This window comes from Suncus etruscus, chromosome 17, assembly GCF_024139225.1.
Source record: "Suncus etruscus isolate mSunEtr1 chromosome 17, mSunEtr1.pri.cur, whole genome shotgun sequence".
In the NCBI taxonomy this organism is placed as follows: Eukaryota; Metazoa; Chordata; class Mammalia; order Eulipotyphla; family Soricidae; genus Suncus; species Suncus etruscus.
Genome location: NC_064864.1, coordinates 65,505,573 through 65,575,338, shown reverse-complemented (window position 1 = coordinate 65,575,338; position 69,766 = coordinate 65,505,573). Strand labels below are relative to the sequence as shown.

At 49.9% G+C, this 69,766-nt stretch overlaps 1 protein-coding gene across 1 annotated transcript; it reads left to right on the top strand.

Moving 5' to 3' along the window:
* Positions 1-17,214: 17,214 nt before the first annotated feature.
* RGS10 (regulator of G protein signaling 10) lies at positions 17,215-65,910 on the top strand. Its single transcript, XM_049764532.1, has 5 exons — positions 17,215-17,273; positions 34,946-35,064; positions 36,492-36,578; positions 52,340-52,483; positions 65,674-65,910. Exons 1-5 carry the CDS (start codon positions 17,225-17,227, stop codon positions 65,818-65,820), a joined length of 546 nt encoding a protein of 181 aa, XP_049620489.1. The 5' UTR covers positions 17,215-17,224; the 3' UTR covers positions 65,821-65,910.
* The last annotated feature ends 3,856 nt before the right edge of the window (positions 65,911-69,766 follow it).

Here is a 69,766-nt window from a genome sequence, read left to right as displayed (position 1 = left end):
TGCCCTAGCTGGTTTTCATATTAAACCGTACCTATTATATCTGTGACACAACTGGGGTTCGGTCCTCAGCATCCTATATATGTCCCTTGAGCACTGCCAGAAGTGCAGGGCCAGGAGTCTTCTGAGTATTGCTCAGTATGACCCAAAACCTAGGGAAGGAAAAAAAATGTATCTGAGCTTCCACTTAATATTTTATAAGTTAGGAATTTGCATCTTTAGCTTATATTGAAAAGATCCAAAAATGAGACCCTAAGAAGTTTTTTGGGTTACATTGTTTTCTGTGTGTGCTGTGGGTACCAAGCAGCACTAGAGATCAAACAACCTGCATGTGAAAGACGTCTGATTCATTTGATCCTCCACCTTGCCCCATACATTGGGTTTTTGAAAAGCAGTTCAGCTAGACCAGATACTATAACTCTCAGGGCCTGGGATAGATACATCATGTTCAATATAAATTTTTTCTCTTAGGGTCCAGAATAAGTGCCTAATTATGAATAATTAACTTGATTTTTTTGGTGGGGGGACCATACCTAGTGATGCTCGGGTTATTCCTGGCTGTGCAGTCAGGGATCACTCCTGGCAGTGCTCAGGGGACTATATGGGATGCTGGGATTGTATCTAGGCAGGCTACATGCAAAGCAAGCACCTTACCCACTGTACTGTTCAGAATATTTAATTTACATGTAGGAAGTAGATGAGGGATGTCTGTGTGTATACATGTACATATATGTATAAGTATATATACACACACACATACACTTTCTTTGGGGGGGGCACACCCACTTGATGCTCAGAGGTTACTCCTGGCCATGAGCTCAGAAATCACCCCTGGCTTGGGACCATATGGGACGCCCAGAGGATTGAGGAGGATTGAACCGTGGTCCATCCTAGGCTAGCGCTTGCAAGGCAGACAGGTGCCTTATCTCTATCGCCACCTCTCCGTGTACACATACACTTTTTTTTTGGGAGGGTGGGTTTTGGGTTACACCCTGAGGCATTCGATTTACTCCTGGCTCTGTGCTCCAGCCCCTCTTTTTGTTTGTTTTGGGCCTATAACTTGCTAGCAGTTGCCAGGATTTGGGGAGGAGTGCCTAAATTCAAAACACAGGTAACCAGCCCTTTAAGCCATCTATCTCCCGGGCCTGAGTTGGAGCCACAGTTGACAGAATGTGTACAGCGTAGAAAGAAATATCTTAAAATTCTAAATACAGTTCTAACATATATGCTAAAATGTTAATGCTTTGCAGGTGTTGCTTTTTTTCTTTTCAGTAACCTTTGTTCTCTGACATGTTCCTTTGGGAAAGTGGCCCACATCTAATACTTTGGCTTGGAAAGTTTGCTAAACATGAATCCAATAGAAAAGTAGTAGTGGGTTCTGTTTAGAGGAATCACAGGGTGCTGGGATGTGGAAAAGTAACTGCTGCATAGTTGTTGCTTCTGTTTATTCATTGTTGTTGCTCGGGTGATGTCAGGAGTCGAACCCAGGACTTCCCATCTGCAAGACCCCCGAGGAACTGTTACTTGAGCCCACCCTTGTCTTAATTCATAGCTGAGCTTAGTTTGTTGCCAACCTCCTACTTTGTTTTGACCCTAGTTTTTTTTTTTATTTTATTTTTTTTATTTTTGGGTCATACCCGGCAGCCCTCGGGGGTTACTCCTGGCTCTACGCTCAGAAATCACTTTTGGCAGGCTCAGGGGACCATATGAGATGCCGGGATTCAAACCACCATCCTTCTGCATGCAAGGCAAACGCCCTACCCCCATGCTATCTCTCTGCCCCCCCTTGTTGGTTCTTGTGAACTAATGAAGTTTGTCAAAGAGCCTGAATGGATGGTATTGTGAGTGTTATTTTTCCTTTAATTGGCTGTATACAAAACTGGTGTCATAATTATGTGATTTTTTTTCCTAGTTCTTTTTTTTTTTTTTTTGGTTTTTGGGCCACACCCTGTGACGCTCAGGGGTTATTCCTGGCTATGCGCTCAGAAGTTGCTCCTGGCTTCTTGGGGGACCATATGGGACGCCGGGGGATCGAACCGTGGTCCGTCCTAGGCTAGCGCAGGCAAGGCAGGCACCTTACCTCCAGCGCCACCGCCCGGCCCCTTTCCTAGTTCTTTTCCCATGGTTATTAGTATACTAAAAGGAAAACTCCAGTTGAGTACATAGATCATGTGGCCAACTGGGTTTGATCCCTGACATCCATATGGTCCCCCAAACCCTACCAGGAGTAATTCTGAGTGCAGTCAGGAGTGATCCCTGACCATCATCAAATGTGGCCAAAAACAACAAAAAATCCAAAATCATCTGGGTTTAAAGTGCAGATGTGCCATTATGCCTGTTTTGAGAATTTGTTCGTCCAAATGTCAGGTTTTCAGAGGTTCTTTCACTGATCAAAAAAAAGGTGAAGGGCCAGAGAGATAGCATGGAGGGAAGGCATTTGCCTTGCATGCAGAAGGACAGTGATTCGAATCCCGGCATCCCATATGGTCCCCCAAGCCTGCCAGGAGCAATTTCTGAGCATAGAGCCAGGAGTAACCCCTGAGTGATGCCAGGTGTGGCCCAGAAACAAACAAACAAACAAAAAGTTGAGGGCACTAGAGAAAGAATATAGGCAGTACAGGGAATATTTTGAACGCAGCCATTCTGGGTCCAGTCCCTGGCACCAAGCTCTGCTGGAGTGATTCCTGAGCATGGAGTCAGGAATAGCCCCTGAGCATTGCCAGCTGTTACCTTTTTTTAAAATGTTGTAACAAATTGTTCCTTATTTTTTATAAAGTGAAGCTTGTGGTCACAAAATCTAGCTAATAAGACTTAGCTAAACTAAACTGAGACTACCCTTTTAATTTCTTCTTTGAAGGGGACCAAACTTGGGGAAAACCAAGAGGGTGCAGGAATGGGAATCATGGCTGGAGAGAAGCTGATTCTGTACTGTGTCACCCCCAGTAGTGCTTGGGGTGATGGTGTGGAGTCAGTAAAGAATAGGAGTTGGCACCATGCAGAGATAATAAATGCCTTAACTCCATCCTATCTCCATCCCTTTAAGTTGATCTCAGAACATTTAGATCCACTTCCTTTGGCTAGCGTACTTTTGGGTGATGTCCCAAATCCTTTTAAGGAGGAGTTGGAGTACGGAAGGTGTGTTAGCAGGGTCATGAAAATGGAGCTAGGGATAAGGACTGAAAAGGCCAGGGCAGGGATGCTCCCTTTTGAGGGGTAATAGTCCTGAGGTACACAAATGTGAGACTCACTGGAGAACACAGTTTATCAAGGAGCTAGAAGAGAACCTCTGCCCACATCCGCTGTCGCTGACAAAAGGCCCAGCTCCTTTACCAACCTCCAAAATAAAACAATGATTGCAGGCTCTTCCTGGATCACTCTCCAACAGTAACAGCTCAGCTCCACAATTTAGCCTTAGCAAATTGCCAAAGCCCCCTAGTTGGTTTCAGATTTATAGAACCTGGAACCCCAAATTTCACCTGAACACCTCAAAATTTCATAGTAGTGTCAGTCCAGTAGTATCCCAGGAAATCTGATGGGAATGTTCCATAGAAATCTCTCAAACTCGGGCCCGGAGAGATAGCACAGCGGCGTTTGCCTTGCAAGCAGCCGATCCAGGGCCAAAGGTGGTTGGTTCGAATCCCGGTGTCCCATATGGTCCCCCCGTGCCTGCCAGGAGCTATTTCTGAGCAGACAGTCAGGAGTAACCCCTGAGCACTGCCGGGTGTGGCCCAAAAACCAAAAAAAAAAAAAAAAAAAGAAATCTCTCAAACTCATTGAGCCTCAACAGTAACCCAGAAGACCACTAGACCCATCACAGCCCAGGAAATCTTTAAATAACTTAGTAACACTGTGGAGGAATAGAGCAATTATTTAAATTCATCCTTGTTGATCTGAACTTTGATCTTGCCATTTGCCTTTGTGATGTAACTAACAATATGAAGTCGATTTGTTCGTGTGGGGGGGAGACAGGCAAGGGTGATGGGTGGGAGATTGGAGACGGGTGGAGAGAAGGTTGTGCTAATGGTGGGATTGGAACATTTAAAGCCTGAAATGAAATGACTGTATTATGAACAACTTAGTAAATCATAGTGTTAAAATAAAAACATTTTCTTAAATAGCTGAGGAAAAGTTATTGAAAATAACAGCCAGATTTTCTGGGCGTAAAGTAGGAATTACTCTCCGTGGTGCTCAGGGCCTGCTTCCAGCACTGTCTCAAGGGTGCACCCAGTGGTGCTGGGGAATGCTATGTGGTTCCAGGGATCAAATCTGGGCCTCCAGCTTGCAAAGCATCTGCTTCAGTCCCCTGAGTGTTTGTTCTCTCTCTCTCTCTCTCTCTCTCTCTCTCTCTCTCTCTCTCTCTCTCTCTCTCTCTCTCTCTCTCTCTCTCTCTCTCACACACACACACACACACACACACACACACACACGCCTGATCATTCCTTTAAGTTTCTCTCTCTCTCTCTCTCACACACACACACACACACACACACACACACACACACACGCTGGCATGACTTGGATTGATCCTGGGCATCCCAAATGGCCCCCTGAGCCTGCCAGGAGTAATTTCTGAGCACAGAGCCAGGAATAACCCGAGAGCCACCGGGTGAGGCCCCAAAATTAAAACAAGAATTGTATCTGTGCATGTTAATTAGAATGTTGTGCAAATATTTTAAAATACTGTTTTTTAGTATTTTTAGTAAAATGATGCATTTAGGCTATCATTCCAAATCTACATTTAGTTATTAAAACTAGGAATCTTATTTTTATTTTATTTTTGGTTTTAGGCCACACCTGGTGGTTCTCAGGGCTTTCTCCTGGCTCAGGGATCACTCCCTGGTGAGGTTCAGGGACCATACGGGGGTCCTGGAGATCAAACCCAGTCAGCCATGTGCAAGGCAGTACTACTATCTGGGCAACTCCCAGGAATCTTATTTGTAACATGAAATAGAAGTGATGCCAAGGATCAAACCAGTGCAAGGCAAGCACTTTACTGTGCTGCCTTGTGTGTGGGGGGGGGAGCTAGCATTTTATCTTTTCATTTATTTAGTTTTTGGATTTTTTTGGTTTTGGGGTCACACCAAGTGGCACTCCAGGGTTACTCCTGGGTCTGTGCTCAGAAATTGCTCCTGGCAGGCAAAGGGGATCATATGGAATGCTGGGATTCAAACCACCATCTGTCCTAGATCAGTTACATGCAAGCTGAACGCCCTACCACTGTTCTATCACTCTGGTCCATCTTTTTTTTTGTTTTTTTTTAATGGGATTAACTACCAGGGTTGTAGATCCTGTAAAGGTTTTGCCTTGCTTGTGGGAAGTCCTGCATTCAATCCTTGATTCTGCCAGCAAAGAAACACAGGCTGACTTCATTGACTTTATTCCTTGATTACCTGACTAGTTTTGTGTCTTTGGTTCTGAAATCTCATTTAGAATGTCAACCCCAAGGGTCAAGACTTTTGGTACTTTTGCCAACCCCAGGATTACAGAGTGTTTCTTGTCCTTTGTTATGTGTTCCATGAAGATTGAGCGCCTGAATGCTTTTGGAGACTCCGTCTTTTTGTTTTTTTTCGGAAGCCATTGTCTTGAACACTTGTAAAACTAGAACATCACTCGGGGTTTCTGCTTAGGGCAGCTGGACAAAATGCAATTTCCAGGGCCCCTTTTATGACTGAAGCGTATTTAGAGTAAAATGACTTGACCCCCACCCCACTCCCGACTTTGGGAAGAGAGACACCATTGATCAAAGTTAACACAATTTTCAGGAAAAAGAATTTTGTGTGGTTCCATGGAACCCCCTTATAAGGTGAGTAGGACATGGTCCGGCCTAATTTTGGCCTGCCTTGTTTCCATCCCTAGGTCCTCTGAGCCCGACCAGAAAAATTATTCATTATGGAAAGCATTTGCCTTGCATATGCCCAACCTTGGTTCAATCCCCAATATCTCATATGGTTCCCCCAAGCCCCTGAGCACAGCCTTGACCAGCCTTGAGCATAGCTGGGTATGTCTCTGTCCAGAAACCAAAAATCATAAAACAAAAATGTGTGAAGCTGGAGTGGGGTACTAGGCAGTTTATCAAGTTTATTTTTAGGAAAGGAATGTTCGTGACTGCAGATAGGAGGCACCTGAGTGTCACATATCTTGGAAGAGTCTAGAACTGGTGGTGGGGTATTTATCAGAAAAGACAAAAGTCACCAAAATACTTGCTGACTAGTGTTGGAAGGAACTTTCTCAATGGTTTCAGTGAGAACAAGGCAGCTTTTTTATTTGTTTTGTTTTTAATTGAAGGCCACATCCAGTGATGCTCAGGAATTAATCCTGAGCCTATGGGATACCCAGTTTGGCTGCATGCAAGGCAAGCCCCTTATCTGCTGTCCTGCCACTCCAGTTTATAAGACAAATTCTTTTGTAAGAAAGACTTAAAGCAATCCTAGGAGAACAGGAGATGATCATACTGACAGTGTCAGTTTTTCATGCCATGCTCATATAAGTACATAATTAAAGAGTCTTTAAATTTTGGTTTACCTTTCTCGCACAAAGGGCAAATATTATAAGCCTTATCTTTATTCTGTGATGGCTCTCCAAGTGCTCTGAGTCACGGACTGCCAAGCATAAAGATTTTAAGAGTGTGGAGATGACTTGTGTTTACTCATGTGGCCTTATTTAAATAGATCATCTGTTTTAAGCACATTCTTTGTTTTGCCATTAAATTTATTGATTTAATTAGATTGATTAGTTTCATAGTGGAAGCAAAAGCCTAAACTCTGTTACTTTGTAGATCTTATCTTTACTTTCTATTTTATCTGTCTTCGTCTAAAGTTTAGGCATGAAACTACCTTCTACCTTCATTGGGACTTCATAAGGAGACAAAGAGAATAGTGTTAGTGCAGATATGGAGAAAGAAGAAATCTTCCACACTGTTGGTATTGCAAAAAATCACTGAAAAACTGGTCTGAAGCGTCAAGAAACTAAAAGTAAAATCGCTGTATGTCCATGAAATCCACTTCTGAATATGGAGCCAAAAGAATGGAAAGCTTTCAGAACAGGCTGATACACCCGTATTTATAACAGCACTTTACACAATAACCAAGAAGTGGAAGTGACTCAAATGTCAAACAAATGAATGGACAACCACAATGTGGATCCCTACATGGGAACATTCAGTGGGATAATGAAATCAGCCTGGCTGCTCTGCCCTGACTGGACCGTGGGTCATTGTGCTAAGGGAGACGAGGCCATCATTCCTCCTAAAACAAATGATCTAAGCTGTTCAATTCTGAGCAATCAAGATGTGGGTCCAGGGCCCGGAGAGATAGCACAGCGGCGTTTGCCTTGCAAGCAGCCGATCCAGGACCAAAGATGGTTGGTTCGAGTCCCGGTGTCCCACATGGTCCCCCGTGCCTGCCAGGAGCTATTTCTGAGCAGACAGCCAGGAGTAACCCCTGAGCACTGCCGGGTGTGGCCCAAAAACCAAAAAAAAAAAAAAAAAAAAAAGATGTGGGTCCAGAGCCATAGCACAGAGGGAGGGCACATGCCTTGCATGCAACTGACCCAGGTTTGATCCTCAACATCCCATAGTTCTCCCAATCTGCTTGGAGTGATCTCTGAGTGCAGAGCCAGGTGTGGCCCCCAAATGAACAAACCAAAGGTGAAGGAGGAAAGAAAATTAGTTATTCTCTGGGCAGTCTCAGATTTGCAGGAGGAAAATGTTCTGGAAACTTTTCACAAAGAGCTAAACTGTATGTTTAATAATAGCGAAGACTGTCATTGGAGAGGTAGTACAGTGGATAAGGTGCTTGTCTTGCACACAGTCAACCCGATTTCGATCCCTGGCATTCATTATGGTCCCCTGAGCCTGCCAGGAGCAATCCCCAAAAGCTGTCTGGTGTGGCCAAAAAAAAAAAAAAACCAACCCCAAATCTGAACAGTTAAGCTGGCTAATTCTATTTTTTGGTTTTGGGGTCACACCCAGCTGCACTCAGGGGTTACTCCTGGCTCTACACTCAAATCGCTCCTGGAACGTTCGGGGGGGACCATATGGGATGCTGGGATTCAGACCAACCACCTTAGGTCCTGGGTCAGCTGCTTGCCAGGCAAATGCTATCTCTCCGGCCCTTGGACTGGCTGTTCTTTACCCACGCAGACACACATAGTCTATAAAGTCAGGAATGGTATGTTTGCATGCAGAGAATTTACTGCTGTTTATGTTAAGGGTAAAAAAATCTTCACCATGACCCTGCCTAAAAAAGGTGGAGGATAGCTGAGAACAGACTCGACTCGACCTTAGCTGGAAAGATTGTTGGAGGTTGTAATACTGCCTGGTAATAAATCGTACTTGAATCAGCAAGTGTCCTCAAACTGTAGCCTGACTCCAGAGTGACCCTTTATAGCCTCATATAAATGTGGGGCTTCGTTATTAAAGTATTTCAGTATTTACGACCAAAAGGCATATAAAAGCCATGGGGATTCCCCAATCTACCGAGGGCTTCAAAGGAACCTGACAAGCAGATTTTTTATGGTAGTTTATATCCTTTTTATGGAAAGATTTTTGGGTTTAAGACTTTGGATCTGGGGATTACTAGATTTCAGGGTGGATTTCATGCCAGTCTGCTCTTGAGAAATTATAGTCTCAAATGCTTTTCATTCTGCTCCTAGATGCTTGGTGTTAGCACCAACAACCCTCACTGCCTCACACCTTGAGTACAAGCTCATTTAAATCTGTCTATTACATGCATGCAAATAAGTGCATGTGTTCATGTGTTTATATAGAGAAGCAGATAGAATTATTTTCTGCTTCAAGTATCTTCAAAAGCTGAGTGACGTGGGACTGGAGAGAGAGCACAGTGGTAGGGCATTTGCCTTGCGTGCAGCCCACCCGGGACAAACCCTGGTTTGATTCCTGGCATCCCATATGGTCCCCAACTTGCCAGGAGTGATTTCTGAGCGCAGAGCCAGGAGTAACCCGAGTACTGCTGGGTGTGGCCCAAAAAACAAACAAACAAAAAAAACTGAGTGACAACTTTGTGTATTCATTGTTTATTCCTTTTTTTTTTTTTTTTTTTTTTGGTTTTTGGGTCACACCCGGCAGTGCTCAGGGGTTATTCCTGGCTCCAGGCTCAGAAATTGCTCCTGGCAGGCACGGGGGACCATATGGGGCGCCAGGATTCGAACCGATGACCTCCTGCATGAAAGGCAAACGCCTTACCTCCATGCTATCTCTCCGGCCCCCCCCTTTTTTTTTTTTTTTAGGCCACACCCGGCACTGCTCAGGGGTTACTCCTGGCTGTCTGCTCAGAAATAGCTCCTGACAGGCACGGGGGACCCTATGGGACACCGGGATTCGAACCAACCACCTTTGGTCCTGGATCGGCTGCTTGCAAGGCAAACACCTCTGTGCTATCTCTCCGGGCCCGTTTATTCCTTTTTTTTAAAAAGAATTTCTAGGGGCCAGAGAGATAGCACAGCAGTAGGGTGTTTGCCATGCACGAAGCAGAACCAAGATGGATGGTGGTTTGAATCCCAGCATCCCATATGGTCCCCCAAGCCTGCCAGGAGCAATTTCTGAACTCAGAACCAGGAGTAACCCCTCAGCACCACCAGGTGTGACCCAAACGCCCCTCCCCAAGAAAGCTAACTATAATTTTCCCTCCCTCCTTTCCTCCTAATTTTTAAAAATTAAAAACTATTTAAATTATTTAAATTTAAAGATAAAATTATTTAATAAATTAGGTAGAATTACTGTGAGATAGTTACAAAGTTGTTCATAAATTATTTAAAATTTAAATTGTTTTTTTTTTTTTTTTTGGTTTTTGGGCCACACCCAGCAGTGCTCAGGGGTTACTCCTGGCTGTCTGCTCAGAAATAGCTCCTGGCAGGCATGGGGGACCATATGGGGCACCGGGATTCGAACCAACCACCTTTGGTCCTGGATCGGCTGCTTGCAAGGCAAATGCCGCTGTGCTATCTCTCTGGGCCCTAAAATTTAAATTTTTAATAAATAGTTAAATATTTTTGAACCACTGTGAGATACACAAAGTTGTTTATGATTGAGTTTAGTTATACAATGTCCAACACACTTCACCAGTGCACATTGCCCGCCACCAATGTCCTAGTTTTCTCCTGCTCTTCCTCCCGTTTATTTCTTTCCAGTGCAAAACTTGGGCCTGAGGAACAGTACAGTCGATATTTATTTTGTGGTTGTTTTCCAGTTGGTTCTTGGCTGATCAGTCATTCAGCCCAGCTATGGCCATAGCTCAGCCCATTGATTTTCCACCACCATTCACCATGTGAACCTGCCTCTCTATGCCTGTGTTCATCAATTACCTTTTGTAGTTTCCGAATTCCAGTTAGGGGGCTATAGAGATGGCTCAATGGGCTGAGCATAGGCTTTGCAAGGAGGCCTGGGCTCAATTCCCTGCCCTACCATGTGAGCTGTCTCCACAGCCTTTTTACTGGTTCAACCCTATGTCTGTAGCACAGTTTGCTTATTAATTCAATCACTGACAGCCACTTGGGTTGTTCCCAGCTTAGGGATAATGCAAATAAAACTGTTATGAACATTCATGTATGTATGACTTTGTTTTCATTTTCCTTGGGTAAATATGAGGCATGGAGTATTTGAATTATATTGTATGTGTATGTTTAATTTTTATTTTATTTAGTTAATTTGGCTTTGGAACCATACCCAGCTGTGCCCAGGGCTTATTCCTGGTGGGGCTCAACATGGGGTGCTGGGGATCAAAGCAGAGTGAGCCATGAAAATGTCCAGAGAAGGGACCAGAGCACAGCAGGGAGGGCATTTGCTTTGTGCGCAGCTGACCAGCTTCGATCCCCGGCTTCCCATATAGTCCCCTGAGCCTGCCAGGAGTGACTTCTGAATGCAGAGTCAGGAGTAACCCTTGAGCACCACTGGGTGTGGCCCCCAAACAAAAACAAAAAATAAATGTCCAGGGGAGCAACTTTTTACAAACGTCCTCCTGAGCCAAGCCCTGCCAGGCCAACTCCCTGCCACTCAGCATGGCCTTAGTTTCCTGAGATGTACCCCAATCTGATAGTTGGCCTTAATTAAAACACCATGGACCAGATCGATAAAACAGTGGGAAGGGCATTTGCCTTGCTCAGCCAACCCAATTTCAATCCCTGGCACCCTCCCATATAGTCCCTGATCACCACTAGGAATAATTCCTGAGTAACAGAGCCAAGAGTGACCCCTGAGCACAGCTAGGTGTAGCCTGAAAAACAAAAAAAAAACTAAAAAAGAAATTTGGGGGTTCAGAGCGGTTACACAAGCCTAAGGCATCTTGCCTTGCACGCGCTAGCCTAGGATGGACTGTGGTTCCATCCCCCAGCTTACCATATGGTCCCCAAGCCAGGAGTGACCCCTGAGTGTCACCAGGTATGTGCCAATCCCCCCCCCAAAATTGGGGCCAGAGAGATAGCACAGTGGTAGGGTATTTGCCTTGCATGCAGCAGATTCAGGACGGATGGTGGTTTGAATCCTGGCATCCCATATGGTCCCCCGAGCCTGCCAGGAGTTATTTCTGAGTGCAGAGTCAAGAGTAATCCCTGAGCACTGCTGGGTGTGACCAAAAAACCAAAAATAAATAAAAACAAATAAATTAAATAAAAATAAACACACACATATGACTACAGAAGTTTGCCAAACAAAAATAAAATAACGAAAACTTCAACCACTCACTATTTCATTATCTAGAAATAAATTCGAGCAACATTTTGATTGAGATTCCCACCAACTTCCTAGTCTGTTTCCTCCCCACAGCGAATTATTTTTTCATATTTGTAATACTGATTATTTTCTTTTTTTTTTTTTTTTTTTGTTTTTGGGCCACACCTGGTGACGCTCAGGGGTTACTCCTGGCTATACTCCTGGCTTGGGGGACCATATGAGACACTGGGGGATCAAACCGAGGTCCATCCTAGGCTAGCCCAGGCAAGGCAGGCACCTTACCTCTAGCGCCAGCACGCTGGCCCCAATACTGATTATTTTCAATGAAAGGTTGGTCAGAAGTATGATCCTACATTATGATCCACCCCACAACTCCCCCACCCTTATCATTAAAACTCTCAAATAGTCCATCATAGGAAAACTCTGTAATATAGAACTTCCATTTAGCACTGCTATAAATAACAGCGATCGAAAGTGCTACAGGATCAACCTCAGGAAGAAGTGGACGCATCTTTTATTCCCTCTTTGGGATAAATGGGCAGCTTGTAGGATTGTTTGCGGCTTCAAGCAGGATAAACATGCTGGGGACTCTCGGATGTGTTGCCAAATGTGCATTTGAACACACCTGCCTCGCTCACTTTCCAGAGAAGTTGTAACAATTGACTGTCCCTGTCTCTGATGTTTTCAGTCCTACTGACCTGTTATTTTTTAAAACGCTGCTTTTCACAGCCTATCGCTAAAATTGACCATTTATTAAAGCAGCACTGTAGGAGAGAGGGGGAGGGAGAGAGAGAGAAAGGGAGGGAGGGAGGGAGAGAGAGAGAGAGAGAGAGAGAGAGAGAGAGAGAGAGAGAGAGAGAGAGAGAGAGAGAGAGAGAGAGAGAGCGAGCGAGCTCAAGAATCATATGCTTTGCTGGCAAAAGGTCCAGGTTTCACTCCAACCTTACATAACCCCCCACCCCAGATAAGCCACAAGCACTTACCCAAGAGTTAGTCTTGGGGGCCAGAGAGACAGTAATTACTGCAGAGAGGGCACTTAGTGTCGGACCCAGGTTTGATTCAGACACCCTATATGGTCCCCAGAGTCCATCAGAAGTGAGTCTGGAGTGCAGAACAGGAGTAAGCCCTGAACATAGCTGGGTGTGGCACCCCCCCAAAGAAAAGAACAGAACTGCTGGGCGTGGCAACAAAAAAAGATAAAACAAACAAGCATTCCCTCCCCCAAACAGCATTGCAGGGGATAAAAGAAATTGGGGCATGGGTTTTCACCCATATGCAAGAATCTCTGTGCTCCTGTATTTTCTTTTTTGTTTGTTTGTTTGTTTGTTTGTTTTTGGGTCACACCCGCGGTGCTCAGGGGTTACTCCTGGCTGTCTGCTCAGAAATAGCTCCTGGCAGGCACGGGGGACCATATGGGACACCGGGATTCGAACCAACCACCTTTGGTCCTGGATCGGCTGCTTGCAAGGCAAAGCCGCTGTGCTATCTCTCCGGGCCCGCTCCTGTATTTTCAACTAGAACATTCCCATCTTGGTCTCTTAGCTCCAGTACAATGTTTTGTTTGTTTTTTGTGGGGGGGATTACACCTGGTAGTGCTCAGAAGTCATCGTGGTTTTGAATTCAGGAGTTACTCGTGGTGGTGCTCCAGGGGCCATATGGGAAGACAGGGATCAAACTCAGGTGGGTGTTGTGCAAGGCTAGTGCCCTCCCCTTTGTGCTCTTGCTCCCACTCCCTGGGCCTAGTTAATAGCACACAAATTTGGTCCGTGCCAGGCTAAAATGAATCCTGGTTTGACTCCAAGTGAGGCCTTTACTTACTTCTTTTACTATCTCTCACCTGCCTCAAATGGCCTAGGATATTCTTTATAAGATTATAAAACATTTTATATCACATAGTTTATTATTACAGTCTTGTCATTTTATTTATTTATTACAGAGTCTTGTCATTTTATTTACTCTGTATATTTATGGAATTAGTAACTTTCAAACTGAAGTCATATGTCTCTATAACCTGAGCTTCAAATATACATCACTCTAAACTTTTAAATCTGAGTAAAATAGAAAAAACTGAACTCAGGGCTAGAGAGACAGTACAGTGGAGAGGGCATTTGCTCTGCACAGGGTCAACCTGGGTTAAATTCCCAGAACTTCATATAGTTTCCCAAGCTCACCAAGAGTAATTACTGAGTGTAGATCCAAGAGTAGAGTAACCCCTGAGCACCTCCAGGTGTGGTCCAAACATCTCTTCCCAAAATACCCTAAAACTAATTTTTTTTTTTTTTTGGTTTTTGGGTCACACCTGTGGCACTCAGGGGTTACTCCTGGCTCTGTGCACAGAAATCGATCCTGGCAGGCTCAGGGGACCGTATGGGATACTGGGGATCGAACCTGGGTTGGCCCCTTGCAAGGCAAATGCCCTACCTCTGTGCTATCACTCTAGCCCAAAACCCTAAAATTATTAAACTCAAAGGCCTGGCTTAGTGATATATCACTTTTAGCTTAGTGGTAGACACTTGCATTTAATTTGTGAGGCCCTGGAGCTACAAAACTAAATAGTAAAATAATAATAATTAAAAAATTATAAATGGAGCACTCACGTCCATGGGCACTGAAATCTTTGCCTACTGGAGATGCCTCAGGCTCTGGCTCCTTGCCTGGTTCAAATCTGAGTGTTGTTGCAGCCAAAGTGAGGCCAGAGGCAGGAAGAGTTCCTGTCCCTGTGAGCTGGTGTACAGAGGCTCTAAAGTTAAAGCACAGGTAGAGCTGTGTGTACATGTGCATGTGCATGCATATGTGTGTGCATGTTTGTGCATGCACATGCATGCATGTGTGTGTGTGTGTGTGTTTTCTGAAAACTGTCTTTTGGATCTTTGGCCACTAAAACAAATACTTATGACAAACTTTACGAACTTTTAATGCCCCCAAACAAGAACTTCAAGCTGTACACAGTTAAAGCCTAACCATGGGGGACTGGAGAGATAGCATGGAGGTAAGATGTTTGTCTTGCATGCAGAAGAACAGTGGTTCGAATCCTGGCACCCCAGATGGTCCCCGAGCCCAGGAGCAATTTCTGAGTGTAGAGCCAGGACTAATCCCTGAGCGCTGCCAGTTATGATCCAAAACCAAAACAACAAAAACAAACAAACAAAAAGCCTAACCATGGGTCCTTTCTTTGCTCTTATTATCTGCTGGGGGAGTGAAAGTGATTTGAACCTGTTTCTCCCCTTCCTTCCAGAAAGGTCTGGCTACTTACTGAGTGGGTGGTGGGCGTGGGGGGTGGGGATTAGACTCATGAGCAACTTCAAGGCACACCAAAGGATTTCAGGACGCAGAAGTGGACTCACTTTTTTTTGGGGGGGGGGGGCCACACCCAGCGATGCTCAGAGGTTACTCCTGGCTGTCTGCTCAGAAATAGCTCCTGGCAGGCACGGGGGACCATATGGGACACCGGGATTCGAACCAACTACCTTTGGTCCTGGATCAGCTGCTTGCAAGGCAAATGCCGCTGTGCTATCTCTCCGGGCCCAGTGGACTCACTTTTAGCTCCACACAATCCCACCTGCTGCCCGAAGCACACCCTGCTCTGGTCCTGTTCGCACAAATTCTGGTATGAAAAAGGAGCGACCTCATTTGGATCCAGGCTGCACAGGTTTAAGAGACCTGGACAAGATCTCTGCAGAATTAACGAAATTCAGAGGTTAAGGTCGGAGCAGTAGCATAGCGGATAGGGCCTTTGCCTTACACGGGGCAGACTCGAGTCTGATCCCTGGCAATCCCTGGCACCCCATATTGTCCCCCGAGCCTGCCAGGAGTGATTTCTAGGCGCAGAGCCAGGTGTAGCCCCTGAGCAGTGCTGGGTGTTCTCCCACCCCCCAAAAGATTTAAGGTTTAAGAGTAGAAGCACCAGCCAGAGAGCAGCGATTGAAAAAAAAATCTAGCGTTCCTTTGGGTTGGGATGATGTACTCGCATGTCCCCAGATGGCATGAAGGGTCTCCCCAAATGGCCTGCTGAAGTCCTTATCACCTTCAATAATAGCCAGAAAAAAATTTCCTCTCAGCAGAAGGCAGAAGGCATTGGTAGGGACCAGAGTTTAGGAAAAGAATCAAAAAGAAAGTCAAAGGAAGGGGCAGAACCGAGGGCCCAGCGGGCTAGGGAACAGGGAACGCGTGGAACTGGGACCAAGGGTGGGCAGAGGAGGGAGCGAAAGCTCAGAATAGAAGAGATCAAAGAAAGTGCCAACTAGTGAAAATACTGCGAAAGGATGGGTGGAGGGAGCCCGGCGACGGGCCGGGCTCAGAAAAATAGCAATTAGTACAGCTAAAAATAAAGACCAATTTAGAGACAAAGCCAGATCCACCAGGAGAAAAAAATAAGACTCGCCACAAAGAGTCCCTCGCTCAGGAAAATGGGGCTGCCGAGTCCCCCACCAACCCCCCGTTTCCTGGGCCGGCTTTGCAGAAGAGAAGCGAGTCGAGACCCGCGAGGTGTCGAGCAGGTGGTGGTTTCGAGCAGAGCGCGCAGCCCGACTGCGTGGCCCCGAATAGGCGCGCCACGTGTCCCCCAAAGTTGGTGTCCTCCTCTCGTAAGGTGCGCGCGTAAGGGAGGCAGGTCCCGGCGCCGGCACCCTAGGGGTCCCCCGCTGAATCCTTGCGAGGAGGATTCGGACCCGGGGACCTCAAAGGCCCGGAGGGAGAGAGAGAGGCCACTTGCCCAAGTTCCGGGCGCGCGCGCTTCGCCAGGGGGCGCCCACCGGTGGCGTTCGGGCGCCGGGGAGCGAGGCCCTGGGGACCCCTGACACTCGACCCGGGAGCCGTGCAAGCCGGGGCGCACGGGGAACTTGGGGTGTGTGTGTGTGTGTGTGTGTGTGTGTGTGTGTGTGTGTGTGTGTGTGTGTGTGTGTGTTCTGCGTCCGGGGTAGGGGGGGTCTCTGCGCCCAGGTTCTGCAGAAACGCGAGGCTCTCTCTTTGGATCTGTAAAACGGGTGGGAACCCCCCTTTCCAAAACATGTGTGTGTGTGTGTGTGCGTGTGCGTGTGTGTGTGTGTGTGTGTGTGTGTGTTTTCTGCGTCCGGGGTAGGGGGGGGTCTCTGCGCCCAGGTTCTGCAGAAACTCGAGGCTCTCTCTTTGGCTCTGTAAAACGGGTGGGGACCCCCCTTTCCAAAACAGGCGCCCAGCCAAGCGCCTGCAGGAGGCCGGGGGGCGCGAGGCTCGCCGTGGCTGCGTGGCGGGGCCCCGCGGGGTGGCGAGGGGCCCCCCAAGACTCGCCACGCGCCGGGGGAGGCTCCCAAGGCCCAGGCGGCGCGCGTGTCCTCCCTCCCGGGGCTCGCCAAGGCCCCGCGGGGCGGGCAGGCCGTGCGCCCCGGGCGCGCCACGCGGCGCGGGGCTGGGGCTGGCGCTGGATTCGGGGGTGGCGCGGGGCCGGGCGCGGCGGGGCGGGGCGGGGCCGAGTCCAGGCGGCTCCTCCCCGCGGCCGCAGCCTCCTCGCCTTCCTCCCGCTCGGCTCCGGCTCCGCCGCTCCCCCTTCTTCCCCGGGCGTCCGCGGCGATGTTCAACCGCGCCGTGAGCCGACTGAGCAGGAAGCGGCCGCCGTCAGGTAAGCGGCTCCGGGCCCCCGCGCGCGGGCTGGGGTCGAAGGAAGCGCGGAGCCGCTCGGGCCCGGCCACTGGCGCGCCCCGGGCATCTTGCCCTTGCGCGCGCGGGCTCTGGGGCGCGGCTGCCCCGACGGGAGCCCCAGCGTCTCCGCGGTCCCCAACTGGGCCAGCTGCGAGGGATGGAGCTTCCCCGGGGAGGAAGTTAGGGGGAAACGGGGAACCGTGGCGGTTTTCTTTGCAGCGCTGCTCTCTCTGGGAGACACCCAGCGCCCCTAAAACTTTGGAGATGGCGTGGGCTGGAGGTTCTGCAAGCAGAACGTCTCGCCTGCCTACGCACCCCTGCCCAGAGGATGGCCCCGCGCTTTGGGCTGGGCTGCGGGGTGCACCCTGGTTCTGCGCCACAGGAGCGAACGTTGGGGCGGCAAGAAGCGGGGTGCACCCAGGTGCGCGCAATGTGGCTGCCCCTGTGCACTTACCTGGAGCTGTTTTGGGACCGCGTGAGCGAACCACGCACTCAGGATCCGAGGAAACTGAGCCCCAACCTCTCTAGCAGTTTTATACTCAGCTTTTTTTTTTTTGGGGGGGGGGACAGCGACGTTCTCTCCTGAGCACAGTTTTGTGGACTGGGGTGGGTGGGGCGTTGGATGAATTCTTCACCCCAAGGTGTCTGTCGCCCCTGATGAGAGGGGAAGGGAAGGGAAGCCTCGCTCCGGGTTTGGGAGAACCCAACTCGTCCTGCTGTTGCTTTCTCCCGTGTCCCCCCCCCCCTTCATCCCCGCCTGAGTTCCCAGAGTCTGTACATGTCGGTCTCTCTGTTTATCCCCTGTCGCATTTTTATGAGGGACACCGTGGTAAAGAGCATGCACCAGAATCAGGGGCCTCGTGGGGAACCTCTTTGTGACTTGTTGGGGTGCAGCTGCAGAATAGCAAAGGTAAGGAAGGACCACCCCTCGGGTTGTGGGTGCTGGCTTCCCAGCTGTCAGTCATGCACAGGAGTTAGGATGCCCCAGAGTGCCAAAGAAGGAGGGCTCGGCCCCCGCTGCAGGACTCCACAGGCAGGCGTCTTTCCGGGGTGTCCTGACCCCTCGTCCCCTTCAGGATTCCCTCTTGCTGGCAAGTCCTTCCAACTGAACGCCCCCACAGAGCCTGGTCTCTGCAGACACAGAGTCTCCCATCCAAACGCTAGCCCTCCGTGACCTTGGGCAAGCTAACTTGACCTCTAAAGCAGTTGCTAAATTATTAGGAAATTTGGGAACTAGTTACTAAACCAGCCGGAGCTTGAAATTGCCAGGGCTGGAAAGTGATGCTCGAGAGATCCTCAAGCAAACGCTCAGCTCAAAATTTGGTTTGTCTCTGAAAGAGCCGAGATCAGCTCTCCCTGTTGTGTTAGTTTCTAAAGTGGATTTCATGGACTTGTGGCTTAGATGCACTTAAATTTAATGAAGTCCCTAGGACAGCACCAGCACCTAATTGCTAGTAACTGTGGACTATTAGCTATTCTAGAGTTGCCGGGAACAAATTGGGCTTGTTTGGGGGTTTGAAGTTTTCCAGAGAGAACAAGTGGGCTTGGAGGGGATGCTGAGTTTTGGGGTGCTGTTCACTGGAGAAAGTTTGCATTTCACAAAGACCAGAGTCCTTAGAATGTACTTTTTTTTTTTTTTTTTGGTCACACCCGGCAGTGCTTGGGGTTATTTCTGGCTCCACGCTCAGAAATTGCTCCTGGCAGGCACGGGGGACCATATGGGACGCCGGGATTCGAACCGATGACCTCCTGCATGAAAGGCAAACGCCTTACCTCCATGCTATCTCTCCAGCCCAGAATGTACCTTTTTTTATCAGCAAATCTTGAGCCTAATGAAAGGAGTGTGAGCTGCAGAATCATTGGGCTTGCTAAACCTCTGGGACTGGTTTGCCATTCTGCCCCCCAATCACCTGACTTGCCTAGGCCTAGTCTGCCCCCTAACGAGAAGGAAGGACAGGTGAGGAGCATCAGGGAACCCAAAGAGAGCAAATGAGGGAGGGGTATGAGTCTGGACGCCACAGGGTTCAGCCAGCTGACCTGCAGGACCCTGGACTCAATTTCTTTTCTTTGTTGTTGCTTTGGTTTTTGTGCTATACCTGGCAGTGCTTAGGGATTTACTTCCAGCTTTACAGTCAGAAATTGGCTCCTGGCAGGTTCAGGGGACGATATGGGAGGCCAGAGATTGAACCGCGTGCAAGGCACATGCTCATCCTGCTGTGCTATTGCTCCGGCCCTTTCTCTGGCATTTAAAATTTTTTTGTTTTTGTTATTTGGGCCATACCTGATGGTGCTCAAGGCTCATTCCTTACTCTGAGCTTAGGGATCACCCCTGGCAGGGTAAAGGGGTGATATGGGATGCCGGGGAAAGTACTTGAGTTGGCCATGTGCAAAACAAGCACTCTACCTGCTGTACCTTCTGTCTCACTAACCCCCAAAATTACTTCTCTTAAAGAGGGTCCCCAAATTGCATATGCTTCAGGCCCAACTAAAACTGGTATGTGCTGTAGGATCTGGACCTGCGTTATACCTGGCTGCAGTGCTGCCTTCCAGAACTGTCTTTATCAGAAAGCTGGGGTCTGGAATATCTCCCCCTTACAACACCGCTCAAAGAGCGCCTCCTTTACTCGCCTTCATGAGGTTTCCCAAAGTGAGTTCAGGAACCCAGAGGTAGGCAGGTGGTGGAGAACAGAGCGATTTCATCAAATGTAGCTTTTCAGACACCCCCCCCCCCCCAATCAACATCCTCCCGGGTCCTACCTCAAATTCCTCTCACACCTGCTGGTTCATCCTCGGTGACCAAGGTGGAAGGAAGAGGATGTGTATTTTCTTTTAATTTTTTAATTTTATTTATCTTGGGGGCGATGCCACATCTGATGGGGTTTAGGGCTTACTCTTGACTGTCTGCTCAGGGATCAATATTTTTGGGGCTTTGGTAATCCTATGTTGTGCCAGGGATTGAACCTGGCACTCAAAGCAAATGCTCTCCTAGCTATACTAACTCGCTGGCTCCAAAGATGGTGCAATTTTTTGGTGGGCACACGTAGTAATGTTCAGGGGCTACTCCTGGCTCTGCACTTAAGAATCACTCCTGATAGTTCTCAGGAGCCCATATGAGGTACCAGAGATCAAACCCTGGTAGGCCATGTGCAAGTCAAGCATCTCCTACTGTATACAGTCTCTCTCTCTCTCTCTCTCTCTCTCTCTCTCTCTCTCTCTCTCTCTCTCTCTCTCCCCCTCTCTCTCTCTCTTTCTCTCTCTCTCTCCCTCTCCCTCTCCCTCTCTCTCCTTCTCTCTCCCTCTCTCTCTCTCCTTCTCTCTCCCTCTCTCTCTCCCTCTCTCTCTCCCTCTCTCTCCTCTCTCTCTCCCCCCAAATGATGTATTTGCAAGCCTTTGAAATGCTCATGAATTTCTTTCTCTGAAAGATGAGGGACCCTTGGCAGCTCTGCCCTCCCCCCCCCCCCCAGACACACACCTGCACTCCTGCACTGTTGAGGGCAGCAGGCAGCTGCTCACTTGAGGAGTAAAACCACAGCCCTGCACCTCCTGGAACTCTTGACCCACTGGTCACCACCCTGCCCCTCCTGAAAAGCAACAATCTCCCCAGGTTTTTTTTAAGTGTCAGGATCAGGACATAGCTTCACATGAAATGATGTCTTCAGGGGCTGGTAATTTAAATTCTGACACTACAGAAGTTCCTCAGAACAGAGTCAGGAGTCATCCATGAGCACAGAGTTAGGAGTCACCCCTGAGTTTTGCCATTCTTGCATTGAGAGAGGAAGGTAATTATGAAAGTGCTGCTGGATTTTGATTTGTCTGTGGAGGAAGGAGGAAGAAGGAGGCTTGGGGAGACCATGAGGTTTCTCTCACCACTTTTCAACAGGGCCACCACGAAGACAGGACCTGCAGGACACTCAGGGACTCTGACTAGCTCAGGAGAGGTCTCTGCTCCTGGGTGGACCTTCAGCTATTCTGGGGAGAGACACTGTAGACAGGCTGTGGAGACAGCAGGCCCTAGTAAGGACGATGACCCAGTGGAACAGAGGCGGGTGCCGGCCCCTGAGGGCAAGAGTGGACAGCCAGGCCTGGGAGATGGGACAGGGAAGGAAGGAGCCAGGAAAGGTCCTGAGCTCCCTAAGGGGCCTCGAGAAGGGAGAGCTTATTTGGGAGGGAGGTTGGTCCCCGGAAGTCTGCGGACTGTTTCATCCAGGGACTCCCCCGAGAGTGTTTATCAGGCACTGAGGCTGTCATGGCCAGTCAGGGTGTGTGTGTGGAGGGGGGCCCCCAGCTGCTTCAAAGAGAGCTATCTGGGGGAAGCAGAGGAAACTGTTGAGCATAAATTTAGTGCCATGTCTACACTCGCAGCTCCCAGTGTCTAGCCACGTTAGGCGGGTTGGGCCTTGCTCAACCCTGGGAAAGGAGAACACACTCCAACAGCTTGAGGTAATGAACTGATGGGACCCATTTCCAGAATTTCTTTATTACATCTTTGGGGTTTTTTGGGCTGCATCCATTTGTTAGTCTAGGCTTTATGCTCAGGGGTTATTCCTGGTGATTTTTGGGGATCATAGTTGGTGCCAGGGATTAAACCTGGCTCAGCTTCATTCAAGGCAAATGCCATAAGTCACTGTGTTGTCACTCTGGCCCTGTTTCCAGAATTTCTAAGAGGGCAAACAGGAAGTGTGAAGGCAGTCTGCTCTGAGCAGCAGCACAGTGGCATCTGTGGGTGCCCAGGACCTGCCCCCCTTTGGGTCTCTGATGGGCTCCAGTTCCCTTGAACCTCCACAGGCCCCACCAGCGACATCCTGCAGAGAAAGTTTTCCAGGAAGCAGGCAGCTGGGCCTTCAAACAAGACGCGAAATGGCTCTGTAAACTGTCATCCTGAAATAAAAACTTCAGTCTTGAGGGCTGAAGGGACCGTGGCCAGTGGGGCCTGGAGGGCTGCAGCGGGGAGCTGAGGGCAGGCTGAGATCTTCCTTTTGGAGCTCTTGAATGGAGAAAACTGAAACATTCAGCCTAAACTCTCAAGAGGGGCAGGAAGTTAGTGGTGGAGCACATGTTAATACATCCGAGGCTCTGGTTTGATCCATGGCATCCTGTGCCCCCAGCGCTGCCAAGTGTGGTCTTCATGGTCTCTCCACCCCCAGAACCCTGGGAAAAAAAATAACCCAGTCTGGCCTTCTTTCTTGGTGCCCACACTACTTCCTTATCTCTCTTCTCCTTTTCCTCCACTACCACACATAGCATGTGCCAGCCTGTGGTGTGCATGGTAGGCACTGGGTCTCAGGCAGTAGGTTTGCATATAAGGCAACATGAGCAGGAGGGTCATCTTGCACTGCCTGTGTCCTCCCTTCTCCTCCCCTGCTTTCCCCTTTCAACCCCTTCCCTTCTTTCCTCTCCCTTCTCTTTCCTCTCCTTTCTATACCCTCCTCTGCTTTTTGCTTCCCTTTCTTCTCTCCTCCTCCTCCTCTCTTTGTTCTCTTCCCTCCCTTCTGGTCTTCTATCTCCTTTCCTCCCCTTTACTCCTCTCCATCCCTTCTCCTCCTTGCCTCCCCTTCCATTCCCTTTCCTTTCTTACATACCCTTGCTGCTATGCTACCTCCTGTGAACCCCAACTCCCTCACTTTCCTACTGCTGCTTTCTTTCTTTTTTATTATTTGTTTTTAGACCACATGCAGCAAGGCTCAGTGTTACTCCTGGCTCTGCTCTCAGAAATCACTCCTGGCAGGCTCTAGGGACTATATGGGATGCTGGGGATCTAATCCCAATTGGCTGCCTGCAAAGCAAATGCCCTACCTCAGGGGTCTCAAACTCGTGGCCCGAGGGCCGTTTGCAGCCCTCCGTACAACATTTTGTGCCTTCAAATATCGCAGTATTCGCTATTATTCCCTTACTTTTTTTTGTGTGAAATCCCTTATGTGGCCCTGCCTCACCCCGACTTTGCCTCCTGCAGCCCCCAGGTAAATTGAGTTTGAGACCCCTGCCATACCGGCTGTGCTATCCTTCTGGTCCCCTGCTGCTTCTTTGAAAAAAGATTTGTTTGGGGGTCCATATGTTGAGCCACACCTAGAGATACTTGGGGGTTTCTTCCAGCTCTGTTCCCACATGCTTGGAGAGACCATACAGTGCTGAAACCAAAGGAAGTTGGCAAGGCGAGACCTTAAGTTCTGTACAATCTCTCCAGTCCTGGAGGAAGGGGTGTGTTTGACCCTCTGTGCCTCAGTTTCCTCAGTTATAAAATGAGCCAGTGATGGGTCTCATTCCAGTGCCTGTGGAGAAGTCAAAATCCTTATAGTTCCTGCTCTGTAATTGGCTCTTTCCTCATCATTTTTATTTGATAATAAGAATAAAAAGCTCTGGCTTTGGTGTTTGTGGATTGCTCATGGGACATCTGAGGGATCCTGTGATGCCGGGGATCAAACCTAGGTTTCCAACCTGCAAAGCTGCACCCCACTCTTCTGAGTTCTCGTCTTAACCCCAGATGTCTCTGTCTTTATGACTGTCAGCCTCCCTCTTTGTCCCCCAATCTTTAAGAAAACAATGACTAATCCTGGCATATCCCCAGAACACAGTGGGCTCCAGACCCCCTCTCCCTATCCCCTTCAGTTCCTGCTGTGCCTGTGAGCCAGCCCCATATCCGAGGAAGCACCTCTTTTTTTTTTTTTTTTTTTTTTTTTTGGGCCATACCCCGTGGCACTCAGGAATAACTCCTGAATCTGCACTCAGAATTTACCCCTGGCAGGTTCGGGGGACCATATGGGATGCAGGGATCGAACCTGGGCGCATCCCAGACTGGCCGCATGCAAGGCAAATGCCCTATTGCTGTGCTTGACTCTGGCCCCTGAGTAAGCATCTCTAGGCTCCCCTAAAGACACCATGAAAGCAGCTATGCTGCTGGGAATTGCTTCTGATGGTCTCGCTGGGCTCAGGCTGGCCATCCATGGTCAAGGTGTAAAATAATATTTTGGGGTGCAGTGAAACAAGGACTGCATGTCTTCTTGCTGCCAAGCATGGCTATACAGAGGAAGAGAAGCTCGTATTCGAGCCATGCCCAGACCCATTGGAGGCTAAGAGCAGAAGCTCTTTCTTCCTGATCGGGGTGGGGGAGCAGGGGGGAGCAAGGGGGTACACCCACATCTGAGTGTCCAGTCTCCAGGGAAGCACAGGGCTTCTCTGACATGCAAGGCATCATGGTAGGGTCTTCGCTACCCTACCCCCATTTCAGGGGGGCGTCTGAGTAATTTTATTTTTCCTGGGCCTTTGCCTAGAAAGTGGGGGTTCTGGGCAGCTGTCAATGACAGCGCCTGCTATTTCCTTCCCTCTGCTGGAAACTAGAAACCAGTGGCCATCTGGCGTTTTGTCCACTCAAAAGAGGATGTTGAGGCTTGTTTTTTCTTTGGACCCATGGGTGCTCAGGGGCCCCGAGACCCTGGTCTGTCTGGAGCAAAGCAGCTCTGAGAAGCCAGCGGATCAGAGGGGGCTGCATGGACTCTGTAGATGAAGCCCCAGCCATGGAACGTAAGGAAAAGCCCCTCACCCCTTGAAAGCTGTTCTCAGTTTACCCATTTGCCCTGCAGCTGGACAGTGGCGGAGGAGGAGCTGGGGGAGTGTCGCCTGCAGACACAGGACTGATGTGGGGGCCACATGTGGTCACCTGGCAAACCTGCAATGCTGCCCCTGAGCCCAGCTGACCTGCTTATTTGCCCCGAGGTCCTTTCCGGACTTGCTCTTGTTGAGATTTTGTGAAAACCTTTTCATTTTCTCTCTGATTTCCTCCTTTAGGCAGTCATGGCGAATCTCCCCACCGGGGGATTTGCAGGCCTGCAGGCTCGTCTGTCCCACAAGCCCCATCCTGCAGCCCATAAACATTTTAGGAATATTTAGAGAGAGCGTTTCTGTGACCCAGTTTCTCCGGATCCTTTGCCCAGCTAGATCTTCACTTGCACAAATTGACTTTTTCTGCTGCTAAGTTAGAATGGCGTTCTTTCTCTTCTTTTTTTTGAAAAATATGTCGTGTTTGATGTGGCCTACATGAAGGGAGGTTTCACATAGGTTTTATGGGGTATGTACTCCTCCGGAGAAACTTAGTGGAGTCTGGTTTGGCTGGATATGTGTGTGTGTGTGTGTGTGTGTGTGTGCGTGCGTGCGTGCGTGCGTGCGTGCGTGCGTGCGTGCGTGCGCGCGCTCAGGGGAAATATGCCTCTTCATTTTTATTTATTTTTTGAATTTTGGTTTTGGGGTCACTGTGAGCAATCTATGCTGCGCCGGGGATCTGGCCTGGGTGAATTGCATGCAAGGCATAGCACCTTGCCCACTGGACTCTCTCTGACCCCTTGTTTGTATTTTTTGAATAGGCTTTGAGTTAGGGGAGGTCCTGAAGATTTCAAAACATGGGCATGGAAATAGATGCCTGTGTAGCAGAGGGACTGGAGTGGAATGAGGTATTACTAAAATTTTTCAGGGCAGACTGGCCTGGCCCACTCTCTCCTCAGATGCTGTGCATATTCTTTTTTTTGGGGGGAGCACAACTAATGGCGCTCAGGGGTTACTCCTGACTCTGCACTCAGAAGTCACTCCTGGCAGGCGCAGGGGACCATATGTGATGCTGGGGATCAAACCCGGGTCAGCTGCTTGCAAGACAAATGCCCTCCCCGCTGTGCTATTGCTCTGGCCCAGTCCATTGGTTCTGATCAGTGTAGCAGGTGGGTTTGGAGCCGGTGATCCAAGGAACGGGTGTCTGGAGAAGTCTCGGCAGGTCTGACATCACCACATCAATAAATAAAGCAGCCAGGCCTTAAGAGGCCGTGAGTAGCCAGGCACGGCAGCCCACATAGTGATGCTCTGCCTGGCTTTAGGATAATGGCTTTTGGTTTTTCTGAACCCTGAAACCTCAGGGAGTGGCCACAGGCAATTGGGGATGATTGTGCATGCTCCAGTGCAACAGTCTCCGAGTCTGGGTCTGTGAAGACCAGACTCTTCCTGCCTACTCTCCCCTGCTTCATGCTGATGACTGCCAGGCCGCGTCCTGTCCCCTGGGCATGCGGTCACCGTGCACAGCAGCTAAAGCTGTCAGTCATGGGGCCTCTCTGGGCTTTGCCAGACACTGGACCTCAGCTTCCTCCTCATCTGCAAAGTGCAGGGGCCGCTTGAACCCCTTGGGGTCACCAGGAACTAAATGACTAAGCTATATAGAAGCTTCAGGCCGAACCCACACTGTCAGCTGCTCTGAGTGTTAACTGTGACTCTGGTGAGGGCCAGACTCATTGAGACATTTGTCAAGAAAGAAGAGCTGGTGCTAGGAGACTGGACAGCGGTGAGGGTGCATAACTCATGTATTCTAGGTTTTAGTCTTGGCACCACATGCCCCCTGAGCATCATGGGCATTGGTGGGGCCCAGTAAATTTATTTGCTTTGGATCCTCCCTGGCACTTCCAGAGTATCCAGAGCAGCAGCACATTCTCGAGTGCTTGCATTGAGCCAATGGCCTGGTTGGCCAACAGTTGCCAGTCGGGTCTCTAGACCCAAGTACCACTTAGAAGACTGTTTCCCACCCAGAGAGGAATCGTGACTGAATTAAAAAACTACAGTGCCTTAGAGGAACCAGAGTGCAAGATGAAAGGTTTGGGGGTTTTGTTTTTATTGTTTTATTTTGGGGACTCTACCTGGTAATGTTCAAAGGTTCCTCCTGGCTCTGCACTCAGGAATAATTCCTAGTAGTGCTTGATTGGCTTTGTGCAAGGCAAAGCAAATGTCCTGCCCACTGTACTGTTGTTACTCCAACCCCCAATTTTTTTTTGGGGGGGGGGTTTCAGCCACACCCAGTGATGCTCAGGGATTACTCATGGCTATGCATTCAGAAATCACTCCTGGCTTGGGGGACCATAAGGAATGCCAGGGTGGGCTCGGAGAGATAGCACAGCGGTGTTTGCCTTGCAAGCAGCCGATCCAGGACCAAAGGTGGTTGGTTCGAATCCCGGAGTCCCATATGGTCCCCTGTGCCTGCCAGGAGCTATTTCTGAGCAGAGAGCCAGGAGTAACCCCTGAGTACCGCCGGGTGTGGCCCAAAAAAACAAAACAAAACAAAAAAGGAATGCCAGGGTATCAAACCGCCATCCATCCTAGGCTAGCTCATGCAAGGCAGATGCCTTATGACTTGCACCACTGCTTTGGCCCTTTTGTTAATTTTTTTGGGGGGTCACACCTGGCAGTGCTCAGGGGTTATTCCTGGCTCTACGCTCAGAAATCACTCCTGGCAGACTCAGGGGACCATATGGGATGCCAGGATTCAAATCACTGTCCTTCTGCATGCAAGGCAAACACCCTACCTCCATGCTATCTGTCTGGCCCCCTTATTAATTTTTTTAATGGCAAAAACATTTTACAATGGAGCAAAAATAACAGGAAAAGTAAACAGAGCTGGATGGAAAGGAAACAAAGGTCACCCCACAACTCCTCACCCCCACAGCTCCTTACTCCCTGAGGCCTTTAGAACTGCTGGAAATAAACTCACCTTTTCCCCACCCTTGCTTTTGGAATCTACCACCCATCAGCTGTGTTCTTGGAGCAGAGCTCAGGGGCTACTTCCAGCCTCTGCGCTTGGGTAGCTGCTCCTGGCAGTGCTCAGGGACCATGTGGTGCTGAGAATCCAGCCAGGATCCGCTCCTCTCAAGGCAAGATAATCCCCAGCCTGATATCTTCAGGCCCTGATGTCAGTTCAGTAGTGCCCTGTTGGTTGTGGGAAAGGCTCCTTCTGCCTGTGCACTCTTGGGCTGCTGTGATGTGAACTTCAAGGGCCTGCAATGATTCAGGAAGTTCTTATATGTGTGAGGACATTGGGAGGTTTCCAGAGTCAGGGAAACACCTAAGTTCTGAGTAGTATCTAAGTGGTATTGGCAGTGTGGCCTTTGGCCCGTGTCTTTGGAGGCTGGGGAAAGAGAGAGATGCCACCAGGTGAATCAAGTTTGCAAACACAGTTCCATCCTGTCTCAACTGCTCCCCATAAGAAGGATTAACGGGGGCCGGAGAGATAGCATGGAGGTAAAGCGTTTGCCTTGCATGCAGAAGGACGGTGGTTCAAATCCTGGCATTCCATATGGTCCCCCAAGCCTGCCAGGAGCAATTTCTGAGTGTAGAGACAGGAGTAACCCCTGAGCGCTGCGAGGTGTGACCCAAAAAATCAAAAACAAAAACAAAAACAAACAAAAAAAAGAAGGGCTGGAGTGAAGACACGGCAGGTAGGGCATTTGCCTTGTACATGACCAACCCAGGTTCGATCCCTGGCATCCTATATGGCCCCCAAACCTGTCAGCAGTGATTCCTGACTGCAGAACCAGGAAGTAATCCCTGAGCACCACCGGTGTGGCCCTAAAACAAAAAATGATTAGGAAACAAGGTCTGTAGGATAGAGCAATAGTATATCAAGGGGGCACTTGCCTTGTATGTGGCCAACCCTGGTTCGATCCCTGGTACCATGTATGGTCTCCCGAGACTCAGAAGTTACCCCCTGAGTGTAGAGCCAGAAGTCAGCCCTGAGTACTGCTGGCTGTGGCCCCAAATCTAAAAAGAAAAAAGTCCAGTCTTCTGGATGCTGATTAGAGAAACCCAGCCCAGTGGCAGGAGTCCTCTGAGTCTGACCTCAAAACCCCTGTGCCCCTATGCTCAGGAGGGATCCACAAGGAAAGCACATTTCCTCCTGGTCTCAACCAACTTGTTCTGTGGGGATAATTTCCACACGTGTGGGGCCTGGAACTTGTTCTAGAGGGATTCTCTGGGCTGGATCATCCTAAAGGGATTAGGGCCAGATGACTGGGTTTGGGGACCAGGGAATGCTCAGGGGTAGTTCTTGGCATTGCTCGAGGATAAAACAGGTTGGCTGCATTGGAGGCAAGCAACCATACCCCAGAGGCTCTCTCCTCTCTGGCCCAGATGACCCCCAGTGGAATGGGAAGCCTTTTATTTTTTGTTTTCTGGGGCCACACCCAGTGATGTTCAGGGGTTACTCCCGGCTCTACCCTCAGAAATTATTCCTCGAAGGCTCTGGGGACCGTATGGGATGCCGGAGATTGAGCCAAGGTTGGCTGAGTGCAAGGCAAATGCCCTCCCTGCTATGCTATGGCTCTGGCCCTTGTTTTGTTTTGATTTTTGGTTTTTGGCATGAAGTTTCTGTTCTGATGGCATCTGGCCGAGGACTATGGAGCCACGTAAGGGAGGCAGAAGGATTGGGGCACAGGTACTCATGATAGGCTTACAGGGGGACGAGGCTGCTTGTTGGACACATGCTTTGCTTTGCGACCCAACGACGGTGTTTATGTGTAAGATAAGGCAAGTGAAACCTGAGTGTGGTTTGACTCATAGTTGAGAAGAAACAGAGCCAGGGGCGCTCTCAGACCTAGCTGAAATCTCAGGTGGGTGTTGTTTGGTTGACTAGTTTCAGGGGCACATCCGGTGATACTCAGAGTTTGCTCCTGGCTCTGGGGTCAGGGATCAGTGTGGTACCACATGGGATGCCAGGGATTGAAACCGTGTCTCCAGCATGCAAGGAAGGTGCCTCTCGTGCCATCCCATATCTCTAGCTCCAGGGGTGTATTAATTGGGGGCAGCTGCCTTGGATGGGGGTGTCCTGTGTCCCCTCCCTTAGTGCTGCTAGAAAATGGAGTCTGAGGATAGATGGAGGATTGTCAGTGAAGGGCTCTGGGGCAGAAATTTCTCTCTCTCTCTCTCTCTTTTTTTTTTTTTTTTGTTTTTTGGGTCACACCCGGCAGTGTTCAGGGGCCACTCCTGGCTCTATGCTCAGAAATGGCTCCTGGGGCCCGGAGAGATAGCACAGCGGTGTTTGCCTTGCAAGCAGCCTATCCAGAACCAAAGGTGGTTGGTTCGAATCCCCGTGTCCCATATGGTCCCCCGTGCCTGCCAGGAGCTATTTCTGAGCAGACAGCCAGGAGTAACCCCTGAGCAATGCCGGGTGTGGCCAAAAAACAAAAAACAAACAAAAAAAAAAGAATCAATTTCCATGCACAAAGATAATAAATAAAATGTCTTCCCACTTTGGGGCCGGGCGGTGGCGCTAGAGGTAAGGTGCCTGCCTTGCCTGCGCTAGCCTTGGATGGACCACGGTTCGATCCCCCGGCGTCCCATATGGTCCCCTAAGCCAGGAGCAACTTCTGAGCGCATAGCCAGGAGTAACCCCTGAGCATTACCGGGTGTGGCCCAAAAACAAAACAAAACAAAAAACAAAACAAAACAAAACAAAACAAAAAAAGAAATGGCTCCTGGCAGGCTTGGGGGACCATATGGGATGCCTGGATTCAAACCACCGTCCTTCTGCATGCTTACATGCAAAATGCATGCAAAACCTTGCCTCCATGCTATTTTGCTGGCCTCTCTTATTTTTAAATGTGTTTGGGGGTACACCTGTCAGTGTTTGGGGGCTTCTCCTGGCCTTGGACTTGAGGTACCATGCAATGCCAGAGATAGGACTGAGGATGCTCATATGCAAGGCATATGCTGTCTCTCTAGCCCCAGCAGTTTTGTACAATCTGTGAATGTGATAATCTGTGAATTAGACTTTTTGTTTTCTTTTCTTTGGGGGACACAACCAGCTCATGGGTTACTCCTGGCTCTGTGCTTAATCACTCCTAGCAGGTTCGGGGAACCATATGGGATGCTGTGGATCGAACTCAGATTGCCAGCTTGCAAGGCAAGTGCCCTGTCTGCTGGACTATCACTCTGGCCCATGAATTTGACCTCTTTGTTTGGAGAAAGTCAGCGATCCGAGGTTGGTCGTTTCAGCACAAGCCAGATGAACGCCTGTGAACTGAAGTTTGCCTTTGGAGATACTTTGGAGGGAGCTAACCTGGCCATGAAAACGACATCCCCTGGGGCAGTTTCCACACATGCAGGGCCTGTCACTGGTTCTGGAGAGGGTCTCTTGAGCTAGATCATTGGGCTTTCTCTTATTGCTCCTGAGCCCCGGGAACCATATGGAATGTTGGGGATCAGACCCTGGTAGCTGCTGCTCTGCAAATGCCTAATCACTCTGTCTTGCCCTAGTGTATCTTGAAACACAATTTTGCACTAGGCTTCTGACTTCTGCTTTATCAGTCCATGGCAGCCTGAGGGGTGTCTCAAATCCATGTATTTTCCTGGGTGTTGAAGAGGGAATCTCAGCTGTTAGAGAAATCGATGTGTGAGCTGACACCTAGCAGGCCCCTCAGAACCACAGAGCTGTGACCAGGTCCCACATGTCTGCAACAACATGTCTCCCAAACTGTTCTAACTGCATGGTGCCCAGAATCCTGTAGCAATTAATATTTATAATAATATGCTTTTCATTTATTCTTTTGAAGTGATATATATATATATATTGGTTTTTGGTCAGATCTGGCAGTGCTCAGGGGTTATTCCTAGCTCTGTGCTCAGATATAGCTCCTTGCAAGTACGGGGGACCATATGGGATGCTGGGATTCAAACCAACGGCTATCCTGAATTGGCTGCTTGCAAGGCAAACACCCTACTGCTGTGCTATCTCCCGGGTTGGCTGATTTTTGTTGTTGTTGTTGTTGTTTGACCACACTCGATAACACTCAGGGGTTACTCCTGGCTATGTGCTCAGAAATAGCTCCTGGCTTGGGGGACCATTGAACCGTGTTTATCCTAGGCTAGGACGTGCAAGGCAGACGCCTTACAACTTGTGCCACTTCTCCAGCCCTGATTTGTGGGGGTGAGGTGGGGGTGCACACCTGGATGTGGTCAAGGGTTACCCTGGCTTTGCACTCAGAAATTACTCCTGGCATGCTCGGGCGACTATGTGGGATGCCAGGGATCTAACCCAGGTTGGCTGCAAGCAAGGCAAACATCCCATCTGCTATGCTATCGCTCTGGCCCCCTTGACTGTTTTTTTTTTTTTTTTTTTTTTTGGTTTTTGGGTCACACCCAGAAACGCTCAGGGGTTACTCCTGGCTCTATGCTCAGAAATCCCTCCCGGCAGGCTCGGGGGACCATATGGGATGCTGGGATTCGAACCACCGACCTCCATTACCTCTATGCTATCTCTCTGGCCCCCCTTGGCTGATTTCTTAATTGAAAGCCCATTTCTCGCATAAATTAAAAAAATTTTTTGTTGTTTTGTTTTTGGGTCACACCCGGCAGCCTTCAGGGGTTACTCCTGGCTCCATGCTCAGATATTGCTCCTGGCAGGCTCGGGGGACAATATGGGATGTCAGGATTCAAACCAATGACCTTCTGCATGAAAGGCAAAGGCCTTACCTTCATGCTATCTCTCCGGCCCCAGATTAAAATTTTTAAAGAATAGAAACATGTTTGAGTTAATTTGTTTGTTTGTTTGTTTGTTTGGCCACACCCAGTGACACTCGGGTTACTCCTGGCTATGCGTTCAGAAATCTCTCCTGGCTTCAGGACCATATGAGACACCAGGGGATCGAACCACGATTCGTTCTAGGCTAGCACAGGCAAGGCCCTTACCCCTTGCGCCACTGCTCCGACCCCAAGAATAGAAACATGTATCTTTACTTTGTGGTGGGGAATAGGGGGAAGGCAACAGAAGAAAATATTAGGTATAAAAATAGTTCACTTGGGCCAGAGAGATAGTGCAGAGAGGGAGGGTATGTGGTTGACCTGGGTTTAATCCCTAGTATCCCAGAGGGTCCCCTGAGCCTGACAGGAGGAGCTCCTGAGTACAGAACCAGGAGTACCTCCTGAGCATTGCTGAGTGTGGCACATCCTCCCCACCCCCAAAATAGTTCATTTGCTGGGAAGTGAGAGAGGAGAGCCCGTGTTTGTGGACTCCGGTGAGCTGTGAGGTTTGGCTATGTTTCCTCCTATTTTCCTCACAGCATTCAACAATGGGAGCTTTACTTCAACTCTGCCCAAGAGCATCACCCATGACCACCCATTGCTAGTCGGCCAAATGAGATTTAAATCTGGGCCCATGTGGCCTCATTGTGTGGTTTGTCCCCAAATTCAGGAGGGAGATTCTGTAGAATGAGGTCCCCAAGGGATGGTGCTGTGGGCCTCCCCCTATGAAGAAAGACCCAGGGGTGTCCTTGGTCTTTGTCCATGTTGTCTTGAGACATTTCAGATGCTTTGAACAATAATAGCAGGTAGGAAAATAGGGGTGCAGATGTCTTCCCATGTGCACACCTCACAACAGGGTCCTTGGAGGTAAGAGTGCAGATGGGAACTGACCACACCTGGCTCTTTTGTCACTTGGATATTTGACTCATGAAGGACTTTCTGGCATTTGTTGTTTTAATTCTTCAAGATATGGTGCAGGAGGGGCCAGGTAGGTGGCGCTGGAGGTAAGGTGTCTGCCTTGCAAGCGCTAGCCAAGGAAGGACCGTGGTTCGATCCCCCGGCGTCCCATATGGTCCCCCCCAAGCCAGGGGCGATTTCTGAGCACATAGCCAGGAGTAACACCTGAGCGTCAACCGGGTGTGGCCCAAAAAAAAAAAAAAAAGATATGGTGCAGGAGCTGGAGTGATAGCACAGTGGGGAGTGCAAACATGGGTTCAATCCATGGCATCTTACATGGCCCCCCAAGCCTGCCAGGAGTAATTTCTTTTTTTTTTTTTTTTTTGGTTTTTGGGCCACACCCGACGTTGCTCAGGGGTTACTCCTGGCTGTCTGCTCAGAAATAGCTCCTGGCAGGCACGGGGGACCATATGGGACACCGGGATTCGAACCAACCACCTTAGATCCTGGATTGGCTGCTTGCAAGGCAAACACCGCTGTGCTATCTCTCCGGGCCCCAGGAGTAATTTCTGAGCACAGAACCAGGAGTAACCTCTGAGCACTGCCAGGTGTGGCCCAAAAACAAAAAAATAAAAACAAGAGAGATGGCATGGAGGTAGGGCATATGTCTTGCATATATGGTGGTTCCAATCCCAGCATCCCATACGGTCCCCTGAGCCTGCCAGGAGTGATTTCTGAGTGTAGAGCCAGGAGGAACCCCTGAGTGCAGCAGATGTGACCCAAAAACAAAAAAAACAACAAAAAAAAAACCAACAAGATATGGTGCCAACAGCCTCTCTTCCTGGGCGCTGAATTCCTCTACCACCCCATGGTGCACCTTTGGGGGCATTTCCTGTTCCTAGCCTTGTGGTGTGGGTCCCCCAGGAAGCATGCTTCCTGCTGGGGAGAGTGATAAGTAGCTGGAGTCCACGGGCCACCAAGGGCCGGACGCACCGAGACTTAGGCTGAACTGAGCTGCTGAATCAGGCTCCTGGGAGGAAGGCCCGGGAGGCCAGGACTTCCTGCGAGCTGACCAGTGGGCAGTGGGAGGGGGGAGGAGGGGTCAGAGGTCATGGGTTCCTGCCTTGCTCTGAGCCTCACTTTCCCCATCTGTGGGAGGAAGGGCCTCCTGCTTCTATTTGAGGCTAGACTGGGTTCCTGGTATGAGATGAAGTCACTCTGGTCTGAGGCTTACTGCTTGGGATTGCAGGTGACATTCTATGCAGATATTAGTGTTTTTTAGAGGGAGACACTCCCAGCTTTTGTTCAGCGGTGCTCCCAATGAGGCCCAGGAATGGAGCTGGACCTGGAATTCCCATATGCAGACCCATGTTCCTACTTTCCTCATCCTTTCCCCACCTTCAGATTTTCCCTTTGGCTCTGCTAAGGCTGTACCTTGCCTTGCAGACATCCACGACAGTGATGGGGGCTCAAGCAGCGGCCACCAGAGCCCCAAAAGCACAGCCAAGTGGGCAGCGTCCCTGGAGAACCTGCTGGAAGACCCAGAAGGCGTGAAGAGATTCCGGGTTTGCCATGTTCATTGTCGGGGGGATGGATGTAGGGTGCGTGCATGCGTGTGTGTGTGTGTGTGTGTTGGTGTGTGTAAATGTGCGTGTGTGAATTTATGTGTGTGTGTACACGTCGGGGGGTCTGGGGGGCTAGGGTTGGGGGCATTTAAAAGAACAACAGGGGCCAGAACCATAGTATAGCAGTAGGGCATTTGCCTTACACGCAGCTGAGCTGGCCTGGGTCTAATCCCTGGCATCCCCTCTGGTCCCCCAAGCCAGGAGTGATTTCTGAGTGCAAAGTCAGAAGTAACCCCTGAGCACCGCTGGGTGTGGCACAAAACAAAAACAAGCCAAAAAATCCAACATGTTTCCAACTTGAAAGAATGGAATTCTCACCTGTATAGCCATGGTCCAGCCCCCAGGGGATATGCACAGGCTCATTTGGAGAGTTATGGGCTCCCAGGTGGTATTCAGGGGGATCTGGTGGTGCCTCCTGGGAAACCTAGGTCAGCTGGGTGGCAGTGCCAGGGGTCTGGGGATTGTTAGAGATTCTTCTAGACAGGATGGGGCAGGGGAGAGTGACAGGAGATCATCATGATCAGACCAAGGGCAGAATCTAGAGTTCCCCATTGTGCCCAGGAAGGTGGTGTGGACCACGGACTGGGGGTGGGGGTCTCTATTTAGTTGTCATGAGTATCTACAGGTGATAAGGAAGGAAAGAGGCTGGGCAGCAGCAGCAAAGCCAAGGATATCTCAGAGCTGAGCCGATGGGCAGAAGTGTCATTGCTACATGGCAGAAGAACTTAGGTTTACAGCATCCAGTGTTAGGGACAATGTATGGCCTCTGGACTGTTCGGTATTGGCCCTGGGAACCCACTTTCCCTTAGGAAGGAGCCTGGGCTTTTGGTCCCTGTCATTTTCCTCAATGAGGGCTGATGGGCAGACCTCTGGGACTGCTGGCCAGTACCGAGGACGGACCAGATTACCATGCCATAAACTTCCAGCTTCCACCCAGTGGAAAGGCACCTCCGATTCAAAATAGGTTCTTATCATGCATTTTTAGACAAGGCATAATATGTTTTCTTTCTTTTTGTTTAAAAAAATGAAAGGGGCTGATTTTGGAGGAATGTGCTTTAGTTTAAACATTGTCTGGAAGGAACTAATAAATCTTCTATTTCAATTTACTTTTTGGTAATTTATTGTCAGCGAAGAATTGTGTGTGGAATCTTGCTTCATTTTGACTATTCTTACAATATGAAAGTCAGCTTCAAATACTCACAAAATTCTTGGGGTAACACTAAGCATGTCTCTTACTTTCTGGGGAGTCCAAGGTTGGCCCTGTCCGAGTTCATCTTGACCTCTTCCATCCTTGAAGAGGTTGTTAGAATTAATTTTATTTTTTAAAGGAGAATGTTGATATTTTTCCCCTTCTTTTTTATCCCTAGGAATTTTTGAAGAAGGAATTCAGTGAAGAAAATGTTTTATTTTGGCTAGCTTGTGAAGATTTTAAGAAAACACAAGATAAGAAGCAGGTATTTTTATTTTTTTGTTATTTTTGGTTTGGGGGGCCACAGCCCATCTGTGCTCAGGGCTTCCTCCTGGCTTGGTACTCAGGGATTACACCTGGAGGGTTCAGGGGACTATTTTGAGTGCCTGGGATTGAATCCAGGTTGGCCACGTGCAAGGCAAATTCCTATTTATCTGGGCCCCATAACGGATTTGGGGGCAGGCTTGACCCTTCAGTTATCTTCAGATAACTTGATGCCTTAGTTATATTGTCAAAAAGTATGGACATCAATTTTTATTTTATCTTTACATTTTGTTTTAGTTTTGGGGACTCCACCTGGCATTGCTCAGGGGTTATGCCTGGTGGGGCTCAGTGGACTATCTGGGTGGCCAGGTATTAAATCCATGTCATCGGTGAGCAAGGCAAGCTTTTTTTTTTTTTTTTTTTTTTTTTTTGGGCCACACCTTGTGACGCTCAGGGGTTACTCCTGGCTATGCGCTCAGAAGTTGCACCTGGCTTCTTGGGGGACCATATGGGACGCCGGGGGATCGAACCGCAGTCCGTCCTAGGCTAGCGCAGGCAAGGCAGGCACCTTACCTCCAGCGCCACCGCCCGGCCCCCTTTTTTTTTTTTTTTGCAAGGCAAGCTTTGTATGAGCTACACTATCTCATAGGTTCAGGAATCCATTCTATTTGGGGGAGGGGGCCTGGGTCATATCCAGCGGTGTTCAGGGGTTACTCCTGGCTCTGTGCATAGAAATTGCTCCTGGAAGGTTCAGGGGACCACATGGGATGCTAGGAATAGAACCGGGGTCTATCCAGTGTTGGTCACATGCAAGGCAAATGCCCTACTGCTGTGCTAACACACACTAACACTTCGGCCCTAGGAATCATTCTTTGTTTTTGTTTTTGGGCCACACCTGGTGACCCTCAAGGGTTACTCCTGGCCCTGTGCTCAGGGGTTATTCCTGGTAGTGCTCAGGAGACCATGTGGGATGCTAAAGATTGAACCTGGGTAGGCCACATGCAAGGCAAACACCCTCCTTGCTATGATATTGGTTCCATCCCAGGAATTTTTTTTTGTTTTTGGGTCACACCCGGCATCGCTCAGGGGTTACTCCTGGCTCTACATTCAGAAATCACTCCTGGCGGGCTTGGAGGACTATATGGGATGCTGGGATTTGAACCACCGTCCTTCTGCATGCAAGGCAAATGCCCTACCTCTGTGCTATCTCTCCGGCCTCAGGATTTTTTTTTTTTTTTTTTTGGGCCACACTGGCGTTGCTCAGGGGTTACTCCTGGCTGTCTGCTCAGAAATAGCTCCTGGCAGGCACGGGGGACCATATGGGACACCAGGATTCGAACCAACCACCTTTGGTCCTGGATTGGCTTCTTGCAAGGCAAATGCCGCTGTGCTATCTCTCCGGGCCCAGGAATTTTTTTTTTTAAGGGAGTGATTCCAATGGACAGAAGTTAGTGGGAGAACTGCGGTGTGTGTGTTTCTCAGTACTCACGACATCTGAGATTTTCTTCATGAAGAAGTTCTGAGGCTGCATCCCAGAGGCTGGTGCCATGGTATTTGGTAGAAGCATCAGAGAATGCTTGCCTTACATGTGGCCCACCTGGATTCAATCTCCAGCATCCCAGAGCACTGCCAGGTGTGATCCCTGAGAGCGGAGTCAGTAGTAAACCTTGAACAATTGCTGGTCATGAGCCCAAAACAAAACACAAACACAATGGGCCTCAGAGGGTACTGGTTATTCTGGCTCTGCTTGTGGAATGAGGGTCATTCCAGGAAGACCAGGAAGGCCCAGGTGGCTCCTGGAGGCATGCCCATCAGGAGGAGGCAGGTCCCATGAGTCTCTGGCTGGATGGGGGTAAGAGGAGCCTGTCGGTGACCATGTGTTTTCATGAGGTTCCCAAATGGTGCCCACAAGTGCCACCTGTGTGCATGGGTGAAACTGAGGTACAAGACTATAGGAAGTGGGGCTGGAGAGATAGCATGGAGGTAAGGCATTTGCCTTTCATGCAAGAGGTCATCGGTTCGAATCCCAGCGTCCCATATGGTCCCCCGTGCCTGCCAGGAGCAATTTCTGAGCATGGAGCCAGGAGTAACCCCTGAGCACTGCCGGGTGTGACCCAAAAACCACAAAAAAAAAAAAAAAAAAAAAAAAAAGACTATAGGAAGTGGGGACCACTGGACTATTGGGGGGGGGGCAGCCTGCTTTCCCAGAGAGTGCTTTGGGAGTGTGTGACAGGTTTGGCTCACCTGCTTTGAGCGGCAGAAATCTCTGAGGTTTTGGCTTGGCTTCCTGGGTTCAACCCCAGATTCCCTGGGGGACTGACTTTTCCTCCACTGGCCAGTGCTGCTGGTGTTTCTGGAGACATTGGGACTCTGATTCGGCAGATGTTAGAACTTACTTTTCAGAGTTGTCAAACCTGTGCCCCCGCCCCCCTCCCCCCCAAATCAAACACTGCTCTGAGCCATGGGTCCAGGGGCTCAGCTGGGTGGTTGCTGACTACAGCTGGAAAACCAGTCACTCATTTGTTCAAAGATCCAAACTCTTCCTCCTGCCTTGCTTCCTTGGATGGAACCTTTTTGGGCCTGCCTCTCTTTGCAGGGTGAAGAGGGAGGGTGTCCCTTCAGCTTTTATCCCCTCTGCAGGTAGCGTACTTTTTTTTTTTTTTTTTTTGTATTTTTGGGTCACACCCGATAGTGCTCAGGGGTTATTTCTGCCTGGCTCTATGCTCAGAAATCACTCCTGGCAGGCTCAGGGGACCATATGGGATGCCAGGATTCAAACCACTGTCTCTGCATGCAAGGCAAATGCCTTACCTCCATGCTATCTTTCAGGCCCATGGTAGAGTTCTTTTGACCTTGAGCTTGGGGATGGGAGGCAGGTCTTGTCACCCCTCTCAGCTGACCCACCCCGGTGGGGATTAGTTCAGAGATGTGCAGGATGGAAAGGGAGGCTGGACCCTTCAGGCCATTTTTGTCCCCAAGTTTCAACCACATCCACCCCTTCATGCTAGATTTAACTGATCCCTCCTCCGACCACCTGCTAAGACCCTACTCTGGGCCTACTACTGAACTAATGACCCTCAGCCTTCCTGGAAGCTGATGGAGATGAGCAGGACTCAGGCCAGGCAGGTGCCTCCCTGCATTGTACCGAGGGGGATGTACAGAGCTCTGGGCTTGAGCTGCCATTGGGGTGACCCACACCGTGTTGGGGTGTCCTTCATTGCACACAAGTTCCCCTGCAAAACCTGGGGGACTTATTCTGGAGCCCAGAGATTCTCTGCTTTAGGGAACAGTCTCCTAAGAGGGGAAGCTGCTACCCAGCTCTGCTCTGCAGGGCCCAGAGCTGAGTTTAGAAACAGGAAGTGGATCTGTGAGGGGCCTGTCAGGAAGGCCCTGGGGGGAAGTGAGTTTTGAGCTAGTACCTGAATTGGAGGAGGGGCAAGTGGAATCTTGTGAAAGATGGATGGGAAAGAAGCTCTTCTTTCCATGAGGCACAGTGAGTCCTCTGGGGTGCTTGAAGCTGGGCCCCTTGGGCATCTGGGAAGACCCAGGGCTGAGTTCCCAGTTATGGCTGTGGTCTGAGCTGGGAGCTGCCTCGGTTCTTTGCAGAGTCAGGATTCTGACCCATTCTCTCTCCAGAGCACGCAGAGGTGGGAGGGCTGGAGAGGATGTTCTGGAACCATCTTGTAGCTGAGCAGGGAGGAGAAGGAGGTATAGGGAGGAAGGAGATGGGAGGATGTGGGGCAGGTTGGCCCCCAAGGTCAGATTCACTCAGGGGGTCTGCTCCAGAGAGGAGCTGGCTGCGGGTTTATCTCTCCACTTATCCCACCCCCCTTCACTTCATTGTCATTTTATTTTCTTTATTGGGACACACCACCAGTGGTGCCCTGGGGACCATGTGGTACTAGTGCTTAAACCTCAGGCTCCCTGGGGTTTATGAGATCTTAGAAAAAGCTCCATCTGGGCCTGGAGAGATAGCACAGCGGTGTTTGCCTTGCAAGCAGCCATCCAGGATCAAAGGTAGTTGGTTCGAATCCCAGTGTCCCATATGGTTCCCCCCCCCCCCCCCCCCCGTGCCTGCCAGGAGCTATTTCTGAGCAGACAGCCAGGAGTGACCCCTGAGCACTGCCAGGTGTGGCCCAAAAACCAAAAAAAAAAAAAAAAAAAAAAAAAAATCTCCACCTGGAGCTGGAACGATGGCGCAGTGGTAGGACATTTGCCTTGTGCAGCGGTAGGATGTTTGCCTTGCACACAGCTGACCCTGGACAGACTGCGTTTCGTCAGGTCCCCCAAGTCAGGAGCGAATTCTGAGCGCATAACAAGGGGTAACCCCTGAGCATCACTGGAAGTGGCTCAAAATAAAAAAAAGAAAAGAAAAAGAAAAAGCTCATCTGGGGCCAGAGAGATAGCACAGCGGTAGGAAGTTTGCCTTGCACGCAGCTGATTCAGGACAGATGGTGGTTCGAATCCTGATATCCCATTTATTCCCTTCCTTCTTCTATCCATTCATAACTCCATCCACCCATCTATATCATTAACCCAGCCATCTATCACCATCTATTTTCTCAATCATTCTTATATATCTAGCTATCCCCATCTATCCATTCATCCATCTCCATTATACACTCACCCACACATTTCCCTATCTCTCTACTCATCCATTTATCCATCCAGACCCTATATCCTATTTGGCAGGGGTTGAACCAGAGGTGGACAGGAAAGTTTGTGCAGATTGGTTTTTGTTTGTTTGTTTTTGGTTTTTGGGTTGCACCTGGCATCACTCAGGGGTTACTCCTGGCTCTATGATTAGAAATCGCTCCTGACAGGCTCAGGGGACCATATGGGATGCCGGGATTTGAACCACCGTCCTTCTGCATCTAAGGCAAATACCTTACCATTGTGCTATCTCTCGAGCCCCAAATGTGTGCAGATTGTAAAAACCAAATCCAGATTGAGGCAGTATGGGTAGGGCAGGTTCCTAATAAACATGGGTCTATGGATGACTTGTTTCAGACTATTTTCAGAGACATGTCTTGCACTTTATTTTTACTTTTATTAATTTTTTTGTTTTGTTTTTGAAGCCAAACTTGGCTCTGCTCAGGGTTTCTTTCTGACTCTGTGCCCAGGGATTACTCCTGATGGAGTTTTGGGGACCAAATGTGGTACCAGAGATCACACCAGGTTGATTACATTCAAGTCAAGTACTTTCCCCACTGTATTATTGTCTCTCTAGCGCCAGTGGTCCTCAAACTACAGCCCGCGGACCACATATTGTATTTGTTCCCATTTTGTTTCTTCACTTAAAAATAAGATGTATACAGTGTGCATAGGAATTTGTTCATAGTTTTTGTTTTCACTATGGTCTGAGGGACGGTGAACTGGCCCCCTGTTTAAAAAGTTTTTATTCTTCATTATAATAGTGTTTTAGGGTTAAGAATTCTGGGGTGTCGGAGAGATAGCACAGCCGTGTTTGCCTTGCAAGCAGCCGATCCAGGACCAAAGGTGGTTGGTTCGAATCCCGGTGTCCCATATGGTCCCCCGTGCCTGCCAGGAGCTATTTCTGAGCAGACAGCCAGGAGTAACCCCTGAGCACCACCGGGTGTGGCCCAAAAACCAAAAAAAAAAGAAAATAAAATAAAAGAATTCTGGGGTGGGGGTCAGGAATTGAAGCATTTACTCCTTAATTTTCTTTTTTTTTTTTTTTCTTTTTGGGCCACACCCAGCAGTGCTCAGGGGTTACTCCTGGCTGTCTGCTCAGAAATAGCTTAGCTCCTGGCAGGCACAGGGGACCATATGAGACACCGGGATTCGAACCAACCACCTTTGGTCCTGGATCGGCTGCTTACAAGGCAAACACCGCTGTGCTATCTCTCCGGGCCCTCCTTAATTTTCTTTCACACTAAAATTTGATCCAAGGTTGGGTCTGTTTCAAGAGTATTTGATTTTTATTTATTTATATGCTTGGCAGCACTCAGGGGTTAATCCTGGCTCTGCACTCAGAAATTACTCCTGGCAGGGGCCGGAAAGATAGCATGGAGGTAAGGCATTTGCCTTTCATGCAGAAGGATGGTGGTTCGAATCCTGGCATCCCATATGGTCCCCTGTGCCTGCTAGGGGCATTTCTGAGCATAGAGCCAGGAGTAACCCCTGAGCGCTACCAGGTGTGACCCCCCCCCCCAAAAAAAAAGAAAATATATTACTCCTGGCAGGCTCTGGGGACCATATGGATGCCAGGGATTGAACCCGGGTCAGCCTCATGCAAGGAAAATGCCCTCCACACTTTGCTATCACTCTGGCCCTGTATTTGATATTCTTTTTTTTTTTTTTTTTTTTTTTTTTTTTTGGTTTTTGGGCCACACCCAGTGACGCTCAGGGGTTACTCCTGGCTATGCGCTCAGAAGTCGCTCCTGGCTTGGGGGACCATATGGGACGCCGGGGGATCGAACCATGGTCCGTCCTAGGCTAGCGCAGGCAAGGCAGGTAGGTACCTTACCTCTAGCGCCACCATCCGGCCCCCAGTATTTGATATTCTTTTTTTTTTTTTTTTTGGGCCACACCCGTTTGATGCTCAGGGGTTACTCCTGGCTATGTGCTCAGAAATCGCCCCTGGCTTGGGGGGACCATATGGGATGCCGGGGGATCGAACCGCCGTCCGTTCCTTGGTAGCGCTTACAAGGCAGACACCTTATCTCTAGCGCCACCTTCCCGGCCCCGTATTTGATATTCTTGATGAAAATAATTATTAGGCTTGGGCGACCCTCAGTGACTGGAGCACAAGCTTTACCTTCAGAGGTCCGGGTTTTATTCTGGTATCCTGGGGTCCCCAACACCTCTGGAGTCAACTACAGAGTATGAAACCAGGAGTAGCTCCTGTGCACTTCTGGGTGTGGCACCCCCAAATAAATAAGTAAAAATAATTAAAAAAAGGCATATCTTTAAAAGGCAAAGATATTCTTTTTTTTTTTTTTGGTTTTTCGGGCCACACCTGTTTGATGCTCAGGGGTTACTCCTGGCTAAGCACTCAGAAATTGCCCCTGGCTTGGGGGTACCATATGGGACGCCGGGGGATGGAACCGCGGTCGAGATCTTTCCTTGGCTAGCACTTACAAGGCAGACACCTTACCTCTAGCGCCACCTCGCCAGCCCCGGGAAAGATATTCTTAAAGGGATAAACATTATTATTATTATTATTATTGTTTTGGTTTATGGGCCAGACCTGACAGTGCTCAGTTGACTCCTAGCTCTGCACTCAGAACTACTGACAATGTTTGGGGGCCACATGGGATGCCAGGGATGGAATCTGTATCAACCACAAGTAAGGCATAGGCCCTTCCCACTGTGCTATTTCTCCAGCCCCAACATCTTTATTGTTATAAAAATGTGTGAAGACAGGGCCGGCGAGGTGGCGCTAGAGGTAAGGTATGTCTGCCTTGTAAGCACTAGCCAAGGAAGGACCGAGGTTCGATACCCCCGGTCCCATATGGTCCCCCCAAGCCAGGGGCAATTTCTGAGCACTTAGCCAGGAATAACCCCTGAGCATTAAACGGGTGTGGCCCAAAAAACAAAAAAAAAAAAAAAGAAAGAAGGAAAGAAAATGTATGAAGACCCTGAAGTGAGACACTACCCAATGGGAATCCTCTTCTAATGCAATGTATATAGCTCTCTCTCTCTCTCTCTCTCTCTCTCTCTCTCTCTCTCTCTCTCTCTCTCTCTCTCTCTCTCTCTCTCACATTTGGGCTGTGGCTTTTGAACATCGACTTCACAGGGCTGTGCTGGTCCCATCTGAGCTCCACACCTGTTTTGGGGCCTCCATGCTACCATCTTGTTGTGTTATCTTTGAGATACTATCTCCCCACTTCCTCCCCTCCAACTCAAACACATACACACATATGTTTCCATCTGTCCCCTTCAACATTGTTTTTTGTTGTTGTTTTTGTTTCTGGGCCACATCTAGTGGTGCTCATGGGTAACTCCTGGCTCTGCACTCAGAAATTGCTCCTGGCAGGCTCAGGGACCAAACTGGGAATCAAATGCCAGGAATCAAACCATGTTCTGTACTGGATTGGCCGCATGCAAGGCAAATGCCCTACTGCTGTTCTATCACTCCGACCCTGTCCCCTTTAACCTTGTTGTTTGGTGGTTCTTGCCGGACTGGGAGGATGCTATTCTTTGCATGGACTGTGTCCGGCTTTTCTTAATCCCATCTCTTCTGCTAGCTTTTTTTTTTTTTTTTTTTTTGGGTCACACCCGGCAGTGCTCAGGGGTTATTCCTGGCTCCATGCTCAGAAATTGCTCCTGGCAGGCACAGGGGACCATATGGGATGCCAGGATTTGAACCGATGACCTTCTGCATGAAAGGCAAATGCCTTACCTCCATGCTATCTCTCTGGCCCTTCTGCTAGCTTTTTGACATGTTTCTCTACAGTGGCTGCTCCTGCCCAAGGTTCAGATCCTGTTTTCAGTTCAGGGACACCCCACAGCCGGCCCTTCCCTTGATCCCTTCCTGCCTCCTGGTTCTCTCAGCCCCTGCAAACCTCTCTGGTTTGGTGTGAGCACAGACAGTGCAAGCTTTCCAATGAGGGACATTAAAAACTCTTTTTGAGTGAGAATATTTTTCTATGTCTTCCTACTTTCCCTCCCACTTTGTTGACAGTCTGATGGGAGGGAGAATTCCTGGTTAGAGCTTTCCCAGAATTTTGACAGCCTGGACCCATTGCCTTATATAGGTTAGGATGAGCATCTTAGATGCAAGCTGTCTTGCCTTGTTTTGTATGGGGACCACACCCAGTGGTGCTCAAAACTTATACTTGGCTTTGTGTTCAGGGATCATGCTTGGTGGGGCTTGGGGGACTCTATGGAGTTCCAGGGATTAACCTCACTGGTGTTCCCCAAACACAACAAGACAGCATGCATTTAAGACACCTAGAGCTGGAGTCCCACCCGCTGTGCTATCTGTACTGTCTTCTTGTTGGCTTCCTCCTTATCCCCCAGTAAAGTGCAGTCTCTTCCTTTGATCACTAGTATTCGAAACCTGGAGCTTGAAGCTGGAGAGCATGGCAGCATGGGCAGATGGGCGTTTCACTCACAGTGGGGGGTATTTTGGGGGCATCTTTTCACCTGGAAACTCATGGTTCTGGGCATCCATCTTATGTTGTCTTTATTATTCTTAACATAGGCTTTTGTTTTGTTTTGTTTTTTGGGTCACACCCAGCAGCGCTCAGGGGTTCCTCCTGACTCTGGGGACCATATGGGATGCCGGGATTTGAACCACTATCCTTCTGTATTCAAGGCAAATGCTCTGCCTCCATGCCATCTCTCTGGCCCCTAACAGGTTTTTCTTGTTTAGATGCTAAGGACTTACCCAAGGGCTTCACCCTGCAGCAGTCCATGTACCACTGAGACACCTCATTACTAATGTTCAAAGATTTGTAGGGAGGCATGAGCAATAATGCAGCAGGGAGGGACAACCCAAGTTCCCCTGAGCCCGCCAGGAGGAGCCCCTGAGCACTGCTGATGTGGCCCTAATACAAATAAACAATTTTGGGGGGGGAGGGTTGGGCCACACCCAGTGGTGCTCAGGGATTACTCCTGGCTCTGTGCTCAGAAATTGCTCCTAGCGGACTTGCGGACCATATGGGATGCCAGAATCAAACCTGGGTCCATCTTGGGTAGGCCACTTTAATGCAAATCCCCTACTGCTGTGCTATTGCTCTGGCCCCACAAACAACCAATTTATAGGGCCAGAGACATAGTCCAGAAGTTATGGCACTTGCTTGGCACATAACAGACCCTGATTCCGTCCTGGCACCACACCGCTGGGAACAATCCCTGAGCTCTGCTGGGTGCTGAGTAGGACCAACCTCCATGAATTGTTAAGGCTTGCATGGTGCAAGGACCCCCAGGCCACCCACAGAATTGCCAGGATCAGAGGTGCCCACGATGTGCCCCTCAGTGTGCATCCTTGGCACAGTGCTGCTGTGTTTTTAGCACGTGCTTTTCTGCTACATCCTGTTCTCTGTCTGAGATTGGGTCCTTGATTCCTACCTTTTTCCTCCTATGTTTGCATCTTTTTGGTGTTTTGGTTCTTTTCGGTTTGTTTTTGGTTCACACCCGTGACGCTCAGGGATTACTCCTGGCTATGCACTCAGAAATCGCTCTTGGCTCCGGGGACCATATGGGATGCTGGGGATCGAACGTAGGTCTGTCCTGGATCAGCGTTCAAGACAAATGCTTTACCATTATGCTATTGCTCTGGCTCCGTGGTGTTTTGGTTCTTGCCTTTGACGCTCCACTCAAATGCTCCCCACCTGCTTTTTGTCTGCCATCCTCCTCACCCTTCCACCTGACTCACCTGACCCCCCTAGAGCTTTGACCCTTTCCTACCTTGCAGGGTACTGAGGTCCGCCCCATGTTCCCGTGTTCAGCAGTCATGGCTGCTGTCTGGCACCAGTTCTTGGAAATATTCTTGAATCATAGGCCTGGTCACTTCTGGCCTCTTCTACTTGATGCAGCGGATGTGACTAATGTGGTCGCTGAGTCCTGCTTGAGTTCTGCTGTCTGCTTGGTCTTCCCTCTTCCAGAGGGACTGGTGGAGATGCCCCTGGGAGCCCAAGTGCAGCCCTGGGGGTGGGGGAGGCAGGTGGGGAACCAGGGTCTCGGACCCAGAAGTGTCGGGAGGGGACTTCTCCTCGAAGCTAAGTGTGGAGTGTCTGTGGGCCAGCCAAGCCCACTTGTCTTGAAACTAGTGACTACTTGCTTGGTTTGTTTGTTTGGGCCACATCCAGCTGTGCTCCTGTCTTACTCCTGACTCTGTGCCAGGGATCAAACCATGGTCAGCTGTGTGCAAGGCAAACATGTTACCTACTGTTTATTGTTCTGGCCCTGGCTAGTGGCTTTGGGGGATGAGTGATGAATTGAAATCTTGGGAAAATATAGGATTTGGAAAACCTAGGGTAAAATCTCTCTTCGTGGAACTGGAATCTCAGAATATGTGTGTGGGAGAGATGGAGAGACAGGAATGGACAAAGGCAAGCTGGAAGGCATTCAGGAGCCTGAGGGGGCAAGGGCTGGGGAACAGGGGAGAAGGAGGAGGAGGAGCGGGAACTCTGGTGAACCGTGAACTGTGGCTATAGACTGGACTGAGAGGTTTGAGGGCGGGCAGAGATTCAGGGTACACTTTTTTTCTGTGATGTTTCCATAAGAATTGGGGAGGGGGAGAAACCCACTGACTGTGGGGGACTCACAGAGCAAAATGTTTTCCCCCCAGAGAGAAAGGTTACATGTGTAGAGAACGGTTATTGCGTGAGAGAACAGGACCTGAACATAAAACCAAGACCTTCAGAGCACTGAATGGCTGAGTCTTTCTGTTCCTCTGAACTGAGTTCTGATTTTGTTTTTATTTCCTTTTCTTGTTCTTGGGGGAAAGCACACCCCACAGTGCTCAGGGGGCTATTCCTAGAACATTGCTTGGAGGTTGATTCAGGAGGTGCTAGAGTTCCCGTGGGGACAGGGTTAAACCTGGGCTCCTGTGCGCAGAGCCTGCACTCAACTCCTTTATGTGGGAGGTGCCTTTGCTTCTTCTGAGGGCATTTCTGGGCCCACCTGAGCCGGATGGACCTTGTCCATGGGGATCCTGTCACTGCTGTCCTTGAGTGATGCGAGGTCCTTCAGGGGCCCAGTGGAACCCTTGGAATGGGCACATTTGTTCTCCAGGCGGGGGGTGGGGGGGTGGGGGGGTGGGGGGGGTGGGGATCCTAGAATCCTAGACCTGGGATTCCGGGTGTGCTGAGCCTTTCCCTAGAGGGGCAGGACAGGGTTAAGGAGCTCTGGAAAAGCTCTCAGAGCTGCTTCTCCTTTTCTCAGCATCTGTGCAGGGACCCGCCTTCCCGTGACCAGCTCGTGGTTGCCTCTAGGGTTTCCCTCTCCTCAAACTGCCTCAGCCCAGATAAGCCTGTGTGACTAGCCTGAAAGGGGGTGGCCTCTGTCAGCTCTGGGCTGTGGGAGGACAGAGGAGGCCTTCTGCCTTGTCTGCCCTGCTCACCACTGAGACTCACAGTACAACTCATACCTGACAGCTTGGCTTGTCCTGGCCAGTGTGCATGTGCATATTTGTGCATGTGGGACTGTGTATGTGCGTGTGTGTGTGTGTGTGTGTGTGTGTGTGTGTGTGTGTTTGTGTGAATTGCAAGGGGAAGGGAAATGTGAAATGTGGAGATTGCTTTTCTGACTGAAGTTCTACTTTCATGAAGTTTTGTTAAAACAGGAAGTGGTTTTCCAGATGGGTTCCTTCCCAAACAGGACTGAGCATATGTCTGCATGTGTATGTCTATATGTGTGTATATAGGCCCTTGTATATTTTGTGTATGTGTTTATTTGTTGTTTGTATGTATTCACGTGTATGCCATCTATAAGTATATATCATGTATTTGTGTATGTGTGTGTTTGTAATGTGTATTTTTGTGTATTCATGCGTTGTGTATATGTGTGCATCTGTGTCTGTGCATGCATTCTTGCATTCATAACTTGATGTGGGAAGGTATCTCTGGGACACATGTGGGCCCAAACTCTGCAGCTCCCACAGGCCTCCTATCCTGCGCCTTGGGGCTGCCTTGCTCAGCCTTATCAGATGCCTCATGTGTCCTTCTGCCTGGCACTGAGTCCCTCGGGGCACTGGAAGGTGGGTGTTGATCCCACCTGTAGCTTCCTGCAGTTCTGGGAGAGGCGGAGTCAAACCAGACCCGACCTCCTGGGCCTTAAGGTCAGCTCCCTTTGGAACTGAACTTTAAGAACAGCAGGAATTGGTTCATGTCTATTTTCTCATATAGTTGGTTTCTCTGCATGTCTAGTCATTGTTGGTTAAAAATCAGTCCACTGGGGCTGGAGAGATAGCATGGAGGAAAGGCGTTTGCCTTTCATGCAGGAGGTCATCGGTTCGAATCCCAGCGTCCCATATGGTCCCCCGTGCCTGCCAGGAGCAATTTCTGAGCATGAAGCCAGGAGTAACCCCTGAGCACTGCCGGGTGTGACCCAAAAACTACCAAAAAAAAAAAAAAAAAATCAGTCCACTGAACTATTGTCCTTTTTTAGATAATTAAATTTATTTCAAAAAAAAAACACAAAAAAACAAAGAAACAAAAACAAAAAAATAAAAAAACAAAAACAAAAAAAAATTATTTCATAAAATTGGGGCCAGGCGGTGGCGCTAGAAGTAAGGCACCTGACTTGCTTGCGCTAGCCTTGGATGGACCTTGGTTCGATCCCCTGGCATCCCATATGGTCCCCCAAGCCAGGAGGGACTTCTGAGCGCATAGTCAGGAGTAACCCCTGAGCGTCACCAGGTGTGGCCCAAAAACCAAAAAAAAAAAAAAATTTATTCCATAAAATAGAAAAAAAAACAAAACACAAAACAGCAGGGTCTGGGGCTGGAGAGATAGTCAGTGATAGGGCATTTGCCTTGCAGGAGCTGGCCTGGGATGGACCTGGGTTCGATTCCTGGCATCCCATATGGTTGCCTGAACCTGCCAGGAACGATTTTTTTTTTGAGGGGGGGTCACACCTGGCTGTTTGCTCAGAAATAGCTCCTGGCAGGCACTGGGGACCATATGGGACACCGGGATTTGAACCAACCACCTTGGTCCTGGATCGGCTGCTTGCAAGGCAAATGCCGCTGTGCTATCTCTCCGGGCCCCAGGAGCGATTTCTGAGCAGAGTCAGGAGTAACCCCTGAGTGCTGCTGGGTGTGACCAAAAAAAAAAAAAAAGAACATCAGGGTCCTCCCTTTAGGGTCCCAGTATCCAAGTCTTCTGGAAGTTTCCATATGGCCGTCTGAGGTCTCCAAAGCCCGGCCCTGTAGCAGGCTCCAGAGGGAAGGGCACTTCCCAGGCCCCTAAGCTGTGCACCCACCTCAGCGGTGGCCCTTGGGAGCGTGCTTGACTGGCCAGCTTGCTGTCTGGCTCTCCCCACTCTTCCATGTAGAGAAATGTCCCGACTTCCCTCCAGAGATCCCAGACAGCAAGTGGCCTTTCTCCAAGAGGGAAGGAGACCATGGACCAGAGCTTGGAGCTCTGCCCATGTAGTCTCCTGGGGAGTTTCTGCTCCAGTCAGGGTGGGTCTTACAAATACAGGCTCGTAGCAGCCTTCCGGGGTGAGCTCTGGAGTGGGGTCCCTTCCCAGCAGGGCTCTGAGCCCACCACATCCCATGCTATTTCTCTTGCTTCTTTGTTTTCAGGTCACACCCAACAGTGCTCAGGGCTTCTTCCTGGCTCTGCACCTAGGGTCACTCCTGGCTTGATTGAAGCCAGGTGGGGTGAGTGCAAGGCAAGTGCTCTGCAGCTTTAGACATGAAGAATGTTGTACTCCCACTGGGTTCCAAAACTATTTGTCACCCCAGCAGGACCCCCCTTCCCACCGAGCAGTTGCTCCTCATTGCCTCCTCCTCAGCCCTGGGCAGCCCCACCTCCTGCCTGCCCAGTGGACCTGCCTGTCCTGCCAGTGTCCCCTATACAGAATTGGGTACCCGGAGCTTCTCAACACAGTCCTCACATGGTTCTTCCCTGAGCCAGGGATGCTTGAGCTGGCCTAGAAACTGCTTAACTTCTTAGTAACACCTCATTACACTTTACTATCTGTGATAGTATGTATTCACTCATTTATTCATTTGCTCACTTATTTACTCTTTATTTTGTTTTGTTTTGTTTTTTGGGGGTCACACCTGGCAGCGCTCAGAGGTTCCTCCTGGCTCTACGCTCAGAAATCCCTCCTAGCAGGCTTAGGGGACCATATGGGATGCCGGGATTCGAACCACCGACATTCTACATGCAAGGCAAATACCTTACCTCCATGCTATCTTTCCAGCCCCCACTTATTTACTCTTATTTATTGATTCATTCACTTATTTAGTCATTCAGTTGCTCATTCATTCATGGATTCATTAATTCATTTATTCAGACATTTCCCTTCTTGTTTCAGTTCAAGGCAAGCTCTGTTCTAGACAGGATGCCTTGCCTTGGGGTGCATCTAATACTCCCACACTCACTCCAACTTTGAACATTGAAATCTCCCTCTGAACCTCATAGTCACAACTTTGGGAGGAAACCTGGGAACACAAAGAAATATCCTACTTCAAAAAGATGCCAATCCCATAGGACACTGTCCATAGGAGTCGATGACTTTTCTCATCAGCTTTAACTAAAAAGGGTCAGAAACTTAGCATAGTGGGAAGGGTGCTTGTTTTACACACGGTCAATCTGTGTTTGATCCCCAGCATTCCTGAGAACCATCAGGTGTAGTAATTCCTAAGCACTGCTGAATGTGGGCTCCTAAAAGATGAAGGAAACTCTGTTCTTTGGGCACCCTGTTTGCTTCATCTTTTGTGGTGGTTTGGGGGCCACACAGGCTGTACTCAGGGGTTTCTCCTGGGGGTGCACTGGGCTTGCATGTGGAACTGGGATTGACACTTGGATGTTCTGTGCAAGGCGAGCACCTTAGCCCTTGGTCTGTCTCTCTTCCACTTTAGTACTTTCTGTGGTGGGATCTGAGACCCATGAGCCCTGGGCTTGAACTCACGGAGTTGACATGATGGTGTCCATGTTTCCTCTCCTAGCTGGGCAGATGCCACCGCTGTCCAGTGCCCAGCGTCCCAATTCTGTGTCAGCAATTCTGTGGCTACAGCAGCGTGAATAGGGGAGGGTGAGGCCACTGCAGCTTGGCTCTTCTGAGAGCAGCCAGAGGTTCCCCAGCTGCCACACCTGCCCTGTGTCTCTCCAGATGCAGGAGAAGGCCAAGGACATCTACATGACCTTCCTGTCCAGCAAGGCCTCAACTCAGGTCAACGTTGAAGGCCAGTCCCGGCTCAATGAGAAGATCCTTGAAGAACCGCACCCACTGATGTTCCAGAAACTCCAGGACCAGGTACCCCATGGCCCCCAGCTCCCCTATACTTGCCCCTCTTGGGGGGGAACCCTGTGAGCTCTGCATCACATGCCTCAGATTCCCCCGCCCCCAAATGGTTGGGTTACCTTACCCGAGGGGTCCATGTCTGGTGAGAGAGATAGGCTGGGATGCTGGTACCTCGATGCACCAGAGCCTTTTCCTTCATGCCTCAGGACTTGGGGTGTCTCACTCTGACTGAGAAGGGAGGCAGGAGTGAGGAACCCACAGTTGAGGTGGGTGGGCGTGGTAACTGCTGTGGGGAGGGGTGAATGGAACCATCTGGAAAGCAGATCGCCTGGAGCTATTCTCTTGAGAGTGTTTGGCCACCTGATGGCCTGATTCTGTCAGGAGGTGCCTGAGTCACAGGGATAAAAAGGTGCACATTTGTTGGCAGATGCTACTGAAGTTTGGAAATAGTAGGTTTAGAAAAGTGGTCTAAAAAGGAGCTCTAAAAAGGAGCCGGAACCATAGTACAGCCTTGCATAAAGTTAACCTGAGTTTAATCCCTGACATCTCATGTGGACCTCCGAGCACTGAGGAGTTGAGTCCTTAGTGCAGAACCATAAGTAAGCCCTAAGCATCACTGAGTATGGCCCCAAACAAAACAAAATAAAAAGTGGTCAGGGATAGGTTAAAGTCATACTGCAATTAATCATCACAAATTGACTTTTATTGATTTGTTTTCTGATAACTCCATTTGCTATTCCTTTAAGTTTGTTGGTGCAAGTGATATAAGTTTGTTATATGCCTGCCAAAGGGGTTTGGAAACTGATGGATGGAAGATCACACTGGTGGTGGAATGGATTGGTGTTAGAACATTGTGTCCTGAAGCAACTCCATTATAAGCAACTTTGTAAATCACAGTGTCTTAGTAAAAAAAAATTTTTTTTTGGGCCACACCCAGCGGTGCTCAGGGGTTACTCCTGGCTGTCTGCTCAGAAATAGCTCCTGGAAGGGGCCGGGCGGTGGCGCTCGAGGTAAGGTGCCTGCCTTACCAGCGCTAGCCTAGGAGACGGACCGCGGTTCGATCCCCCGGCGTCCCATATGGTCCCCCAAGCCAGGAGCGACTTCTGAGCGCATAGCCAGGAGTAACCCCTGAGCGTCACTGGGTGTGGCCCAAAAACCAAAAAAAAAAAAAAAAAAAAAAAAAAGAAATAGCTCCTGGCAGGCACGGGGGACCATATGGGACACCGGGATTCGAACCAACCACCTTTGGTCCTGGATTGGCTGCTTGCAAGGCAAATGCCATTGTGCTATCTCTCCGGGCCCCTTAGTAAAAATTTTTTAAAAAGTGGACAGGTGGGGCCAGAGAGATAGCATGGAGGTAGGGCATTTGCTTTGCATGCAGAAGGACAGTGGTTCGAATCCCAGCATCCCATATGATCCCCGAGCCTGCCAGGAGCGATTTTTGAGTGTAGAATCAGGAGTAACCCCTGAGCGCTGGCAAGTGTGACCCAAAAACAAAACAAAACAAAAAACAAAACAAGAAATAGTGGACAGGTGGAGCAGAAAGATAGTACAGTTGGTTCAGTCAGTCCCTGATATTCCAGAGGGTCCCCTGAATCCACCAGGAGTGATATCTGAGTACAGAGCCAAGAATTACCTCTGTGCATAGCCAGTGCTCCCCTTCCAAAGAGTGGACAGGGCCCGTTGAGATGGCTCAAAGGGATGGGCATGTTCTTTGTTTGTAGGAAGTCTGGGTTTGATCTCTGACACTCAGGAAAAATCCCTGAGCACTCATATGGGAGTAGTCTCTGAGCCCTGTAGGGTACAGCGCCAAATCTAAACAAACAAAATTAGCAGTCAGGCTCTCTACAAGAAGGTATCCTTCTTGGAGGCTGAGAATTTACTTTGCAAAAACGTTTTAGGTGATGCCATGGGGCAAGTCTTGGGGCTGCCCTTGGAGAACTCTGGGTCCAGAGCTTGACTAGCTTCTTTACAAACATTTATGTGGTAGGGACTGGAGCAATAGTGCAGTGGGGAAGGCATTTGCTTTGCATGCAGCTAACCCAGGTTTGATCGCCTGTATCCCAGATGGTCCCCAGCGCATCGCTAGGAGTGGTTCCTGAGTGCAGAGCCAAGAGTAACCGATGAGCACTGCCAAGTTTGGCCCAAACACCAAACAAACAAAACCCCCACAAAAACATAAAAACCATTTATGTGGGGGTCACTCAGGCAGCACTTGGCCTGCCTGTCTGGTATTTGGACCAGTGGCTAGGGACCACAGAGTTAAATCCAGTGGTGCCTGAACCAGAACCAGGCTGGTGCCAGTGTGGGCAGGTACGCTGGCACTTGAACATTCTCCCCAGTCCACTCTTTGGTTTTTCTCTTGAACTATCTGGAGCCGACCCCTAGCCCAGCTTCCAGGATGCCGCATTACTCAGTGTCAGACTTAGAACAGGTACATAGTCAGCAAACACAAATGGAGGTTTCTCAGCATTTTTCAGTGGACACAGTACAAAGTACACATTCCTTCTGGTTCTGAATCCGAATTAGGGCTGGAACACCAGTTAGCACAGAAACACCAGTTACCTGAGGGCCTCCTGGAGGTGATCATTTTGGGCTTTGTTTTGTTTTGGGGACATACCCAGTGGCACTCAGGGGTTACTCCTGGCTCTGTGCTCAATAATCACTACTGGTGGGCTTGGCTTCCCCCATTTGGGATGCCGGGGATTGAATCCAGGTTGGCCGCATTGTAAGATAAACTGCTCGACCCACTGTGCTATAGTTCTGGACTCAAGTGGTGATTTTTTTTTCCTTTCTTCAACATGTGCGTGTGTACAGAGAGGATGCTTAGTCATGGATTTTTGGAGGCCCCGGAGACAGCAAGTCTCCTGAATGCAGCTGTCCCACTCCCAGAACTGAGTCCAATTCACTATAGGTTCTCAGTAGCAGCTCTGTCATGTAGTGGTGGGCACTGGGGTTGGACCAGGGCCTCACATACACTACCACTTGGGCCACGTCCTCAGACCTGAAACCCTTTGAGGACATATTTAGTTATTTTTGTTGTTGTTATTGTTTTCTGGATTTCTTTTAGGTTAGTGTCGGGTGTCCGACCCAGGTCTCATGCCAATCTCGATCATATCCCTGCCCCCAAATTCAGAACCTTTGAAAGTATCGGGTAGGGGGGAGATGTTTTGGAAAGTGTAGCTGGGCTGAGAATGTACACAGAGCTAGGTGTCCATGGTCGCCTTGTACTGACCTTTCCCATATTGGGCCATGTGTGCCCACCTTGACATCTCCACAGAGCATTGTTCTCCCCATCCGATGGTGATAAAAGCAAGTGCAGGAGCCCAGCCCTACCCGCCTGCCCTGAGACCACACTGCCACCCCCTGGCAGGGCTCAGCTGGAGGAGCTGGGGCTGTAGGGAGCCATTTCTGGCCAAGGTGCAGGCCCAAAACAAGAATGAGGAGATAGGGCCCGGAGAGATAGCACAGTGGCGTTTGCCTTGCAAGCAGCCGATCCAGGACCAAAGGTGGTTGGTTCGAATCTCGGTGTCCCATATGGTCCCCCGTGCCTGCCAGGAGCTATTTCTGAGCAGACAGCCAGGAGTAACTCCTAAGCACCGCCGGGTGTGGCCCAAAAACCAAAGAAAAAAAAAAAAAAGAATGAGGAGATGGCCCGAGGGGTCACTGGCTTCTCAGGCTCCCCCAAAATAAACATTTTTGGAGCCAGAGCGATAGTACAGCTTTTGCCTTTCACGTGGCTGACCCAAGACAGACCTGGGTTCAATCCCCGGTGTCCCATATGATCCCCTGAACCAGGAGCAATTTCTGAGGGTAGAGCCCCTGAATGTCACCTGGTGTGGCCCAAAAACCAAAAAAAAAAAAAAAAGAAGGAAAGAGGGCCAGAGAGATAGCGTGGGGGTAAAGCATTTGCCTTGCATGCATAAGGTCAATACTTCGAATCCTGGGATCCCATATGATCCCCGGAGCCTGCAAGGAGCGATTTCTGAGCGTAGAGCCAGGAGTAACCCCTGAGCGCTGCTGGGTGTGACCAAAAAAAAGAAAGAAATACTTTTTGTTTTGTTTTTGATTTTTGGGATTCGAACCACTGTCCTTGTGCATTCAAGGCAAACCTCCATGCTATCTCTCCAACCCAAGAAACACATTTTTTTTTCCACACAGAACTGGCCCTCTCTGACTAGGGCATGTGCTCTGAGCCCTCAGTGGACATGGAACTGGGGGTGGGGGGGCTGTTCCTGGGTTCCTGGGCGTAGGTCCCCTGGGGACTGCTGAAGGTGCTTCCCTGGACCCACCCTGCAGTCACGGGGGCTCCCTCCAGATCAGGGGTCTTCAAACTACGGCCCTCGGGCCACATGCGGCCCGCAGAGGAGTCTGATCCAGCCCGCCAGCAGTGAGCGCTGTTTGGTTGCCAAGATACCTGCCAGCATATACACTCAGTGTATATCCAAATATCAGGAACCATGCACTCAAAATGGTAACCATCTTTGGTAGCACTTATGCCTGTGAACAGACTTTTTCAAGAATGAAACATCTGAAATCAAGATTAACTGATGCCCACTTGCATCACTTGTTACGGCTGGCAGTGACAAATATGGAACCAGACAATGACCATCTCATTAGCCAAAAGCAGGCCCATAGTTTCCATTGAAATACTGGTGCATGATCTGCTTATTTATAAATGGTTTTCATTTTATTTATATAAGATATGTGCAGTGTGAGTAGGAATTAGTAGCTCATATAGTCCGGCCCTCCAGCTCTCTAAGGGACCGTAATCCGGCCCCCACTTTAAAAAGTTTGAAGACCCCTGGTCCAGATCAAGGGAGCAGGTTCTGTAACTTCTTTTATTGGAGTGGGGGACACACCCCAGTGACTCTCAGAGGTTACTCCGGGTTTTGCACTCAGAAGTTGCTTCTGGCAGGATCAGGTAACCATATGGGATGCCGGGTTCGAAACCCAGTTCTGTTTCCGTCAGCCACATGCAAGGAAAACACCCTACTGCTGTGCTATCACTTCAGCCCCTGTTCTAGAACTTTGTATCTGGTAGAATTTTCTATCTCTCAAACTTTAACCCAGGTTGGCCGTGTACAATAGCAAATGTGCTATTGGCCCTGAAAAATGTTAGTTTTTTTTTTTTCCTTTTGGCCATACCCTGTGATTGCTCAGGGGTTAATCCTGGCTCTGTGCTCAGAAATTACTTCTGGCAGGCTTGGGGGACTATATAGATGCTAGGGATTGAACTTGGGTTGGCTGTGTGCAAGGCAAATGACCTCTATGTTGTGTTATGACTCCAGTCCTAAAATCTAAACTTTTTTTCTCATTTTTAATTTTTCTTTTCTTTTTTTTTTGGTCACACCCACCGGTGCTCAGGGGTTACTCCTGGCTCTATGCTCAGAAATCGCTCCTGGCAGGCTCGGGGGACCGTATGGGATACCAGGATTCGAACCACCGTCCTTCTTCACGCAAGGCAAATGCCTTGCTATCTCTCTGGCCCTCTCATTTTTAATTTTATTGAAACCATTGCGATTTACAAAGTCCTTCATAGTTGGGTTTCAGACCCACAATGAATCAGGGCCAATCCCACCACTAGTGTCCATCTATCTCCACCAATGCATCCCAAGCAGATTCCATACTACCCCTTGCCTCCCAGCCTGCTCATTTTAAGTTTAGATTGTTAAAGTTTGGGTCCCTTGATTTCATTGCTTGGCCTTTGGCTTAGATATTTAGTTCTATCCTTTTTTTACACCACCAATGTGCCTGAGACAGCTTGTCCCCTGGCCCCCATCCTTTCATATTTTTGTTTTCCTCCTCCACTTTTCCACTCCATTTCTTTTCTACTCCTCACTACTCTGGGGTCAAGGATGTAAAGTCTGAGTTTTTGAAACTAACATGAAAGCCTGGGTCTGGGATGATTGAGTTTTTTATTTGGGGCGATGCTCAGGAGTTAACTTCTATCTTTGCACTAATGGATCATTCCTGGCAGTACTTAGAGGACTGTATGGGAGGCCAGCGATCAAACACTGTTTGGGTTAGCCTCATGTAAAGTAAGTGCAGGTACCTGCTGTTCTTTCCTTCTGGCCCTGGGTTGTCTGTTTGGTACTAAGGATTCATTTCTCTCCTTCAACTGGGTAGAAGTTACTGGAGGATAGATTAGAAGCAAGGATATGGATCTATGCTTTTTTTTTTTTTTTTTTTTGGTTTTTCGGGCCACACCCGTTTGATGCTCAGGGGTTATTCCTGGCTAAGCACTCAGAAATTGCCCCTGGCTTGGGGGGACCATATGGGACGCCGGGGGATCGAACCCTGGTCCTTTCCTTGGCTAGCGCTTGCAAGGCAGACACCTTGCCTCTAGCGCCACCTCGCCGGCCCCTGGATCTATGCTTTTAATGTTCCTTGTCTTCTCAGAAATGATCCCCTATTTGTTCGACTTTAAACACACTTCAGGTTCATGCAGGGCTTGAGGACAGGAAACTGCTTCTCCTGCAACTGGGTGCTCTGTGGGGGTGTGGGTGGGGTACAGTCCAGCTGCTGTGGTGCCTGGATGCTTAATCCTGTCCCCGTGCACATCCTTCACCCAGCGTTCCTTCACAAGGCCAGGCTCACCAGCTCACAGTCCTGCCTGTGGCTGTCAGATGTAGGGCCCCGGGTCCAAACCCTACTGGCCTGCATTCCTGGCTCTTGGAATCAGAAAGAATTACAGGCTGAAAAGTTGCAGCCTGCAGCTCAACTGCCTCAACTTGAATTTTCTTTTTCTTTGTCTTTTGTTTTTGTTTTTGTTTTTGGAGGGGTTACACCTGGAGGCTCTCAGAGGTTACTCCTGGCTTTGTGCTCAGAAATCACTCCTGGCAGGCTTGGGGACCATATTGGATGCCGGGATTCGAGCCACCATCTGCCCTGGATTTGGCTGCGTGCAAGGCAAACTCCCTACCACTCTGCTATCTCTCCAGCCCTCAACTTGAATTTTCTATTTCTTATTTTGGGGGGTGGGGTCATACCAAGCAATGCTCATGAGTAATTCCTGATTCTGCACTCAGGGATCATTCCTGGTAGTGCTTAGGGACCCATATAAGATGCAAGGGATTAAACCCAGATTGGCTTCATGCAATGTAAGTGGCCTCTCCACTGTGCTAAGGCTTCAACCCTAGAGTTTTCTGTTTCCTTGGGGTCTCGTGGAAGGACTCTACTGTGACTTTGCCCTGTGACTGCGCTGTGTGCCCCCACCCTGAGCCTCAACCTGCTTTGGTTCTCTCTACCTCCTTCCATCTCTTCCTGGTGTGGCTTATGGAGGCTGAGGAGATGCTTAAAGGCTTGAGCTGATGTGTGGAAGGAAGCAGGTTCTGATCCCAGCTCTGCAGAGTCCCTGAGCGCTACTGGGAATAACTCCCAGCCTCCCATCTGGAGTAGCCCATGTACTCCGTGCACCACAGAAGTGATAGCACGGCCTGCCTGGGGACAGGATTGAGCATCCAGGCACCACAGCAGCTGGACTGTACCACACCCGCACCCCCACAGAGCACCCAGGTGCAGGAGAAGCAGTTGTCTTGTATGTGGCCAACCTAGATTCAATCCTCAGCATCCCATATAGTCCTCCAAGCCCTTCTGGGAATGATTCTGCAGTGCAGAGCTAGGAGGAACAAAAAAAGAAGAGCGTGATAGCCTTCTGGAAAACTTGAAGCCATTATATTTTTATGCTGCAATAGATTCAGGGTGATATTAAGAAAAGGAAGTGTTGGATTTCATAGTAAATGATTACAAACAGGGTCACCTCCAGCTGGGAACCCTCACAGGAATGGGATCTGCTTCTGGTGGCACCAATTTTCCTGGGCGCGTGCCTTCTTCCCCCTCCTCCTGGCTGCAGGAGGCCTTTCTTCTCTTCTCCCTCCTCTTCTTTTTCCTCTTCCTCCTCCCCTTCTTCCTATTCCTCCTCTTCCCCCCTCTTCCTATTCATCTTCCTCCTCCCCTCTTCCTCCTCCTCCTCTTCTTTCTTCTTCTTCTTCTTCTTCTTCTTCTTCTTCTTCTTCTTCTTCTTCTTCCTTCTTCTTCTTCTTCTTCTTCTTCTTCTTCTTCTTCCTTCTTCCTTCTTCTTCTTCTTCTTCTTCTTCTTCTTCTTCTTCTTCTTCTTCTTCTTCTTCTTCTTCTTCTTCTTCTTCTTCTTCTTCTTCTTCTTCTTCTTCTTCTTCTTCCTCCTCTTTTCACTTTTTATCTTTTGTTGGAATTGGCATCTGACCCAGGCAGTGGTTACACTCGGTGCTCTGCATCTCAACTCTCAGCCTCCCGAAATTGTTTTAAGTGAAAGCAACTGGTCTCTTACATGTATGTGTTTGAGGCGCAGTGTCCTAACTATCGTCTGTCTCTATGGCAGACTCAAAGTCTAGTTTCCGTCCGTCCCCACCCCACCCCACCTCCTTCCCCCCTGGAAGCCAGTGTTTGTTCTCGCAGTCAAAACGTTTGTTTCTGTTTGGTGTTGTTTGTTCTTTTGCTTTGTTTCTTCATCAGCCTCCTAGGATGTGAAGTCACGGGGAGTTTGTCTGTCAACTAGATTATCTGATGGCTGTCACTGGGCACAGACCCCAGGGCCACCTGATCTACTAGAGCCACTGACCCATCTTCTGTCATCTCCCGCATTTACCTGCTGGGTGGCTCATGATCAGTCTATTCCGTAGGGGAAAGAGAGTGAGGCTGGGCTTGTAGCACCCGGGTTGGCATCTGTCTTCGGGCAAACACCCAGGATGCCTTGCTGGTCTTCAACCAAGCACAGAGTCATCTGGGAGCTGGGAAGGAGTTTGGGGGTGGCAATGAGAGGAGAGGGGAGTGTGTGAGAGAGAGAGAAGGAGAGGGAGAGAGAGATTTAAATCTCTATACTGACCTTTAGGGATGTTTATTTCCCATGGATAGATACAAACACACATTTCCGGTCCATATTTGGTTGCATAGACCAGCCTCTCGGATCCTTCACACACACACACACACACACACACACACACACACACACACTCATAGATACACACACACACACACAGATACACACTCATAGATATACAGACCTTCCCCATAGAACTGTTTTTAGTTCTAATATTTGAAAAGTTGAGTTTGGGGGGGGGGGCCTGGGACTTAGGCAGGGTCTAAGGAGTATGCTTTTCCTGCCACAGAGCCCACTTTGAAAACCAGCATCACATGGTCCTTCCAGCACTGCCTGTGTAACTCTGGAGGCCCCCAACTTGCCAGAGCAGCTGGATCATCTCTGACCTGACTCCAGCTCCAAGCACATTCTTGACACATTGAACCCCTGAGCTATTTGACTGAGAGTGGCTGGACATGGTTCCTGGACCCATCGAGAGACTCACCCCAAACTCAGTACTCAGGCCTGTTGCATGTGGTTCCTGCCTGAGCTCCCACTGGCATCCACAGTGCCCCCAGGCTGAATGTAAGCCTGGCACCCCCCCAGAACCCCTCCCCATACATTCTCAGGCACCCACATCTGACGTGCTCCAGCACTGCAGCCAGGTGTGCACCTCTGGCCCCCACTTCCCCACCAGACTTTGCAACAACAAAGGCAGAGGAGAAAGAGACACAGTATTCAGTCATGCTGAATGTGGGTCCCATCCTCTGTCCTGTTGGGATCCCACCCTCTGCCTATGCCCAGGCAGAAGTTTTGGACCTCCTAGGGGCTATGCTCAGAGCTGGTATGTTTACAGGGGTGAATGGTGTGTGAGTTATTATGGAACACCCCAGGATCTCAGCAGAAGAGAGTGAGGGAAGGTGACACAGGGGTCCTGCAAGGAGAGATGGTCAGGAGAGACTCGCCTTTCCCTCCTGCTCCCCCAGATTTGGACATCTGGACTTCAGAAATGAGGAAAGAAACTTGTTGGCGCCATGGCTGAGTGGCAGGATACATCCTGTGCTGTGGGTCAGACTCTGGGTCCAGTTTCTACACCCCCTTTTTTATGCTCACCAGCACATTACTGTGTCAGTGATAGCCTCTGATTGCCCCATTCCAGGACCCAAGCCAGTTATAGGCAAGCACCGGATAAGCTGCGAGCCCTGACCTCTGGGCTTCTCCCCTGCACGAGCCGTAACTCATGGGACACCAGGAGAATCCGGGACCCTGCAGCCCCTCATATGGTCAGAAGGCACATGTGTCTACCAAGTGTGGGTGGTCTATGTGTGTTCATGTATGTGGTGGTCTGTGTGAGTATACATGTGTGTGCGTGTGAGGTGTGCACATGGTGGTTTGCATGTGTATGAATTGTGGTGTGTGTTGTTCATATGAGTGATGTGTGATGTGTGCGCATGTAGTGATGTTCATGTGTAAGCATCTGTGATCCATGATGTGGCATGTGCTGTTCATGCATATACTGTGTGAGCGCGTGCATGTGTGATACATGATGTGTGTGCTTGTGTGGTACGTGGTGTGTGTGATTCCTCCTTCCTGGCCTCTGCTGCTCACAGGGTGGGGTTCTGGTTTTCCACAGGAAGTATTGGGGCTTGCCCCCTATCCCATGGTCGGGCATGGTCGGCCCTGCTTTTGAAGAAGCTGTCAGTGGCCCTTCACTGTGCCCTGCTAGGTACCCCCACTGTCCTGGGTTGGTGGGATCTGTGCAGATTCAGGCAGCCCCTCCCTGTCCTGGGAGACCTCAGTGTGTGTGTGTGTGTGTGTGTCTGTGTAGGCTTTTTTTCTTCTGTCCATGAAAGGTGATGCGAGTGGTGACAGCTCAGAGCATTTTACACCTGCCTTCAGGGAGGGCAGCCAGGCCCTATGCGCCGTAATATAGTTCAGTTTGGGGTGGGGGTTGTGTGCCCTGCAGCATGGCTCCCACCTCATGGGAGTCCCTGGGCCCAGAGAGGCAGCCTGCCCTGGGCTGCCCTAAGCCCTCTAAGACAGCCCCAGCGTCCATTGAAGGGTGGCAAGCAGGGCGCCTTGCTTCACTGCACGCACTCAGTTGACTGACTCCTGAGGCTCCACTGCTGCATCGGGCCCAGAGCAGCTTCCCTGAGGCTGGGGCCTGAGCTGCTCTCTTGAGCTGAATCCCCTTGCAGATGGGGATCCCTTCAGGGGCCACCTGTGTAGGGGCTGAGTGGTGGGGATACATGGCCACTGCAATTTGGCTTTTCTGGAGATGAGCTGCATATTTTCTGGGAGCTTTTCTCTCTTCCTTCCTTCCTTCCTTCCTTCCTTCCTTCCTTCCTTCCTTCCTTCCTTCCTTCCTTCCTTCCTTCCTTCCTTCCTTCCTTCCTTCCTTCCTTCCTTCCTTCCTTCCTTCCTTCCTCCCTCCCTTCCTCCCTCCCTCCCTCCCTCCCTCCCTCCCTCCCTCCCTTCCTTCCTTCCTTCCTTCCTTCCTTCCTTCCTTCCTTCCTTCCTTTCTTCCTTCCTTCCTTCCTCCTTCCCTCCCTCCCTCCCTCCCTCCCTCCCTCCCTCCCTCCCTCCCTTCCTTCCTTCCTTCCTTCCTTCCTTCCTTCCTTCCTTCCTTCCTTCCTTCCTTCCTTCCTTCCTTCCTTCCTTCCTTCTTTCCTTCCTTCCTTCCCTCCCTCCCTCCCTCCCTCCCTTCCTTCCTCAGCTTGGTGCTCAGGGCTCTTCCCAGTAGGGCATACGTGGGACAGGATGCAGGAACCCCAGAGAGAAGGGCCTTGTTCTCAGTTTAAAGAAAACCCCAAGGCTGGGCCTTTCCCTGGGGCTGGCCTCTGCAGTAGCAACATAATTTAGGCTTAAAGGACACGAGGGTTTTCCCACCCACATGAGAATCCCGCCCGGCCACAAGTGACATTCTCAGTATTGCTGGAACTTTCCACCAGGGAGCTGGGTTACTGTAGGAAGTGAAGGTGGCCAGAGAACCAGGGTTGGGTCTCTGAACTGCAGAATGACCTGACAGTTTAAGATCTCAGAGAGAGCAGGAGTGAGACTCCCCCAGCATGCTGTGCCTGAACCCTACACAGAGGAAAGCACCTTCCTCTTAGCCTCTCCCTTCTCCTGTCCTGAAGGGGAGGGAAGAGATGGGGCACCGTGGTTGTGGTCAAAGGGCCTGCCTGAAGGAGCCAGTTCTTTGGGAGCTGATTGAGGAGTGAGGCTCCCGCAGGCTCTTGGCCTCCACCCCACCACCACCACCTTTCCGATGTGGTCTTGATCCTCACTGGCTGAAATGCATGAGTCCAGGCCCGGCTGCCATCTTGTGGTGCTCCTTCTTGCCAAAATTGTCTCTCCACTGCCCTGCTCTGTAGAGAAGGAAGCTGCTTGGCCTCTTGGCACAGTATTGGGTGTGGGGCCCAAGTTCTGGTCTCCCAGCAATACTATACCAACAGCCAAGCAGGCGCCTTCAGCTGGAGACTGTCAGAATGTGGCCATATGGTTTTGGTTTGTTTTGGGGGCCACACCCAGCGAATCACTCCTGGTGGGCTTGGGATACTCTATAGGATGCTGAGGATAGAACCCAGGTCAGCCGCACAGAAGGTACTCTCAGCTGTGCTTTGGCCAGGCAGTGACTGTTCTTAAAAAGCCTCTTGAGGGGCCGGAGAGATAGCATGGGAGGTAAGGCGTTTGCCTTTCATGCAGGAGGTCATCGGTTCGAATCCCGGCGTCCCATATGGTCCCCCGTGCCTGCCAGGAACAATTTCTGAGCCTGGAGCCAGGAATAATCCCTGAGCACTGCCGGGTGTGACCCAAAAACCACCAAAAAAAAAAAAAAAAAAGCCTCTTGAGCTGGTGTGGGGTTCTGTGTTGAGTGAGGAGAAGTGTTTTATTAGAGAAGAGAACATAACTCATGGGACATTAGACCATGCCCAGCAGTGCTCTGGGATCACTCCTGCCAGTGCTCAGGGATCACTCCCATCAGTACTCAAGAATCATTCCCGTTGGTGCTCAGAGCATCGAACCTGGGTCAGCCCTGTGCAAAGCAGATACTTGAGAGGGAGAGAGAAAGGAAAGGAGAGAGGGAGTGAGGGAATGAGAGACTGCAGTTCACATGGTGTGAGATGAGAGAAATAGAGAAAGGGAAGAAGGGCAGGTAGAAGGCTCTGGTGCTGGGAGGGAGCTTGCAGTCCAGGGGATTGAACCTAGAACCTCACATATGCTAGGCAAGTGCTCTCAGAGGACGCCACATCCCTGGCTCTTGCTGCATAGTGATTTTCATGCACCTGGTCAGTAAAGATATGGTAGGTGGATGGTCCCGACCTGCCCAGCCTTGTCATTCAGACTCTCCCTCTTCCCCCCTTAGATCTTCAACCTCATGAAGTACGACAGCTACAGCCGCTTCCTCAAGTCAGACCTGTTTCTTAAGCACCAACGCGCCGAGGAAGAGGAGGATGACTCGCCCGATGCCCAAACAGCAGCAAAAAGAGCTTCGAGAATTTATAACACATGAGTTTTCTCACCCCCACCACACCCCCCGCCCCTCACCCCAACCCCGAGCTGCAGGACTGGGCACATGGAGCATGAAGGGAAAGAACCCCCCTTTCCGGAAGAGGCACAGGGCTTAGAAACACTTCCTTCTTCCAGGACGGAGATGCACAATGGCCCTCGGAGGGAATGAGTGTGTCATTAATGCTTGCCCAGTGCCTTGTGCATGATGCTAATCTTAAAAGTAGTTTTGACATTCTAGTTTTCATACTCACACATTCACCGAAGCAAGAGAGAGACCAGAAACTAAGGAGCATGGAAGTTAATTAAATATCTTTTGAGGTCACAGACATGCAGCCTCCTTAGACCCCAAAGAGCTTTTGGCCTGTGCTGTGGGAAGGATCAGGCTGGACCCTGCATCCTAGAGCAGAAAATCTCAGGCCTGAGCTGATGGGACAAACTCAGGGGGCCCCCCCCGGGTATGTGACCTCACTCACACTTTGGGTGAAATGCATCTCCTCCAGAGCAAATTCCTGCCAGAAGAGAATCTTCATCGCTGAGGCCTCTGCAGATTGGGGGACTCTGTATGTTGTCTCCCTGGTTCCTATGTTTTGTGTGCCGGTTTGTCCTGGTTTTACACATGGCCTGTGAAATTTTGTGCCACACAGACATGTGACGGAAACAACCAAAAAGGAAGGAAGGAAGGATACAGACAGGGATTGTCAGGGGGTGGGGCTGATTGTGACCCACAGGCTGTTCTGATGATTCCATTGGAGTGTTTATTCCCCATTCTCCCAGCCCATCTGGGGGTGCATTATTATCCTGTCTTTTCTGCTCCCTGCCTTTGCTGGGCTCCCTCTGGCCTCCAGCCTTTCACCAGGACAAGGACATGTTATCCTTAGGAGTCTGAAGTCTGAGTGGATAGGCAGTGAGGACAGGCCTGCTCACCAGGGCTGACACGGCCTGTCCCAGGACCATCATTTCAGAGAGGAGCCCTTTTTGGATTTGTTTGTTTTTGGTTTTGAGCCATACTCAGAAATGTTCAGGGGTTACTCCTGGCTTTGCACGTAGGAATTATTCCTGAAATGTGAGGGATCATATGGGAAGTTGAGGATCAAATCCAGGTCAGCCACATGCAAGGTAAATGCCCTCCCTGCTGTATTATGGCTCCAGTGCAGAGTGGGGTCTTTCTCACTGTTGCTTCTTGTCCTCCTGTTTGCAGACTCAACTGCCAGCCTCCATTTCTAGGAGCCCCCAACTTTCCCATTTGCAGGCCCTGCTCACACACCCGTGACACCAGGACAGTTGGCAAGGAGAAGGGGTGATCATATTAGGGTCACTGAGCCCCTTGCCTTTGCTTCCCTCATACTCCGGGAGGAGGAACCTCAAAGTCCCTCCCCGTGCTGACAATTGCCCCACACACTTCGCTTTGTCTAGGGCTCTTCCTCTGTCTCCCCAGTACTACCATGCTAAACCCTGGGACCTTGTGTCCTCTCCTTTGTTCCACAGACCTCAAACCCCCCCCCCCCAATTGTCTCTTAAGGGTCTTCTGCGTTTCTAAACTGCCAGCTCCTGGATTGTGCCCAGACCCCATCTCTCTTGTCAGAGGCCAAGCAGGCAAGCCTGCCTGAGTCCTCCCAGTTGTGAGCTGGATGCCTCTGCCCAACTCAGCCTGACTGCCAGACTTTCTCAGGCAGGCATGCCTCAAGGTTCCTCAAGGTTCTCCTGCTGTCTCTGTAGCAGGACACCTGCATACCTGCAGGGCCCCTTCCCATCTGCTTTCTCCCTGTGGCCTCCCATGAAAAACCTCTAGAAAGTGGGAGAAGAGCAATTTGCCTCTCCTGAACTAGACCCAAGCAAGGATGAAACTCACAGTGCTCAGGAATTGGTGGGTTTGGGCATTGGGCTGGGATCAACCCACCTGACCCCAGAGAAGCAAACCCAGGGCTGTTGGCAAAGGTGCTCATGAGCAACCCTAGAACCTGACGCCTGTCATGAGTGTGAACCCTCAGGAGGCTGGACGTGGTGGTGTCTGTCACAGAATGGAATGGAGGTGGCCGTGCAGTATTTCTGTTGCACACAGTGCTCTGGCTCGGCCCTGGGACACACATTGTGAAATGCCGAGAAGCAGAGCCTGCTGATACTCAGTTTGCCAGGCCCAGTGCTAATTGCAGCGGGGAGGAAAGAGGGAGGCACCTGGGAATGGGCCTATAGGAGCCGGGCCCTTCCCCTAACCAGGGGTCCTCAAATTTTTTAAACAGGGGGCCAGTTCACTGTCCCTCAGACCATTGGAGGGTCTGACTATAGTAAAAACAAAACTTATGAACGAATTCTTATGCACACTGCATATATCTTATTTTGCAATGAAGAAACAAAACAGATACAAATACAATATGTGGCCCGCGGGCCATAGTTTGAGGACCACTGGAGGGTGTAAGAAAGAGCAACCAACATATAGCCATGAGCAGGATATGGGGGACAGATGCTGTACATGGCTAAACAGAAGGGACTTAGAGGCAACCCTAGATCCATTCCTGACATGCAGGTGGTTCCCTGAGCACTTCCAGGAGGAGTCTCTGAGCACTGCTAGGCGTGGCACCCTCTCCCTCTCCCCATAAAAAGGAGATGGGTGTCTGACTTGGTCAGTCAGACACTGCCTCCCCTGAATAGACCAGTAGGTACCATGTGATCCCAAGTGAATTCTTCAGACCAGTCTAAGTGCTCCCTTCCGGGATGTGCTTTCTTCCTGTGTTGATGTCTGGGTTTGCACTCAGCACTGTGGGCACTACCTAGGATTGAACTCCTTTGTTCCTGCACAGCAGGGTGCTAAGCTGCCTCCCTCCCCAGTTTCATTCCAGCCCCCATAAGCTCCAGGGCATTCCCGATGGGCCCCATCCTTCGACAGGGAGCCCTGAATCAGGGACCTAGTGCCAGGTTCCAGCTCTCTGTTGCAGGGATACAGGCTAGGAAGTCAGCTCAGCTGTGACTCAGCATGTCCGGAGGTTGCTGCTGTTCTAGAACATGCTTTTTCCCCTCAGCTCAAAGCATCTCGCTGTGTGTGTAACATAACCTCACATCTCACTGTGGGGGCCACACCCAACAATCCGGCTCTGCGCTCAGGAATCACTCATGCCAGGGATAGAACCCCAGCTGACTACGTTAAGGCAAAGGCCCCACTTCTGTGCTGTTACTTCAGTGCCCTCCCCCTTCCAGCTTTTTAAGCTCTCCATTTGCTTTTCAGTTTCCTACAAGGCTGAATGAGTGGCTTCCTGGGGGGGAGGAGAAAGGGGGCATAGACTTTGTGCACTTGGGGCAGGACTGGAAGAGGGTGCAGAGTGTACTCAGATCCTGGGCAGAAAACCCTGAGCTCTCCTTGAATTGCCCACTAATGCCTCAGCTTTGAAGGCAGAAACCTGGGGACCCTTGTCTTGGGGTGTAGCAAGGCTCTTGCAGATCTGACCTTTGCCAGGTCTTTGGGGGTGTACATGGAACAGCACCCCAGAACATGGGAACTTTCAGTTCCCACAGTCCCCAAGTGCCCCTTCACTGAGCCATCTCCTCAATTCTTCTCCCCAATGAAGTTCAAAGCTTCCCCATTCCTGTCAGTCTTCACAGTCCATCCCTGCCCAACCTGTCAGCTACCCCTGGCTATGGGCTCCATCCTCCCTCCACTCCATCCTCATCTTCATTCAGCACTTTTTTAATGGTGGTGGCAGTAATACACCGAACCCCTCTCTCCTCCAGCCAACTGTTCATTTGTGGAGGTAGTGGTCCCTTTAGGGCCCAGCATGGGTCTGTTCGATTTATCGATTTGTTTCCCTGGGCACAGAAACTGGCCCTGGCCTGAGGATTTAGGGGGATAGGGGTGGACAGGGTCTGTTTGTTCCCAGAGACCAGCCCAGAGCAACTGTAGAGCAGGCACTTTGCAAATGTGGCCAGATGAGTTACCGGCTCAGAATTTTGTGGCTCTC

Excerpts from the sequence above, each read along its gene's own strand:
- RGS10 (XM_049764532.1), top strand. The coding sequence starts at position 17,225 with ATGTTCAACCGCGCCGTGAGCCGACTGAGCAGGAAGCGGCCGCCGTCA. Across the intron at positions 17,274-34,945 it reads CAGGAAGCGGCCGCCGTCAG|ACATCCACGACAGTGATGGG; the intron begins GTAAGCGGCTCC and ends CTTGCCTTGCAG. Across the intron at positions 35,065-36,491 it reads AAGGCGTGAAGAGATTCCGG|GAATTTTTGAAGAAGGAATT; the intron begins GTTTGCCATGTT and ends TTTTATCCCTAG.